This window comes from Mirounga leonina, unplaced genomic scaffold, assembly GCF_011800145.1.
Source record: "Mirounga leonina isolate KUSES-001 unplaced genomic scaffold, KU_Mleo_1.0 Mir_366, whole genome shotgun sequence".
Taxonomy (NCBI): Eukaryota; Metazoa; Chordata; class Mammalia; order Carnivora; family Phocidae; genus Mirounga; species Mirounga leonina.
The window spans coordinates 12,709,832-12,781,219 of NW_023270709.1; the positions used below are offsets into that span (position 1 = coordinate 12,709,832).

A 71,388-nucleotide genomic window follows, 5' to 3' on the forward strand; every position below is an offset into this window, starting at 1 on the left:
GGGAGGTCCCCGGCCCGGGAAAGCGATCCATTTTCTCTAACCACTTGCCCCGAGAGCTGTCAGGTTAGCGCTGCCTTCTCGGCCACCCAGCGAAGAATGTGTTAAAAATTCTTTGCACGGGAGTCTCTCCAGACCCAGAGATACCACACTGTGGCGTTCGCGGCGCCGACCGCGGGTGCCTAACCTCGGCCACCTTCTCCCGTTGAAATATGCACATCGCTCTTCAATAATTTAGACACCTGGGAGACTGGACAAGTATAATTTTTTTTCTAAACACACGAACATCCGGGTTGTCATCAATCATGCTTTTGTTTTATGTGAGATGGGCTTTGTGTTGTTTAGCTGCCCGGCTCCATCCTATTTGCATGCGGCTACTTAATGGGCATTTATGTTAGCTTTGAAGATCTGCTTAAAAATCTAAACCCAGAAAAGGGAGGGGTAAGCCCCCCTCCCCCTTGCGGTTCGGGTGAATTTGCCTCTGGAGCCCCTTCCTTTCAGGAGACGGGCCCTGCGGGTCTCGATTACAGATGAATTTTGATTCCGAGGTGGGACGCGTAATGGAACGGAAAAGATATGTCCTTTCCCCCTAAATCTCAGGGTTTCTTTCTAGCAAACAATGCTCCAGTCAGTATTTGTGTATGAGACAAGTAATTGTGCTCCATATGCTTAAATAAATCATTGATGGGTGAAATTACACATGCTCACTTAAAGTGTAATGTGATTAAGAGATTATGAGATTGAAGCTAATATCTTGTCTCCCAGCTCCTGGCCCCAAATCTTGACACCAGAAATTTATCAACTACAACTGTCCTGAAATTTACAGATACAATAGGTGTCTATGGACAACGAGTCAAAACAACCTCTAAGAAAAATAAGAATATGGATGCGTGCATCCATATCCTATTGGCCGTGGTGTTATTGTAAAAGGGCGTCAGAATGGAAAGAAAAAGACTGAGATGATAGGGAGAGGGGGTTTGCTTGTTTTATCTCTCATTTTTAAAAAAGTAAATGGCCGGGGGTGGGGTGGGGCGGGGGGGCCGTGGCGGGCGCTACGTCTGCGAGCTGATTACTCCGGGTCTGAAAGGGGCTCCATTTCCCGCACGGTGGGTAAGTCCTTTATCGGGGGAAGCCCCGGCCTCGCCCGCAGCCATCCTTCGCCTCGAGGCGCGCGCTGGGCCGGGGCGCGGGAGCCGCTCGCCGACTCCGTAATGACCCGGGTTCGCCGCAGCTGCGCCCTGACCCTTTGTGATGGCGCAGATAGCGCTGGGATGAAATTATGTCCTTCTCCGGGTGTGAAATTACCATGTTTATTAATTGAGCCAGACATTAGCTTTACCTTTTCTTTTTAAGCCGTGAAAATTTGTGATTCAGGGCAAATGATTCTCCGACAGCCGCTGCGCTCCGCACCCGACCCCTCCCGGCCCGCGACCCCTCCCCTGCCGGCGCACCCCTTCCCCCCCACGTCCCGGGCAGTTCGCGAGAGCTTTCTAGGTTTCCAAGCTGGAGAGCCCGGGGAGAAAAAGCAAGCGGGCCTGAGTGTGAGAGCGCGCGTGTGCGTCAGTGCGCACGCGGGATTTTTTCCTCCTCGGGAAGTGTTCGCAAACAATAATAATAACCCCCGACTTGGAATTACAGCATTTCCCCCAGAATTCTTGATCAGTAAAACCCAAATCGTTTTCAAGACAAAGAGGCATCAATCAGCGACAAAGACAGATTTAACGTATTAAATCTTTATTAAAGTGAAGTCATTCTTATTGAAATGATGTATTGGATGTTCAAAAAGATTGGACTTTTTTTTTTTTTTTTTTTTTTTTCAGGGCTTAAGATGGAGTTGGTGGCTTAGAGCGAGCGCTGTGTCTTGCCCTTATTGTTCTGGGCTGGGGTTGGGATCCGGGGGCTCTGCCCAAGGTCTCGCGCCCGGGGAACACTGCCTTGAACTACGGAGAGAGGCTGATGCCCTTCCTTCCGCCTACCCGCACTCTGATATCCCGCAGAACACGTGCCCCCAGTCCCCTCAAACTTCCTGCCTTTGTCGCCGCATTAGGGAAACTGAGGTACCGCAGACATGGATGTCCATAAGTTCGAGAAGTTAGCGACCCCGGGGGGGCCTAGAGAGGAACGTCCTAGGGTGTCCCTTGGTTTTCTGAGAACAAGCCTCAGTTCTCTTGAGAGCCTCAAGAAGGTCCTTGCGCCCCAAGTCTGAAGGGGAAGGGGAGCTTGTGTTTGCTCCCAGCGCGTTCTCGGGCGGTCTCCACGTCCTTCCTTCCTCTGGGCCAGGACCGGAGGCAGGAGCTGACCTCTTTCCCGTCTGGGATGGACTCTCAATTTAATTGGCCCTTCGGACCTCGAGTTCTGTCAACGATGGGGGAAACCGGGACCAGAGGGAGTTCAGAGAGGAGTCCTCTCTCCCCGAGTTTGGGGCATTGCATGTTAAATGGCTCAAATTCTTATCTCCCTAGGAGAGGTGGAAGTGGGAGGGGGGGTCTAAAACCCTAGGCTGCTTCTCAGAATGGCAGCCACAATTTTAACAAGATGTATTTGTGTCTCCACCTTCAGACACACAGACATCCACCCCACTGGAAATGAACTGTTGGAATCAATTTCCTTGGAATACTCCACTTTTTTTTTCTATCGTATTTCAGCAATGGGCTGAACGCTCTAGCCACTTGATTCAATTTAGTATTTGCATAACCGGGAGAAGAAGGTGCCTTTGCAGACTCAATGAATAGGCCTCTTGTTTGTTGTGTGTGTTGTGGGGTTGGACTTTTAAATACAGGTAGGGGAGGAGGGCAATTGGAGGCCACATCTAGGACTGTGTCTCTGCCCCACGAGTCAGAAATGGAGAAGTCACTGCTGGGGTGGTAACAGACTATTGTTCCCTGCCCCTCTGGATGTCTTCACGCTTCTCTCATACCCACCCATAGAATTCTTTACTTTCAAATATTCACCAACTGGATCTTTCTTTCGTTTGTTCCAGGCAGTCCTGCTTTTAAAGAGAAATCACTTTGGTAAACTATCTGAAATAATTCAGTGGCAAAGAGACAGCGATGGCAATGCTGTTTTATACTCTGCACATAGGAAAGGAACAAGCAGATTTTCAGGGCAGTCTTCAGAAATAGAGCCAGTTTTAATAGGATCCCAACCAGTGCACTAATTAAATATTTCACAGGTCCCAAAGTTAATGTGCTAACATGGGGATTTCTTTTTTCCCCACCAAGTTATACAAATTGGCCTTCTGTAACCCCATCCCCCACTCCCAAAGATCCCCTCCCAACCCCACCCACACACATACACACTCCCTGCCACAAACTCCTACCCACCCGTTTTCTGAATGGCATTACAAAGAATTTTGTTAAAGAAAAGTCAGACTAATTGCTGCCAGAAGACCCGTCTCTTAGAGAAGTCTGGTTTTCATAAACCAGATTCTGTAAGGGTTGTGGTTAAATCTAAGCCTAGTAGAAGGTTCTTAAGGTTTTCTCAGCAAAAGAGGGAAATACAAAGAAACACTAAGTTCAGCCAAAATGCTCAGTGGGGAGAGAGGGGAAAGAAGATGGGGTGGGAGGGAAATTCAAGAGGATTCCCTGAACTTGTGTCTCTTTCTAGATTCCTCTCCTCAGAAGAGCTTTCTCCAAACTTACTAATACCCATTGAGATAGTTTTCCTAAGTAGCTCTAGCATTGCATGGTCACAGACCAGTGACTTGCTTCTCTTGATGTGGCCGGGAGTTCTACTAGAGAGTATAGCAAGACTTTCCAGCCCCAAGATTCTCTGAGGCACCCCCCTCCTCAGTCAGCTCCAGCCTTTCTCTCAGACCTCATGACTGATTAGTAGCAAAAGGCCCCTTCAGACACATGCAGGTGGATTCCGCAACAAACCCCCCCCCACCCACCGCCTTCTAAGCCATGTTGCTGTAGGTGCCATGCCAGTCCACACTTTGCTGCCAGCCCTCTCCCCGGTTTACCAGCAAGATGCCTCTCAGCCTTGAAACAGAGTTAGATGGCAGTGGTGTAGGTGGGGTTTGGAGAGAGCAGTGTCTCTTTGAGTGTTTGAAAAAGAAACCCCCCTCAAGACTGGTCTCATTATCAACAGGCTGATTGAATTTTAGATTTTCCTCCTCTGAACTCTTCCTCTGTTGTGTTGTTCCTGAAGCTTTTATAGGCACAGTCCCAGGGATGGTTAGAAGCCCCCTGGAATTCATCATCAGATTGGGTCTCCCCCCACACCACCTTGATTCAGGAGATCCTGGAAGCTGGAGCCACCAGCTTATGTCTTAAGATGAAAGAGGAGAAACCCGCTTAACTCCCAGCCTCTGAGAACTTCATGGGGATCTCCAAGACCATTTTGGCTTGGAGAAATATCCTCAAAGTTAGGACTCCTCACTCCCATGTTCCCCAGTATTCCAGAAAACAGTTTCCTACCTGGAAACCCATTATCTTAGGTCCTTCCATTCAACCGGCTATTGAGAAAACGCTTGTGAGAAATAGAACATGCAACAATGATGCTCACTGCCGAGCACCATTAGAGGGTTCTCCCACTCCTTGCCATCCTGATCTGTTGCATTTAGCTTCTTTCTCCTCCCCAAGATTCCTTCTGAATTCCCTTCCCAACCCCCAATCTTACTGCAGGGATGACAAGAGGGACAGAGGAGGTCTTGGTGTTACTGTCTTCTTTGGTTGTGTAATTACAAAAAGATCATAATATAAACACATGAACAAGAACTTAAAAATCCCTTTTTGTCTCTTTCCCACTGACAATACTTATGGTTTAGGTTTTGAAGGATTTTAACCATACTTTAGTGTTTCACATAACCATAAGAAAGTAATTTCTGGCTCTCAAGATAAAAAGCTACTTAGCTAAGAGATGTGTCTCATTTTCCAGTTTCCAGGATGAGTCAGGACAACCTTTTCCCCAAAGCCCTATCACGTCCCATCCCACAGCCTGAACATTTTAGAGTTCGTAAGGCAGCACATTTCCCATTAAAACTGGGGTCATGGAGGTCTGACAAAATAAACACCTGGACCTTGGCATCAACAGCAAATTTGGCTCATCCACTTGGTAAATCCAGGAGACCTCAAGGATTTCATTTGACTCCAGATATAGATCCAAGCTAGTGGGGTTGGCATTGACAGGTCCATATGCTTGGGGAGAACATAACGTTTCCAATCACTTTATGAAGTGCTTCCTTAGCCTGGGCTTGTGCTGAGTAAGGTGAATCACCAGAAAGCCCCATGGTGTTTCATGCCATAAAGCCCACTGTGTTCTAAGACCATAGAACACATGGCATGTCCATTTACATTGCCTTTCTCCTCCTTGATCATCATGAAATAAATTGTTGCAAAAGGAAAAGTACCTAAGTCCCTGAAATTAGTCTCAATATAGCGTGATTTGAGATTTGAAGAAAACTGTTCATTTACTCTGACGTTCTCATTTTATAAACAAGCAGCGAAGCTGTGTTCCTATAATAGAACTACAATGTCTTCTGTTTGTGTATATTTGCATAATAATTGCTACACAAAATCAAACCTCAATCTTCGTCTTTTGCATTTGGCTTCATTATTTTTTCTACAGCATTAAAAATATTGTCTATCTGCTTCTAAGGTCTTTTCCAGAGTTCATCTTTTCACTCTGTCATTCCCTCTTTCTTTTTCTCCTAATCAATGAAAGCTTTTGCTCCTGAAGCCAGAAATCCAGTCAAACTATTAAATCAGGGTAAGACTTCCATATTTACCAAGAGGATATTACCATACAGCAGAGATCTTCAGATTCAACTTTTATTTGTGCTTGTCACTGGCAACAAAAGAGAGCTTGGATATGTACATGGGAATCAGTGCTGGGGATCTTTTTTGTCAGAGCTTTCTGATAAAGAGACTACCAGTAATACCCTTTAGACAGGGTCCCTCCTTGTTCTCTGCCCATTTTTGTTGAGCTTGTTTTTGCCTGTCTTTTTCTCCCACTACACTGCCCAAACACTCCACAGTGGCAGTCGATTTCTGTAATTTCAAAGAAAAAAATAACTGAGATGAAACATGTTTTCTCTTTGAGGGTGACCTCTGACCTTTCCTTTCCAATACACCTGACACCAGGGCTTTAGAAAAAGACCTGCTTAGGTCTGGGATGCTGATGTTGCTTTTTTTTTTTTTTTTTTTTCTTTCTCTCTCCCCCCCCCCCCCCCCCACCCACCACCCCCTTCGGTCCCTCCTTCCCTCCCTCCTTTCCTCCCTCTTCCTCTCTCTGCCTTCTCTGAGGCCGAACTCAATGAAAAGTTGGAATAATCGCAGCTCCCTGCTCCGCCAGGGCCGAGGGAGACGGGCGGAACACGCAGGGTGTTTTGTTAAATGTTCCCGTCCTTCGCAGGGGCTGGGACTTGATAAAAGGAGACAGTTTTCTGAAAAGATTTGATTGAAATGGCGTGTGCCAGGGCTGATGGGAGCCAGCGAGGGACAAAGCGCCGAGAATCCATGGACACTCGAGCAATTATGCCTCCACGCTGAAGGTGGATTAGCGCGCTGGAAAGAAGCATATGTTTGGCCCGGGGCGACACTTCCCCCCGGCTGAGCTTAGAGAATGGGAGCGCGGAGAGCGGCTGGACCCGGAATATCAACTATCTGCGAAGCCCCCCTTCCCAGCCCAGCCCAGCCCAGGCCAGCCGTCTCCCCGCCCCCGCCCAGAAAAGTCGGAGCGCATTTTTACAAAGAGAGGAGGAGGAACTGGAGGAACAGGAGGAGGAGGAGGAGGAGAGGGCTGGGAGGAGGAAAAAAGGGGTAGGGGAGAGAGAATCCCAGAAGTGCAAATGGGCCTGGGATTGGCGAGAAGCGCCACCCAAGGCTTTTATCTCGGGTCATCCTAATGGGACATCCAGGCTTGGGTGTTGAGACCTAGAGGAGGTCATCTAAATGCTCCCCCATGAAATTTCCCACTGCTAAGTAGTTCGGTCCGGTCCGGGATGTTCGCTCAAACGGGTATTGGAAGGTCAACCAAATTGTTGCAATAAAACAAAGTCTTAAAGCCTCTTTAAAGATTCAAGTGGCTAATGGTTAATGTCGCGGGAGGGCAGGAGGTGCTGAGCGGGCGACGCAGGTTCTCCGCGTCTGGGTGGGTCTAGGTAAAGGGAAGGCCTCGGGAGAGGTGTCCGACAGTGAGGTATTTGGTGAAATGGGTTGGGTGTGAAGAAAAGCTCGGGGAGGCCTGGTCAGAAAGAAAGGTTGAGGGTGCCGGGGTCGAAATCCCACGCAGCTCTAGTTGCTTAGAGACCCAGGCCAGGGATGCTAAAACTGCGCGCCGCCTTGGGAGTCGTGGAGGCAGAAAGTTTCCCAGATCCTGCTTCCAATCATTAATTAAAGCACCGCCCCTGTGAAAAAGGCCCTTAAAACTCTGACCCGGAGCCTCCCGGCTCTCGCTCACTGCACCGGCGAGCGCGCGCGGGGAGGCGGGAGGCTCAGGAGGTCCCAAACCTCTTTCTCAGGGTTTTAGAGCAGCTTAATTGGGTCTAACCCGGTCGCGAGCGCCGGTAGCCGCCGCCCACACCCCATCCCCGGGCTGCACTCCCGGCCCCCTACGGTCCCCACCCCCGCCTCCATCCAACCCCGGGCTGGGCTCGAACCTCCTGTCCCCCATTCCACCGTCACCGCCCCCGCCTCCCACCTCCAACGCCAGACTTTCAAAATCAAGTTGCGCATTGCTTCTGATCCAAAGAGGCGCACTACGAGATTTGGGGGCGAATTTAGCCAGGGCGGCGCCCGGGCCAGCGGGCGGGGTCTGAGGTGGACCCGGCAGGGTACATGGAGGGGGTGAGGACCCTGCCGTTTCCTCCTGGGCGGGGATCCTGGCGCCCGGAGCTGAGATATAGCTCTGGGGACCGACTCCATGCTGTGGACAAAGACACAGCCCAGACTTGGGGACTCCAAAAAAGACAGGGGGGATCCTGAAATAGGATTTGGTAGCTGACAAAGCAGACGGAAATTTGATCCTAGCATTAACTCAGCGCCTTAGGGGGAAAAAAATCTTTTAAGCTATATTAGCTAAATTTAGTTTGACCAAACAGTTCAAATAAAAATACAAATAAATCTGTATACATAGATGTGTATATTTCCCCAGGACAGTCTGGATTCTAAAAGGGTGATGAGCGAAAACAATTCAAGAGAGAGCTCAGGGGCAGAAACAGGGGCCCAGGCTTCTTGACTTGCAAAAGTTGAGATTTGGGGTGGGTAAACCAACAGCGGGGCATGGTCACACAGAGAGAGGCTGGACCACGAGACTCCACTTAAGTTTGAGGGCTTGGGTTTAGGATTGTTACTGGAATTTAGCGGATATAATCTTAATTTCCATAGAAAAATCACCAGCAGCAAAAGCATAGCATGGAACTGGGCCACCAAAAAAAAAAAAAAAAAAAAAGGTCCTGCTGTTGAAAATATTCCCACCTCTAAATGGAAGTTAGTATGAAAAGTCAAACTAATTCTACGAAATTTCCCCAAAATGGTCAGACTTGTTTTCACATTAAAAACTGAGAGACAGAGAGAAAAGGAAGGAGGGAGGGAGGAAGGAGGGGGGGAAAGAGAGAAGGAGGGAGGGAGGGAGAGAGGGAGGGAGAGAGGAAAGACGGAAGGAAGGAAGGAAATCCATGTTATAAATATCCTTAAGTACATCCACTATGGAAAGTTCATCTCACCTGTACTTGCTTCTCCTCTAACACAGATTTCTCCAGCAATATCCTAAGTGTTGCTTTTTTTGTTGAGAAATACATCTCTCTGTGAAAGCAAAATTGGCTCTGTGCTGTCCTTTCTGGGCATCAAAGATGAAAAAGAAAACACAGTTTTACACATGAATAACATTTAAAGTTAGTTATAGGGGCCCCAGGTTCAGCCTAAAATCTTCATTCCCACCTTTCCTTTTGCAATCATGATCCTAAGGGGCAGAATATTATTTTTCAAACACAGGAACCTCTCACATACATGAATTACATAGGTTTCCATCCCAATACCCTTATCTCTTCCCACTCTCGATGACCACCCTGCTGCCCTCAATGGGAAACACCAGTTACTTCTTTGGAGGGAGACTTAAATTGTGTTGGTGATTTGATTGAGAATGTTTCTGATCTTTGTCCACATGGGCAAAGATGAGTTTGAGCTACTGCTTTTGTAGAAAGAAATCAATGTCATGTTCAATCATACAACTGCTCTCTGTTTATAAATACTCCACCTAGGACTAATTCATCCCTGCCTTCAGAAACACAGTTGAGTAAACTCTGATCATTAATGGGATTTTCAGTTCTAACTCAAGGTTAACTTGGCAAATAATGTTTCTACAGACAAGCTTCTAAGAGGAACCCATAACAGGGTCAAACTTTTTCAGTTTCTGTCCCACAATGTGCTCACGAGGAGGACAGTATTGTTAAGAGTAGGAGTAACAGTTGGAAACTGAGATGGCATATCTGCGCAGCAATCAAGGTTAATATAGAAAAGAATTGTTCATTGAAATTCACAAGGAAAAATATCCCTGAGCATCCTAAGAGGTGATGCAGAGGTGTGAGAACTGCTATTACCTGGTGTGTTGTGTGGTTTCATTCTTCTGGGATGGGTGGTTGGGTTATGCGAGGAGTTGACTTGGATTTGTCTGTGGTATGTGGGGTATTTTCTTCTTCTTCTCTCCTTGCATTTTAGATTTCTTTTTACCACATGGCATAAGCGATGGGGAAATATGGATGTGTTTCTTCAAATGCCCAACTTGGATAATCAAGCAAATTAAAGAACAAATTTCAGTACTCTGGCCTCAGGACCACAGCCATCTCTGCACCTGTAACTCAAAGAATGAAAATGCTGGTTATTTATGTTGTACTTTCCGCCTCTTGAATCTCTAGCGAGTTGACCCGGTTTTTATAGCCCTTTTACCCAAGCAATGAGGATTCTACCCCTCACTTCACCTCCCTCCCCCCCAACCCTATAACTGAGTGGCTGAGGAGGAGATCTGTAACTGGGATGAAGCAGCTGTTGGCTTCATGCCGTCCTCTAACTTGATTATTCTTTGGACACGTTAGGCAAGCATTAGTGATTGATAATGACGCTAATTAACCCCTTTCCTTTCCAAACAGTAAACTGCTGCCAGCAAGATGCTGCAAACAATAAATATAAAACACTGCATACATCAATATCTGTTTAAAGCACAACTTCATTTGGGCACATTTAACCATACTGCTTTCAGTTAACAATTTCGCTATTTATCCAAGCACTTCTCCAAAAGCCGGAGGGAGGAGGCAGAGGAAGAGAGAGGGTTAAGAAAAGAAGCCTGCGGCTTTAAGACCACAAAATTCTGTCATACCTGTCAGTTGCAACAAAGTTAAGCTCTAATGAAAACCATGCGTAATTTTTTTTTTTTAATTTCAGGTCAATACATTTTTAAAACTTAATTAATCCAGCTCTGTTCTTAACCTATTTAAACTTAACACAAGGTTGATGACCACATAGGATTTTTTCTTTGTGGGGGAAAGCAGCTCTCCTACCTGACATGAAATTATTACGAATTTACTTTTGATTGAGAAAGAATTGGGGAGAACCTGTTTCATAAAGATTGGTGAAATTCAGATTTTTAGCAGGATTTGGGGAAACCAGGGCAAATTTGATCTGATTGTGCAGTCTAACATAACCTGAGTTGTAAAGAAATGTACATTAAATTTGGAATTTTGATAAATGAATATTCCTAGCAAGTGAATAAAATGTATTCAATTAACTAAAACCCTGTGCACTTCTGAACTGAAGTGGAATCGACTGTAATTGATTTATTTGAAACCAGAGGTTAAGGACTGAATTAGCTAAGTACAACTGGGTATTTCAAGCCACTGACTTCTCAAATGTCAAATCCCTTCTATTTTAAATATTATTTCAGCTGCGGGGCATTGCAGTCCTGATGGTAGTTCCATCAAGAACTCAAATTATATTAATATTCGATTTTGGGGAGGAATGGATTGGATTGTGATTTTTAAAGGGTGTTGGAGAATAGAAGGGGTAATAAAGGAGCATTGTGTTTTTATAAAAATTGGGTGTGGTAATTAGCATAGCCTAGCAAGCATCCTTATAATTCAAGTATGTATCCTAATTTGAGTTAGTCCAAAGAGAATCACGGTTGTTAGTACATAAACATGTGACTTGTCAAGTAATCACCATGTGCTTTAAAAAATACACATTGATCACAACAGATAAAGTAAAAAATCTATATAGTCTTCAATTAGTCCCATAAAAATTTTTAATAATAACCCCTTTACTCCTCTCACCCCTTAAAATATATATATAACTTCTTTTAAATTTTTGTTAAAAAAAAGAAAGAAAAAGAAAGTCACAGTATCCTACTTCTCAAAATGTCCAACTATAGAATAAAAATAACTAATTCTGTGCATTTGGAAACCATTGTTTATTATGACCTTGTAATGCTCTAACCCACTATTTCCTTTCTATCTTTCTCAGGATGCAAGGATTATATTGGGTTCAGGTTTTCCAACATAACAAGCATCTGTAAATCCAGATATGAATGAATGGTATTTAATAAGATTGTTTTCGTTTTAAAATGAGTATTTATGTGTCGATGGAGAAAGAGCAGCAATGTATGGCTGTTTATGAATGTTATTGTGCCTGAGGTTAGGATCCCCCACACAATCTGAGATGCAGCCAAGAAAAACAGCCCTGATAGACAATGCTTCACTTCACCTGCTACAATGCTGTGTGCATTTCATTTCTGTCAAGAGTATGTACAGTTAGGGTTCATTCGCCTCATTATTTTGTTACATCTACGTTACAGTTAACCAGTCTCTCTAGGAAATAATAAATAACCGCTTTAAAAAACAATTGCCGCGTGGCTTTCTGAGGATACACTTTCCATTTGAAAAAAAAAAAAAAAATTTTTTTTTTTAAACCCACCATTGTTGTGAATTCTCTGGCTTTGGAAAATAGAATTTAGACTCCACCAACTCTCGTTCGTCTGTCGAGATTGATTTTACACAGCCTTCCATAAGGAGATTAGAAAGCAAAAGGCTGCAAAATGGACACTGTCTAATGCTTTGCTTCCTTAGTCCTTCGGAATGTCAAACCGGATGAACAAATGTTAAATCTCCTCCAGTATGTATACCTAGACACTTTTTCTATGACCTTTCCTATAAACCTTCCAGTTAACTACCTCCATTTTCTTCTTAAACACCATTAAAAATCCCCCTCACTTCCAAAACAAAGTCCTTCCAAATCAGACTTTAGAAAAGCTCTGAATTCGCCATTTTTATGTACAGGAAGTCCTTCCTGCTGTAAGAGCTAAGCATACAGCCCTGTTACTGTAGAAGACAGATAGGAAAGGTCTGGAGAAGCAGGAGTCACAGCCCTCCCCCATCCTGTCCACCCCACCTCAGAGCACATTTTATATTTCTGAAAGGTCCTAGGAGGAGCCCCTTGCTGATAGAAAAGGGTGGGTCGACATTTAGGGAGGGCAGGCAGAAAAGATTCTGGGAATTGACATAATTTCCCACTTACCTCTGCTACCTCAGGAGATCCTAAGAACAGCATAGTAGTGAACTCATCCCTAAATAAAATACTAAAATAAATAGGAGACAAGGTACCTCTCTTTCTCTCCTCTTCATGCATTTCTGCCACCATTCCTTTTCTCTTCCCAGAAAACTAGAGCTAGATTTTGCTCATTTACATATCTTAGCCACTGAGAACCCGAGCTAGCAAGTGAAGGTTTAAGTGGGTATTTCCTTTGTGCTAATGAACTAACAATTCAAATTTCAGTTATCCTCTGAGACAGGTTCCAAAGTAGTTATGGGGGTGGGGGGGGCAGGGGGGAGGGGGAGGGTCTTCTGTTCTGTTCCCCATCTTCCTTGTCATCCTTAACATTTGGTTCTGAAGGTTTTATACTGTGGTTTCCAAAACACAAACGAAAACCTAAAGGATCAACATAAATAAAATAAAACTTTATTTTTAATAATAAAATTAATGTTTCTAGTAAGGAAAAGATAGTATGTCATTCCTTTAGCAGTACAAACAATCTTTTATCCAAAAGAATACATTGGGTTTTATTGTGTCATTTGTCTGAATACAGACTCAGTGGAATATCTAAATGATACCCTGCTCTGAACTCCAAGTTGAAAGTAAGTTTTTATTATACTTGAGGGAAACAATGGGTTCAGCTGCTTATTGCAAGGAGCAATTGCCAAGGGAGAGTTAAACTCAATTACTGTAACCATACTGAATAAAAAATACTGCCAAGAACAAAAATACGCCTGGGTAAAGACAGCCACTGAATAAAAAAAAAATCGACATAAAGCGTATCAAATATTTATTTATCTGGGCAACAAAGGACTATGATACATTGACAGGCATGGAGACTACGCCAGCACAACTCAATACAATACAACTAGAACTGCTTCCAAAATGGCCAGTGAAAATACAGAATACCAGGTGGTCCCAAATGTTTGAAGTTCTTTGAACAAAAAGAGAGAGCAAGGAGAGAGACAGAGTGTGGGGTGGGGGGGGGAATCCCTTACCCTTGGTTTAAAGACAATACTCATTTATTGCTCAAAAGATGCTTTCAAGGGAGGACAGTGGAATAAAATAAACTTTTTTTTCTCCCCACAATACACAGAAGGGTTATTAAACCAGTCAAGTTTAAAAATCTTTCCAGGGTCCAATATCACTTTTTTCTTTCAGTTCAATGAAAAGCTAAATGTAATACTAATTATATATAAAATTTTATTTTACTTTTTTTTTTTATTTGTTCAGCTGTTTCATTGTCATCTTTAACATGCTACAACAGGGATAAATTCATGAATCCCAGAGGGGGAAAAAATAAATCCCCCAAACCTTGAATTTCTAAATAAGTACCATGAACCACATGAAGAACTAATAGGGAAGATTCAAAACCCACTAAACAAGAGGTAAACGAGATCACCAGATAAATAAAAAAAAAAAAAAAAGAGGCTTAAAACAGACTCACCATATTTACAATTCCCATTAAATTACACATAAATAAATATATACAGAGACGTGAACACTGATTCCCTTATATAACTGTGAATCGTGTTGCCAGATAAAGTTCAAGTTGGTCGCTTTACCTTGAAGAGGAAAAACTTCTACAACTGAAGACATGACATGGAACTTCGTGTATTTGTGTTCAAGTTTATTCACAATACTGATAAAAACGTCATTTTCCTTTTCTTTTTTTTTTCTAGTATGGCTACACTCTGAACTGAAGTATGTAAGGGAAGGTGGTGATTCAGTCCCATGAAGCTCATATAATTTTTTTTTAATTTTTTTTGGTTTTTTTTTTTTTTTTTTTTTAGAAAAAAACCGTTTTTAACTTTTTTGTGGTGGTGGTCGTTGTTGAGTTGTTGCTGGGGTTTTTTTTGTTTTTTGTTTTTGTTTTTCTAAAAAATGGTTCACAAACTTGGACAGAACTTGTCTTTGCTGGCTTCACGGCCTGTTCTGTTCTCTTAGGCTCCACAGGAGGGCAAAGGGGAGCTGGCGCCGACGACGTGGGACGTCGAAGCAGGGGGCCAGGTCAGCGGGGGGGTGGGGTGGGGGGAGGGGGCTGTCCCCGCTGATGATGGCAGAGAGTCCCCCAGACGCTGGGGGACGAAGGTGGCGGCGGCGGAAGCAGCAAGCGGCAGTAGCAGCAGAGGGGGTGTGCTGGTCCCGGGGCGGTCCCGGGGCTGTCCCCTGCCCGCGGAGGGGGGGGCGGGGTAGGTGGGGCGGAGACTGGGTGGGTGGGCTCCCAGGCTGGTGAGGCCGGAGAGGCAGGGCGGGAGGACAGCCTCACTTTCTGTGCTTCTCCTCTTTGTCACTGCTTTTGGCGCTGTTGTCCGTGTGGCTGTTGGGGTTGTTGCTGAGGTACATTTTGTCCATGGCCTTGAGGGCCTCGGTGAGATAGTTCTGCAGGGCCGTGACGGCGGCGCACACCGCTGGGCTACCGAAGCCGTGGGAGATGAGGTTGAAGTGGGTCAAGCAGCTCTGGATGCCAGGCTCCAGGATGGGGTTGGGCCGGGAGTTCCCCAGGGGAGATCGGTCCTGAGCCAGCAGGTCAGTGAACTCTTTGCATATCTGTCTGCAGCACAAGTGAAGCAGAGAGAGAGGGAGGGGTGAGGGGGGGAGAGAGGGAGAGAGAGAGTTGAGGCTCCCCTGTGGGCAGCGCCACAGCAGCAAAGAGAAAACCTTTCCCCCTGCAGCTACCAACCCCGGAATCCAGTGAACCCGGACCTGACCCAAGGCCCCAGAGACAGACTTGGGGGGTGGCCACATGTGGGAAGACCCAGTCGCCCCTCCATGTCCACTGAAACAGGGCCCTCCCTACCTTCACAAATGTCTCTCTCCCTCTCACCCCTCAGCTACACCTAACTGCCAGCCCCCTCCTTTCTCACTCACACCAAACACCCCAGACACACAAAAACATTCCACACATTTAGAAGAGAAACAAAGGAGAAGGAGAGGCACGAGGAGTCAGAAACATAAGCATCTCCCCAGTAGCCGCCAAGAGCATGTCGTGTTCAAAATATCAGAGACCCACTTCCTGCTCTGTTCTAGAGAGACCTCAGTTGGTGGGATGGAATCTCTGCCCATTCACTTCAAATCAGGTTGGATGCAGACAGAAAGGCAAACTTTTCCTGGGATTATTTTGCCTTTAAACAAAGGCACAAAAAACCTGTTACTTGGGGACAATTCAGACTGAGATTGAGAGAGAGCTCAGAGAGAGACAGCGAGAGTGCTGGGGGGAGGGGCAGAGGGAGAGAGAGAGAGAGAGAGAGAGAATCTCAAGCAGGCTCCATGCCCCAGCCTGAGGCGGGGCTCGATCTCAAGATCCTGAGATCATGACCTGAGCTGAAATCCAGAGTGGGATGCTTAACCAACTGAGCCACCCAGGCGCCCCTCAGAGTGATTTTTGAGAAGAAATAGACACTTCAATGTCAGTTTCCCATTCCAACACACAGAGGGTGGGGGATCTCTAGGGAAATTGTGAATATGGATGTGCTTAGGAAGCTAAGGGAATAGAAAAAGTTGAAATCTCAGAAAGGGCCTTGAAAAGTTGGAAATACCGACAGGGGGGGCCTATACACTGGAAGCTGTCTCTGAATCTGGGAACCAAGGCCTAGCTGGGGCCTTCCTGGGACAGCAGTGGCCTGGAGGGGGTGGGGGTGTTGGTATGAGGCAGGTAGGGAGGAGGGAAAATGGGGGAGCATTGGCAGGCTGCCCTCTCCAAGGCCAGCTGATGTCCCCAGGCCGGAAACTGTCCTGCCTGAGGCCTCAGCCTCTGCCCTCTGGTTCCAAGTCCTCCTGTGACATCGACTTTGATAATTAAGGGCTTCCAAACAAGCCTTTTAATTTTCAGAAAACATATCAAAACAGTCATTTTCTTTTCACACACCACCTGGAGAAGCCTATTCAGCCCAAGCACTGATGGGAATATAACTTGGGCCATTTGAAACCTATTTGACATCTCGCCTGTAGGCTAAAACTTGTGGGCTCTGTGTGTGTGTGTGAGAGAGAGAGAGAGAGACAGAGAGACAGAGTGAGACTTTCCAGGAGGGAGGCAAAAGGAAGGCAAGAAATGGGATAAGGGATTAAGGCTGAAACTAGGAAAACTTCTGACTTGCACATTTTGCAGGCCACTGCTTAATCCTTGCCCTCAGAGAACATATTGATAGGAGACAAAAACTGATACAGGCAAGCCTGTTACCCATTTACAGACTCGATGCTGGTCTTTCTAAAACAACATAGTCACCAATCCATACTCAGCTTCCATCAAATCCCAAGGATACTCCACCCCCATACACACTAATTTCTTTCTTTTTTTTTTTTTTTTTCAAACTGAGAAGGGGGAGCAGAAGAGAGGATAAAGAATGGAGACGCACAGGGGCGCCTGGGTGGCTCAGTCGGTTAAGCGTCTGCCTTAGGCTCAGGTCATGATCCCAGGGTGCTGGGATCGAGCCCCGCATCAGGCTCCCTGCTCCGCGGGAAGCCTGCTTCTCCCTCTCCCACTCCCCCTGCTTGTGTTCCCTCTCTCGCTGTCTCTCTCTGTCAAATAAATAAATAAAATCTTAAAAAAAAAAAAGAATGGAGACGCACCAAGAATCCCACCTACACTTCCCCTTTAAGGTAGAGTATGGATTCTAAGACTTCGCTGTTAACGTCAATTATTTACAACAACAAAGCTGATTAACACCAAACGAAGGCAGGAGAAAAGTGCGACCAGAAACGATTTTGATTTTTGTTTCTCTTGACAATAAGACACTGAGACCCCAGAGAGGTAAGGGAAATGCCTTACTTTGTAGCCAGGAGCATGTTTTTTCTTGTCACTTGCTCATTGGGATCGGAATGTTGTCGGTTGAGAAATTCAGCTACTGCTTTGGCAGGAAATTCGGTTTCGCACACGTACCCAAAGTCCCTGGCTAGGTGGACCGCTTCTCCTGGCAGGACGCGAGAGAGGAGGTGAGTGCAAGAGAATGTAAAGAGTTGAGGTCAGATTTTTCTCCCAACACTCTTATTTTCTTAACCCAGATGTTGAAGAAAACACAAACTAATTGTTTTCTCGTTTCAGGCATTTTATTTCCTTCTCTGTAGGATCTGGCAGATGAATTTATCAGGAAAAATGGCCACTTGTCCTAGAAGGCCAAGAGGATTTGAAAATGTAAATCCCATCCACCACCCTCCGGTCCCATCCCCCACCCTGATGACATTTTCCCAACTTCTCTTTTAAAATGTTTCTTGTATTCCAACCTCACACCTATCAACACATTCATAAATGATATTCATAATTACTCGTTGAGTTTTTCTGCAAAGGGAACAACTAAAGGCTTACATTTTAACTTGATCGCATATAATTATCTGTTCATCCAAACCGATTAACCAAGAGGATTTGAGGGTCACTCCACTGAGTCTGTCTGTGTTGTTGATTTTCGAATCTTTGGTTTTAATTTCCTGAACCAGTTGGTTTTTACTGCAGGGCTTCCTGCCATTAGCTCCAGCTCCGGAAGAACGCATGCGCCAATTAGAGCATCAAAGCCCTCTCTGCAGAGCTTGTTTCCATAAAATGGAGCGGATCACAAACAATAACAGTTCTCCAGAAACTGCCTCCCTGCTACAGGACTCAACCCCCAAGCCCATGCACACTCTCACACTACACCCAAAGCCACCACGACCATTTCCTTGGCGCATAATTCTTTTGGGGTATGGATAGTGGGTTCTGTACGTACTCATGTTATTTTTAATGCAAAGCTACTGTACTAGAGTTTCTGGCCCTGAACAACTGCTTATTGTTTAATAGTTATATTTTCATCTTTAACACCATTTACAAATGCCTCCGAGGATTCCTCCTCAAGTTTACAGTTTTAAACTTTATTTTAGTTCTTTATAAAGCTGGAACTCAAATCCCATTGTGATGTACCTCCTCAAATGTAAGGTGTAAAGAAGACAAAATGCCTTCTTTAAATATAAATGGTAGTTTTAGTATCTACCTGATCATTTAAGTGTTGTTGTTGTTTTTTCCTATTTGCATGAGACATTTCCAACACAACACAAAGGAAAACACAAAGACCGCTTATACATTCATTCCAACACATCTAAACTTAAGCCAATTTAGTATCAGAAACACTTAACAGGAATCCAGAGGAAGCAGGAATGTGAGTGGATTCTGATGACAGTGTATCTAGAGCATGGAGTGAGAACAGGGGTAGCTTTTGTTTTGAAGGGGTTGGAAGCTGTGTGTGTGTGTGTGTGTGTGTGTGTTAAAAACTGCCATGAGAAACTTTTTGCAATGCTTATACGTCTTTTCTCTTTCCTAGCCCAACAACTCAAAATCTAAAATTGTTCACTTTTCTTCCCCTCCACTAGAGAAGCACAATTTAAATAAGAGATAAGGGAGCATATGTTTGGAAAACAAAAACCTAAAAGGGCATATAACCCTGAGCTTTCAGGACGGTCTTAAATCAGGATGCAGGTCAAAGATTCCCAAATTAATTCAGGAAGTAATGGTCACGCATTTCTCAAACGCAGATGTCAGAATAGCTTAAGTAGTTTACTGCTGAGCTCTGTGGAGGAGACAGGAACTTGGAGAATATGCAGTTCTTAGATTTTCACTTTGTTTAGGTCAGAATTGGGCTTAGGGAAGTGGAATTTTGTGGCAAAGGGGAAGAAGAAAGGAGGACAGGAGTAAGTACAAATAGTTTTTTGACATGCCAGGATTCTGTTCCCTTCCAGCTATATTCTCCGGGAAAAAACAAAACAAAACAAAACAAAACCCGAAACTGCCCAATTGACACAAAATAGAACCAAACATCTGGCCACTGAGTATTATCCATTTTCCCAGAAGACAGTTCTCTTCTTGTTAGCAAGTGGACTCGCTTACCCTCCACTAGTGACGTGAGGAGGGTGACGTTGGCAGCTTTACGTCTCCCTGCTGGCAGATTTAATCCAATTTTGTCCAGTTTTTCTCTTAAAGATCTTCCTCCATTTTTAGACTTCGCCCTGTTTCACAAATAGATGCAAGAAAGGGATTTAGAAAACACTGGGTTGCTCTGCGTCGCATTACAGTCACTCTGACAACTTCCTAACATGTGCTTTTAAAAAGTAAGGATCATGGCCCCGAGATATTAAGGGAGGGAAACCTAGGAAGGAATGGTACGGAAAGATCACAGGAGACAAATGCTAAACTGTAAAGCACCCCCTGTGTTCAGTTATTCTTGCAGCCAAGGTGGCAGGTTGGAAGGTTTTGATTTCCCAACTCTCTAAAGAACCACAAACAAACAAACACAGTTCTCATCTCTAGGGTTTGAGGTATTTTTGAGTTCAACTGATTACTGTATATTTTCCCTGTTGTTACAATCACACAAATCCCAACGGGGTCTTTAAATTGTCTTTGCAAGAACCGCTGTTAGGTTCTTCAGAGTAACCAAAGTTATCATCACTCTCACGTTTCTTGCTCTGGCTTTAGCCCCAATGGGAAATTCATTTTACCAACTGTTTACATGCCATGTCACTAGCCTAACTAGAAATGTCAAAAGCGGGTATCAGCCTTTAAAAATTTCACTGATTTCAGAGACAATGGAGGTGGTTCTAAATAGATGTCTAAATAGACTCCCATAATCAGAAAGTGGTTAAGATAAATTGTTTAAATAAAACAGCAAATTAATTAATTTCAGATTTTATTCCCTACTCAAGTGCTCTTTAATTGTGTGGATTAGATTATACTCCCCTAGGTAAACAGTCTCCAATATTGGGGATGGGGGAAGGGGAGGAAAAAGCAGAGGGCGGATTCAGATCTGTGTCAGAAAAAGATTACAAAGGGAAGCAAAATGACTGTGAAGGAGGAAGAAAAGATTGGAAAAGCTGATGTTTAAAACCTTCCAAAAATGGTTTTATAGGCTTTGTGTGGGATATGCCCATCAGAGCGGGACTCTGGGTCCATAGATGCATAAATGAATAAACGTCAAAACAGTGAAGTTCTTGGTCTACTTTCTTATTAAAAAAAAAAAGAAGAAGAGGGGCGCCTGGGTGGCTCAGATGGTTAGGCGTCTGCCTTCGACTCGGGTCATGATTCCAGGGTCCTGGGATCGAGCCCCGCATCGGGCTTTCTGCTCGGCAGGGAGCCTGCTTCTCCCTCTCCCTCTGTCTCCCCCCCTCATGCTCTCTCTCTCTCTCTCCGTATCTCTGTGTCTCAAATGAATAAATAAAATCTTTAAAAAAAATAAAAAAAATAAAAATTAAAAAAAGAAGAAAAAAGAAAAGATCATCTGGGAAAGTTCAACCCAACGCCCACCATTCACAAAGTTGGGTGGAACCCTAGGAGGACGAAGCCCAAGGGAGGGAAAAACCTGCCCTGAGGGAAGGTGCTTCACCTTGCAAACCCTTATCAAATCTTATCTACGAAAGGAAACCTTCCGACCTCGCAGGGCTGAGACGTGTATCCCTGGCCACGTATGTAACATGCACTCGTGGGTAACGACTACACATAATGCACGTACACGTGTCTTGCGTGCTGCCTGGAGCACATCGCGGCAGCAGTACCTAGGAACCACTAACGCGAGCGCCTTAGGCACAGGGAGTCGCCGTCTGGCCAGAGGTGACGGGTACGGGGAGTTGGGGGGAGGGCGGCGGACTCAAGAGAAAGCCAACGTCTTCTACTTAAAACCCTATTCAAGGGACGGTGGGTTACCGTCGGAGACCCTACACGGAGGTAAGGCAAAGTAAGGCGCCTGAGAGGAAGTTTTCCAGGGCTTGCAAGGTGTACGCGAGTAGGGAAAAGGCGGCTGCACGGCGCCCCGCCGCTGCAGCGGCCGGCACTGAACCCGCGGTGCAGCGAGCTGCGCGTGCGCGCGGGGAGGTGGGTTGGGGGCGGAGGGCCCGGGGAGTGCGCGGCGGCCGCGGACCCGAGCGCGCGCCAGAACGCCGAGCGCGCGGGAAGGCTACGGAGAGCGCAGGCGCGCGCCGCCTCATCCCGCCCCCAGCTCCCACCCACCCGGTTTTACGCCCTTCTCCCCGCCCCTTTCTTTTCCCGCGAAGGGAGGGCCGTGGCGCGAGGCCCGTCTGCGTCGCCGCCCAGGCGCAGGCGCAGTGTTTCCCCGGGCCGCGGGGCGGGGCGGGGCGGGCAGGGCGGCGCCGGGCCTCACCTCCGCAGCACTCCGCCCAGCAGCGAAGCGTTGAGACACTCGGGCGGTGAGAGGCGCCGCTGTACTTCCGCCACCGTGACCTTGTACTTCGAGGTGGAGCTGAGAAGCGAGAGACGACCCGGAACTGAACAGAAGACCTCGTTGGGGTTCACGACGCCGCCGAAGAGGTTGTCCTTGTTTATGGGGATGGCGGAGACGGCGTTGCTGTTGGACTTGGACAGGGACACGGGGCCTGCGGAGACAGACGGGGAAGCTGCGTGTGGGCGTCGGGGGTCTCTCCTAAGTCCTGCCGGACCCCGGCCCTCGCCCCGGCTTGCGCCGCAACCCCCACTTTCCTTCCAGCCCTGAGAAATCCTGTGGCTCCTTTCCCCCAGCTTCTGTGCTATTCCCTGCAGTATTCCCGTCCTGGGGATCGAGCCTCAGCCCCTCGGCGCACCTCGCCCGGCGGCCGGGAGGCGCCCCCACCTCGCCCCACCAGCCAGGCCTGTGCCTCTGCCTGGACCCTTCCCTGTTAGCCCTCGGGGTGCTGTCTAGAGATGGTGGTGAAATTGTGACCCCCTGGGCTCTCATCCGAGGAGAGATGCTGGAGTACCGGTATAGGGTGCAGGGGAGGGGATTACGTTTGCACACCGAGAGCAAGCTATGTGTACTTCGGAGGTTCTGTGGGGTGGGGGGTTCAGTGTTGGGGAGAAATTGTCCCCAAGACCTGTAATAAAGATCAGCAGAGAGTTTAGATGGCTGAAGTGGCCTGTAAGTGAACATTTCAGTTAAGGCACCAATCTGGGAGGTGGTGGATTCTCTTGTCACACATCACACATGCCCCATCCTTTTGATAAATAGGCCCTTTCCTACGTTTAGTTTTGAAAAGGACCCGAGTTTTGGAAATCCATTTCACAGCCCCATTTTGAACTGGGAGAGAAAAAGGATAAACAGGCCTACCAAAGACACTAGCAATATGCCCTTTTGTTGAGCAAATAGTTAATATCCTTGTCTGCTTAAGTGTCTTCATTGGCAAGGGGAGAGGATATATTCTTACTAGTTAAAATCATAAGCTCTTCGTTGTCGGCCCCACCATAGTTAGAAAAAAATTCAGGGCCAGGAAAAAGTGTACTACCATGTTACATTTCTCAACATCAATATAATTCAGATGCATTCACAACCATTTAAGTACTGTATGCATTTGTATTTTAAAATTCCACAAGGAGACATATATAATAATATGCATACATTCTCCTCAGTACTCCTCCCTCCGTAATGGGGATATTCTAGACGTATGGGGAGGTGGGGGGCTCTAGGTTTTGGATAGATCACTTGTGACATTAATAGCTCTGGGGAGGCTAATAGAGACAATAGGAGTTAAACGAACTCTTGAGAGATTACTAATAAAAGAGCCAATTATCATGTCGACTTGGAAAGAGCATCTCTTAAGATTTATCCCTTGCACATCTAATTTGACGTGACAAAGACTTCACAGATGCAAAAATGAAACTTTAGCTAACAATATACTGATTGGGGTTAGAAATGAGAACAGTTTTATATAGCATCGTCCTCTGGTGGTGCCTAGGTTCCTGTAATGTAACATTGCTACCATAACAACAACAAAAAAAGCTGCTGTGAATAGCATTTAATCCAGTAAACTTTATTTCTACTCACTAAACACAATACAAATTACAAATCCATCCAAATCACTTGACACTTTTTAAAAACAATTTCTGCTCTGAACAATTATGCTAATAATCCTGACATCTTCAAGATGCTAATTTTAACCAAAAGCCAAATTTTTGTTAACCTAATTCACAAAGTTTAAAAACCCTTAAACAGCTAATGAGAAATTAAATTGAAGAACATGAAAGTTTTTTTCTTCCTCTGCTAAGGAGTGTTAACAAAAACACAATTGCTTTTATATTAATGTTGAATTATTTGCACTATTTTAGCATTATACACTTCTTAACACTCATGGCCACTCACACAATGGATTAACTAAACTGTTAAACCATTTCAAAATTGAAATGCCACTTCCAAATCAGTTCAACTATTACACATTTCATGTGTTTGTCTAGATATCATTAAACTAAATTAAATGGTCAAATCATGAACAAAGCTAGCCTGTTGCCATTACTAACATACTGAAAGCCGATCATTTAAGCATTGCTGTTCTATGCCATCTATTTGCTAATTCTGAGCCTTTAGGAAATCCTATTTGAAAAAAATAAATACAGCTCTGCGAGTTCTTTTAAATAGCACTACGCCTGTAAGGACATGCCTGGAATGTAGAAGGAAATGGCTTACCTTTCTTAATTACAGTTTGATCTGGGATGTTAATACCCGGGTCTTCTACATGCTGCAACAAAAGGATACACATGGATGTAAGTGTATAATCAAAACAAAAGGAAATGAATATTCTGTGCAAGATGGGGGGAGGGGAAGGTATAGAATCAAAATTTCCTCCTCCCATATAGTGACATTTATATATAAACATCTCATCTTGGCTTACTGGAATTTGAGGCTTTGGAACTCAAGAGGTTTCACTGCACACCCACGGCCAATTTCTCCTCCCCCAGCAAATAATCCATGTTTGAAGGAGGTGGGGGTGGGGAATAAAACTTTCTTTGCAAATTAAACCAAGTTTTGGAGCACCTAATCTTTCTCACAAAGTCAGCTCAACCTTTAAAAATGCACCTAGCTTTAGTTTGGCGCCTCAGCAGCTTCGGACTTCAGCGTTTCCAGTGTTCATGCAGCAAAAGCCAGGGAAACACAATAGAAATGACAGAGGCGGGAGTAAGAGGGGAGTGTTGTAAACGTTTTAGGTAATGTGATAAAAAGCAAAGGCATATACACACCTTCACTTATGGAAAATTAAAAATAATTTTTAAAGATGATTACTGCCTAAACTGGGTATCAGAAAGGAATATGAAAACGATTAAAAAAAAACAAAAACAAAAAAAACCTCTGAGGGTATTTTTTTTTTCCTGTTGTCCAGCAGCGGATTTGTTGGTGTGGGGTTTTTTTTTTTTTTTTCCTTCTCTCTCTCTTTCTCTCTCTCTCTCTCTTTTTTTTTTTTACAGATGGATGGGTATACGTGTGTGCTAGAGTCAAAACGTGATTAGAAAGTAAAATGAAATCATGTTTTCTAATGCAGAAACTGACAGGCAATATAATGTCTGGCTGTGTTTACAAATTAGCACCAGGGCTGCTGAGATAGAAGATTTCGCAATCGTTACCAAACACAGGCATTACCATTTAAAAAACTATTACTTCCTTCTCTAGTCTTTGTCCAACAATAATACTGATTTGAACATTTTCCATTCTGTCTTGGATTTATGCTCCTGTTAATTGTGCCTGATCGCAATGATTCCGGGTGGATGGTACTAAGTTGCTTTATTACAGGTTTTATTATACTCAATGCTCTCATTTGTAACTTGCCTAAAGTGCTTCTGGATTTAAGTATAATTAAATTGAGAAATGTTCAGAAATGACTACTGCTGCAGTTCTTGTGTTTTAACTATATGGGGAAATATGATCCCTTTATGCATGCACCCTAAACCCATAAAGTAAATGTAGTGTGGCATAATACTTTTATTTGTGTTATTTCTAGACCTTGTCCATACAGGGAAGACTGTTAAGTTTAAAATCCCACTGAGATATTAATGATTAAATAATTTTCACCATCAATTTGATTTTCTTAAATATTTAGCAGTCATTCTTATTAAAGGTTAACTGTTGCAGCAATGGGAAAATTGAAAACAACCCTTTTCCTGACCCAAATTCCTTTGAAAGAATTTTTTTCTTAATAGGTGGGGGAAGGTGGGGAAGAGCAGCAACTGGGTTTCCTTGTTTTTATTTGATCTTTTGGTTAATTTCTCCTACTAATTTCACCACAAAAAGTGACTATACAGGTGTTAAGAAGTCACACCAGCCACTTTGGAATTTTTGCAAAGTAGAGCAATTCTAATTCATGGTAATTCCAAAAGGCTGCAGTGCATTTTGCAATTCAAATATGTCCAAAGAGCGGGCTAGAAAAAAGATTCAGAGACTCTTTGGGAAGGGGAACTGAAATGATCACAACTTCCAGGTTTGTTTTTTTAATTTGCATTTTCTCAACTATTCCTCCTCTTATTTTACTTCCCAAGAAATGCACTGTTTAGTATCAGTTTCCAAAAACATTTATGAACACAGACACACACACAATGCTTACTAAACCCCACAATGGATTAAGTGCCTACTTTTCCTGCTTTCCATGCAAGGCTGCTAAACATAACCAACAAATTTCAGTGATTAACTGGGCCAAATGAGAGCTGTAATAAATTTTCTATTTTCCTATGTAACTTAAATAATGTTTTAAATTCACCAAGCAAGCAGGTAAGTTCATCTGACCATTTTCTTTGCAAACTAATGCAGTAATCATTAAACTGTCAACGGACATATTGCTGCAATATTTGATGCACTAATTTGAAATAGCATTTTAGTAAAAATCACATCCAGATACATTTCCTCTCCAAAGAAAAGCAGCATTAACAGAGCCTTTACAGCTTTAATAAAATTATTGGCTCATTCTAATTCCATTTCAGGAGGGTTGTGAGGAAACCATAAATACGTAGAATTGAAACAGAGATGCTGGTTTAAATTTAATTTCAGAAAGTATTTTCAAATTATCAATAGCCTGGTTTACACTGTAAATAGTAAATGTGCTAATACCATGCTTATTCAGAAATCGTTTTAAACTGCATTTATTGATAACTGGATTAGAACTCAAATAATGTATTGCCCAATAGTCTCAAAACATTTAATTTAATATGGGGTGTAGCAGGTTCTGATAGGAGTTGGGAACCCAGCTAATGATTTATGAGGTCAGCACTTAGCACCCCTAGGAGGAGAAGGAGGCTGCATTTTAATGTCCCTCTGCTCCGATTTGCTACTTACTATTCTTTAATCAGGGTAGGCTACACACATAACTTTTAGATATCACTAGTGCTTATGAAATCCGGTAAAAATAATTTTTTTAGGATGTCGTTCACGCTTTATTCTAAAGTGCTAGGGTATTTAATGAGCTCTTTTGGTTGAATTCAACATCTTTTTCAGGACAGGGAGCAATCCCCCACGCCAGACTCAGCGGTGGAATTAGATCCTCTCCCAATCGAAACAGTTTACTGTCGTGGAGAGGGGCAGATATTGTTAATGGTGACATTCGTCTGATTTATTTCTGTGTCGGTGGAAATGGTAATGCAGGCATTGTTTGAAGGAGCTCCAGGAACCATTGTTCTAGGGCTATAACTCTCAACTACTTTTTAATTTTTTAATTCGGTCGTTTATGTGGGTTCTCCAAGTGTCCGCCCAAAAAATAAAATGAAATTTTGAAAAAGTAAATGCCATTGAGGAAAACCCCGGGCCCACAGGCTGTGTGTCCCGATTATCTTCTCTGGGGGTGGGTGAGCAGGCGCTGCGTTCTCCCTAGCACCGCCCGTGCGGCCTCTTACCGGGACGTCCTCGATGGCGTGAGGTAAGGAGTGGATCGGGAGGTCTCCGAGTCCTGAGCTAAGCCCGTGTGGGCCGTGCAGGAGGTCTTCGTGCCGCCGGTAGTCCCTGCGAGGATCCAGGCCCGAAAGCTGGTGGGGCAGCCCCCGGTGCGTGTGCAGGAGCCCAGACTCCTGGCTCTGCCTCTGGCCGGGCCAGCCCGGGTGCTGCGGCTGCGGCTGAGCGTGCAGGGGGTTCAGGCTGTAGGGGTCGTTGACGTGGGAGTAAGGATCTTGCGACTGGGGGTAGATAGGCTGGTAGGGCGGGGGGAAGTAGGGGGGCTGGAAGTCGGCATTAGGGGTGTGGGACAGCGGCGGGGCGCTCGTGTAGGGAGATTGACCTACAGTGCCCAGCTGGGGCAACCGCGCCGTCCCGTTGCTGGTGCCGTCGTGGCGGTCCTAAGAGAGAGAGAGAGAGAGAAGAAGGGGGGAACAAGAAATCAGGCGTCGAGTTACAGCTGTCCACTCTAAATCCACTCCGCAGGACTGCGTGGGAAACCGCTCATTCCCGTCGGCAGGCCGCCGAAAGAAATGAGCTCTAAGTTGTTCATTTCGGAAAATACCCCAGTAGTGAAACGGGCTCTTCCAAAAACGCAGGGAATTAGATCGTGCAAATGTGGGGGCATAAGAGGCTCTGTTTAGGCTTCTCTTTCAAAGTGGGGGAGGGAGATAGAAAAAGGCCTCCCAGAATACAGCCCGTTAAACTGCAGCGTGAAACCTCCCTTAAGCAAAATTAAAATTCCTGCTAAATATTAAACAGTAGAAGCGGCCTTTTCTTTTTTCCCCCGGATTTGAACCTGCCTGCCACTGCGTTATTGTTTACCCTGTTCCATTTATTTGGAAGGAAAAAAAAAATCATACACGTTCAAAGACTATTACCATTTCATGACTATTTAAATAGAAACATTTCGTAGAGGGGCTGTAACGAAAGCACACCTTTAAATTACCAGCTTAAAGAAGATTTAAACTGCAGGATGGGGTTCTGTCTTTTCCGCTTCCTCAGTTAGGAGCCTTTTTCTCGACAGGGTCGATTTATGGTACGGATGGGGAGAGGGGGGACGTCAAGTCAAGGTTTAAAATAGAAAGATTCAGCCTTATTGGGTTTAAAAGAGAAAGGTGCACCCCGGGGCGGAGGCTCCCACCCCTTGCACCCCAGCCCCAAAGGGCAGAAGAAACGCCTGACTTTATGTTCCTCTATTGCAATTCGCTTGCAAAACAAGCGAACAGACTTGATTCAAGGGAGTGCGAACCCTCGGAGGTTCAGCCCCGGGCCCCGAGGGTAGGGGACACACCGGCCGCGTTTTTCCTACAGATGGATTAAGCATCAAACGTTGAGAGCATCTCGGGAACAAGTGCAGACGCGAGGAAATAAGGATGAACGTGGCGAGAAACACGCCTGGGGAAGTAGCGGCGAGGTAGGTCTGCGCGCCGGGAGAGGTCGAGCGGGGGCGGGGGGTAATGCATTCGACTTAAGAATGAAAAAAGCGAGAGAAAAGGGGAAAGAGAGAAATGCAAATGGAAAAGGGGTGCCCTGAAGGAAACCTGGGCGCGAAACCCGAGGTTGCGGGCAGCTCCGCAACACCAGGTTTCCAGAAGAGAATTCCTAAGGAAACAGGGATGGGGGTGGGGATGGGACTCACCATAGCTGAAAAACTGTGAACTAACATCTGCGAAGAGTCTGGGGTAACGAGTCAGGGTGGAAAAAAACAAGCAAGCCTGGAGAGCCCGGCTGCCCCGCCGCCCGAGCGCGCCCCACACAAAAGGCGCCGAGAGCCCCGCGCCACCCAGGACTCCAGTCACAGCGCAGACGCTCCCCCGAGCGCTGGAGCCCCGCTCTGGTCCATCCGAACTTGAACCACCGATTCGAGCGGCGCCTTCAGCTGGTCGAACCCACGGTCTCTATCCTGCCGTGATCGGTTATGATTCAAACTTCCTTAAAAAATGAAAAACCCCAAAAAAGGAAAAGAAAAAAGTGTGTGTGTGTCTGTGTGTATGTGCGTGTTCCTTAATCCGTGTCTCCCCTCTTTTCTTAGCGGCGGCTTCGCTTGAGCTTCTAATAACCGCGCTGGGCAGCGTTCCTGGAGCCTCCTAATAGCAGATATTCATGACTATTAATATTACACGAATACTTAATAAGGGAAGAATGCCTGGAAATCGAGCGTGAAGCGGAGAGGCAACTCGCGCCGGAGCCGGCTCTCAATGCAGTCCATTGACGGGAGCCTCAGTGTAGCAAATCGGAGGTGGGGAGAGGGAGCGCGAGAGACAAAAAGCGGGCGAGAGAGGGAGCGGGCGAGCGCGCGGGGGGCCGCGGCGCGGCGTCTGGCGAATCACAGGGAAGGGGCAACATTTTAAAAGGTTGCAGGGCATGCAAAAGTGAAAGAGAAAGAGGGAGAGAGGGAAACCGAGGGAGAGAGCGCAGAGAGGGAGAATGTGTCTGCGTGCGTGTGTGAGAAAGAAAGTGTGGGTGAGAGAGAGGAGCCCAGAGTGGGGAGAGGGGAGGGAGGGAAGGAGGGAGAGCCCGAGAGGAGGAAGGGAGGGAAAAAGGGAGGGAGGGAGGGAAGGAGGGGGAGGGGGCCGAGCCGGAGCGCACGGAGGGGGAGACCGCGGGGGAGGGGGAGGGGGAGAGGAAGCGAGCGAGGACAATCAGACCTAAAAGGCTGGGGCAGACCTCGGGATACCGTGGGGGCCGCGCGTCGCGGGCAGGAGCTGCCGGGGACCGCGTCCGGGCATTCATCGGGCCCTCGGCGCGGGAGGTGCTGCCCGGCCCTCTCGGGCCGCGGGCTCCTCCGCTCCGCAGCCGGGCCTGGGACTCGGGATTCGGCTGCCCGCTGCCGCGCCGCTCCTCCATCGCCCGGCGCCCCGCCCGGGACCGGCCCGCCCGCCCGCTCCACCGGCCCTCGCCTCGCCTCGCCGCCGCTCGAGTTTCCCTCGGACAGCCCGGGCCGTTCGCTCTGCGGCAGCTGCCGCCCCGCCCTCAGCTCTCCGGGGCAGGGGCTCGGGGAGGGGGAGCCGGGACGCGGTCCGGGGCGCGCGGAGACGCTAGGCGGCCCAGCTCGGGCGCCGCTGGCACGGGCTCCCGGCTCCCGGCGCAAACCCGTCCGACTGGCTGGGCCACTCCCGCCCGACGCCGCCCCCCACCCCCCGGATGACACAGCTCCCTCTCTCCCAGCGCGGCACGGCTGCCGCCGCTGCCAGTCCGCCCGCTGCGTTGTCAGAACAAGCGGCACCTCGCCTCCTGCGTGTCCCTGCAGAGCCCCGACATAATTAGACAGCCCTGGGCCGGCTCGGAAACCCGAAATCCCTGCTCCGGCGCTCGCCCACCGCAGTCAAAGTTCTTGAATCAGCCCTCGCTCTGGTCTCGCGCTCTCCCTCTCTTTGCCTCACTTCCACACACATCCGCACGCGCCCCCACAGGGTCCCTCAAGTGCTTCGCCGCCCACCCAGGGCTCATCGGTGCCCGGCGCCGCGCAGAGGTTCGCACCCCGCCCGCCGAGGGCCTGGCGTCCGGAGCTGGATTTCGGCCTCCGCCAAAGTGAAATGCCCGAGCCGCGGGCCACAGCCCTGGCGGGGACAATTCACTCTCGGAGACTGAGGAGCGCACTCGGACCAGTTCGCAGAGCAAACCCCCCCACCCCGGCCCCCCGCCACGGGCCTGAAAACAAAGCGGCTGGTGTGCCCCGGGGTCTCCGCGCCCCGCACCGCGCGCAGCAGGAGCCCCCAGAGAAGCGCCGTCCCCGTGGGATGTCACCCCGTGCCCCATGGGGTGAGGGGAGGGCGAAACGAAAGAGCCCGGGAAAGGGGAAAGATTTAAAATAGTCGACGGAGAGGAGAGGGGGAAGGGAACCGGTGACACATCGTTCACACAAACCCGGGTTCTGATTTCAAATGAAGACAAGACCCACGCAGCTGCGCCCGCGCAGACCTCTGCTCCAGACATTTCCAGCTCCAAATGCCAAAGAGAAAGAAAAGAACAGAAAAGAAAAAATAGCAAAAACCGGGATTACCACCTATTTAGGTAATCGGCCGCGGGCCCCCTCCCCCTCCTGTGACTCCTCCGCTTATTTCAGCCGGGGTTGTGAAGGAGTTCGGGGCCGCGGCAGCCAGGCCGGCTCCCAGCGCCTCCCGCGGGCGGGGCAGTGGTGCTGGAGCTGCCCCGGCTGCCCCGAGAAGCCGAGCTCCGGAGACCCTGGGTCTTTAAAATGGGCTCCAAAGAGGCGCGCTCCATCGGCGCCGCGGGCTCCGCGCACCCGAGGTCGTGTGCAGCCCCGCCAGGATTCCCACGGTCACGCAGCCGACTGCCAGGCCGCTGCAGGGGCCGAAGCTTGAGGACCCGGCGACTAGGCGGCTCCACGCGGTGCAGCCCTCCCACCTCCACCCCAGGGATGCTCTCAGAGTATCCCTCAGAGGGAGAAGCTGCTTAGAACTTCTTCAATAACATAGATACCTGGAGCGAGCCCCGCAGCAATTTGGGAGAGAGGTGCTTCCAGACTGAACCCAATAACTGGGAGGTGCAACACAGCTCAGAGCGAAGTGTGCAGGCTCCTTCTCCAAACAGAAGAGACCCTTCCTTTTTAGAAAGGGGGAGGGGGAAGATAGGAAGGAAGGAAAAAAAATGAATAAATAAAATAAGGAATTTTAAAGATCGGAGAGGAAGTATAAGGAGGGAAATGGGTTTTCTCTTTCCTTTCTCTTCTTGGTGACTCGGCCCCCAGAATCTCGCTGGAGAGACACGCAGGGTGCACAGACGCGTGCCCAATTGCCAGGAACTGCTTCAAAGACCCATGCTCGTCTCTTCGCTCCACTCTTAGGCAAGCCCAAAACTGGGCAGAAAAAAATAGGTGGAGGGGGGGGAGTGGGACACCAGCTTCGAAGGAGGGAAATGAAAGAAGACAGCGTCCACATCCTTCCTCTCCAGCTTCTCCCCTGCGTTCTCCGGGCGAATTGGAGAGGCGGGCGCTGCGCTGGGGAAAGTTTGTCCCACCCGCATTTCGCAGCTGGCTGCGAGGAGAGGAGGAGGCGCGGGAAGGTAGAGCTCGGAGCCTGCGGCCGTAAGGATAGCCAACGCCGCGCTTACCTCGCAGTCCTCGTACTTGATATTATCCGTCAGTTTCCAAAGCATTTTCATGGATCGGCGTGAACGGATTTGCCCCCTTCTCCGCCTCGCACCCAAGTGGAGCTACTCTCTGGGTAAGCGCAAAGTGTCGGCTGCCGGCGGTGAGCGCAGGAGGAGGAGGAGGAGGGCAAGGAGGAGGAGGAGGAGGAGGGCGAGGAGGAGGAGGAGGAGGGCAAAAAGGAGGAGGAGGAGGAGGGCGAGGAGGAGGAGGGTGAGGAGGAGGAGGCGAGAAGCGAAAGAGCTCCCGTGTGCGCTCGGAGATCTCCCTCTAATGGTAGAAACTTTTCCCTTTTCCAGCTCTTTACCAACAGCCTAATCGCCTCATTAGCATATCAACAATAGTCCAATTGCTCGCCAGCACCGCAATCTGCGGCCGGCCGCTCCGACCCAGGTATAAAGGCCTCTCTGAGCGGCGAACTTGCTCCTAGAGCGCACGCCCGCCTGTGAGCCGACAAAATCTCCGCTGAGACCAGCCGCGCGCCCCGGCCCCAGCCACCCGCAGTCTCCCCGCCGCGCCATTCTACCCCTCTCCTCTTCCTCTCCGTCTCCTCCTCGAGGGAGATGCCCTCCGCAAAAACCCGGCACCGTACAGGGTCCAAGCGGCTGCGCCTGGGGCTCGGCTTTCAGCACCTCTCCCTCACCCCTGCCAACGCTAACCGCGCTGTCCTTGCGGCCCCGTCCAATTTTATTAGAAATTATTATCCCTTTCGCAATTAAATATAATCATCAAACCAAGACCGGCAAAGTCACTCCAGGATTTTTGCCCAACAAGAGATCGCCTCCGCTCGCGGCAGCCACCACCTCGGGCCGCAGCGCCTTGGGAGTTTTATTGGCTTTGCGCTTCCCACCCCCCTACCCCCCCCCCCCAGGTTGAAGATTTTGCCAAACGGCTCCAGTCGCTCGGCTGGGGTTTGCGATCCTTTAATTGCCGCGTGTAAAATAAAAATTGTACCCTGAAGAGGTTAGTTGACAGCTCCAGGGGTTAAATGATTTTCCTCTCGTTTGTATGAAGCTAGGGCTGATTGATAATTCAACGTGGTGTTGGGGCTAAGGGTTTCCTAGGTGCGATGTGGACAAAATACAGAACTCCTACGGAGACTCACAGTCGCTCCTGGAGTTGTGCCGAAACACCGACATGTGTGCTCCGTGTCATGCATGCATCAAAATAAATCGCTGGGAACCAACTCTTCGCTGTGCTAATCTGCTCCAGTTTTCCCAAGATCCCCCTTTTTAATTAAAGCAGGGAGAGTTCCTTCATGATTTGGTGATGTTACTAAAGCGGGCGCGCTCGCGGCGCAGTGCCCGGCTGACGCGGAACCCGGAGGCCCGGGGGCCACCCCCTAGTCCAGGTTGGCCAGTCCAGGCTTTTCCGCTCCATACAGGGACCTGCTCGCCTCACCGGGACGTTAAATATTTTTTTCTTCTGTTTTAGTGAATTGTTTTAAAGAAGAAATTAAAAAGAAAGACGTGATGTAATCCTTCGAAATACGGAGTAATTAATTTCTCTGGCTGAGCTTCTCATTCGTCCTCCATAAAAAAGTTTTTGCGTGTCTTTCTCCCTCTTGAATACTGCAAACTCACCAACAGTAGGTCGGCCTCAGAGTTGCTCTAGGAATGACTTCTGTTTCCATCTAGGCCTGTTTCTTCCAAATCTCCAGGCCTCCCGGGTCTCCATAGTGTGTCCTTGCAGAAGGGTAAAGGCGCTTGGCAAATCCGAGCATTTCTTAACAGGTGGAAGGAAGGCAAGAGGAGGGAGGACCACCTCCTCCCCCTCCCCCATCTGCAGAAGAGCAATTCTCCTTCCGGATGACTGCAGCAAATGCCCCAAGCCAGGCAGAGTAGGCCAGAGGCCCTCCCAAAAGTTAAGAAAAAGACTCGAGATGGAAGGGGGATTTAGAGCATGAGGGACACCCTCCCCTGGGCACTGCCTTACAGTCCTTTTCCCCACCTGAACACTAGCACAGTTCTCTGGCTAAACACAGCCTGAGGTTAGGAGCCACGCTCCACCTGGAAAATGGTCAACTTCCAGCACTCACACCAAACACCTGAGGGGCTGTCCCCGGGGCCCGCCACCCAAAGCAGTGTCTTCAAGTCGGGAGATGGGCCGCCTCGAGCATTTACACCTTCCCAGCAAGCGGCCACAGCTGCAGAGCCTGATTTGTAGGCCAAATCCTAGGCCTGGGAGCATGGGATTTTTACACCCTCAGACGTCGCCACACTGTGCTTAAGGGAACTTCAAGTTTCGCTTTCTTTCAGTTTGTGGGCTGGGGAAGGCATTCAAGGCCCTTCATCTTCTCCACCCGCCCCCCACCCCCTTGCTGAGCCAAGCCTTGCAGATTTGTGGCTCCGCACCCGCCAGGACTGCTAAACTGTTGTTGTATTCCCGCCGAGGGTGTCTTTGAGATGCAGATCGCCGCCTGCGAACTCTGCGCCAGGCCGGAGTTCTGGGCGTTGAAGAAAGGCCCAGGCGAGCGCCCCAGTAGACCCTGGAGCCAGCCGAGCGGCGTTTGTGGGAACGTCATTACCACGACAAGTCTCTTCATTGCATGTCAATGCTCCGTCCTCACCAGCACCCCGGGACAGGAGCGCCAGGCCTGGGGCTAGAGGTCGGGGGTCCAGGCCTGAAGTGGGGGCGTGGAGAGACCATTGGAGGGAAAAATGAGTATCAGTGTGAGACAGAGACACCGAGAGAAACAAAGAGACAGCAAGGGGCCTGAATGACTATTTTCTCTGGTTGTCACCACTCAGTGGGACCGGAGGGCCCAATGGGCCAAGCCTGAAGGATCCAGCCCCTCCAGGCCCCAAATCTACGTGCCCCACCCGAGAGGCAGGCTTCCCACCACTTGCCAAACTGTGAGCCCGCAGGAGCCAGGCCCAGGGTTCGCTCCTTTCCCCTTTGGGCCATATGCTCACTGCGACCAGATCAAACCGTAGGCCCTTTAGAAGCTCAGACCCAGGCTGATCCTGCACTACTGTTACCTTCTCAGACCCGAGGAGTTTGGCTGAGAGGTGCACTCGGCTTGTGGAGAAAACTGCAAAGACCTCAGCTAAAGACCTCCCCCAGTCTACACCCTCCAGAGAAAAGAAGGAAGAAGGGCCCTGAGGCCCACTGGGGCAAGGGAGGGAAAATGTGGATTCCCAACATTTGTGTTTGGTGTGGGATTTGCACCCTTAAACCACAAAGTCAGTCTAACTTTGGGAATGAAATTGCATTTTAGGGAGGTTTAATTGGGAGGAGAGGTATAAAAGAGTCCAGGGTTAACAAAAATAATAAATACAAGGAGAGAAATAAAAATTGCAAGACAGTTTCCTTTCCCCAACTCCAAAGAATGTAGTAAAGACTCTGAACTTTATTTCTAATGGCACAAATCTGAAACACGAAAAAGAACTCATCCCAGAAAGGGCAGAGCCTCGACTTCTCTCTGGGAAGTTCCCGACGTTCGGTTCAAATTGCCCTGCAGGCTTTTAGGCACACAGAATCTCGCCCTAACCAGGCCTCCCTGTGCCAGGGGGTGGGGGTGGGGGGAAGAGGGTCCTGCGGTTCCCATTACGAAATCGGCGACAGAGGAGAGGTTCTACCTTCACCAGCTCGGCAAGAGCTGCCCTGGTTTCCACAGGGGAAATCTCTGGAAGTTAGGAGAGAGCCGGAAGAATGCTCCTGTGGCCGGGGTGGGGTCAGGACTCAAGGGGGGCAGGATCAAGTTGGCCTTGTGGTACCCGAGGCCTAGCCGGGCCGAGTTCGGCAGACGTCGGTTTCGGCAAATCTTGGACCTGCCTTATCACCCACCATTCACCCCTCATCCAATCACCCCAATCTATAGCCCAAGCGGCGAAAACTGGCTTCACGACTCGGACCGAGAGAGAGGCTAAACTTTGTGCAAACTCTTTTAAGTTATTTCCCCAAAGAACATTCCCGCGGGCGCGACCCGTCCATCCGGACCCCTTTCCATTCTCCACACCCACTAGGTCCCCCAAACTTGGAGACAGAAAGAGAGACAGGTGCACCAGAACCCCACCTCATGCGTAGCCCTGGGGTCTAGGGCAAGAACGGAGGCGTACGGAGTAGTGAACCTTCCTTACCACGCGCTGCAACCCCCGCCCCGCGCCCTTCCCCCTCCCGAATTAGTCATCCACCCTTGTTTCTACTGGGTGGGGGGGGGGGGGCGTGAAAGGCCGCAGCGCAAACCACAAGTGACCCCCGGGGCCACCTGTGGAGCTTGCGCCGGACTTTGCTCAGCTCCGGGCCCGCCGGCCGCGCGTGATTTTTCTGCCCTTTCTCTCCTGGGAACACTCCTGGGCGCTGCCAGGCGCGCCTCACTTACGACTCTCCTGCCCTGGGCCAAGGCTCTTCCTCTCCGCCTCCCCCCCTCCCGGCCCCCTCCCCCGCTCCACCCCCGCCCACTTCAGCCCCAGCCAAGGCAAACCCCCGTACCTGCCAGTCCCCCATTTTGGCAAGTATGGACATCGCGGCTCGGCGCTCCTGGCGACGGGTCCCCGCCGGGCATGGGCTGTAGGGCTCGGCCGGGCCCGCTCCCTGGAATCGCTTAGGCAAATCCTCCTTTTTTACCTGCTCACCAACATCTCACCTGGTCATAAAGAGCTGGGTTGCTACCTGCCGACGCATGCGCGCTGGCCCAGGAATTCACTCCGCCAGCTCTAGTCCCAGCGCCTCGCAGAGCTGACCTGGGAAGTGATGGATTTATAGCCGCGGCAATCTCGCCATCAGCTCCAGCTTTTCCCAACAGCCCCAACCCGCTTTCCCGGTCAGTTCCTGACCGGGGAACAGAGGCAGACTGCCTGCTGGGGTGTGCAGGGCGCGATGCGAGTGTGAGTGGGTGTGTTTTCGCACTCAAGCAATGGGGGTATCTACGCGCTCTTCCCCGGACTCTCCTCCCCCCTTGGAACTTTGGGGCTGGGAGAATCTCCACCCCGAGGTGGGGAGGATGGGGGGCAGCGGGGAGAAGAGAGCAAGGCCTGGAGATTGGGCCCAACCCGATAGGTCCCGCACACCTGGATGCATGCGGTAGGGCCAGATCCTGGGGCGGGCCTCCCCACTAGTCCTCAAGGTTCAGGACAGTCCGGGCCCTCGCGGATCCGAGTCTGCAACCCCCAGGGGGTTCAGCGTCCGATCCCAGATCAAAGTGTTCCTCAGTAGGTGAAAACGTTCGCGATTGTTTCATTTCTGGCTTCTAGTTTAGTCCCCTCCCACCGCAGATACACACACACACACACTCTCTCTCTCTCTTGCACACTCATACACTCACACTTCTATTTAAGGTGAGCCCCTCCCCCACTCCTCTATGACTTCCCGGCTCTTTATCTTTTCCAATAATAACTCTTTAAAGGAGAATGGGGGCGTTGGTGGTTCTGGGATGGGCAACTGAGGTTTGGGCTGGGGTTTGCTTTCCCATGACAGATAAAATCACTCAAGTGATTTCACCGCGCTTCTAATTAGAAGGGAGATTTAAAGGAAGCCACAGGATTTGGGGCTCCCGAGGAGCTCATCTCCCCGTCAGGAACCACACCTGGTCGGGAGGGAGGCCCGGGTGAGGAGCTTAGCCTCGGGCCGCGCTCCTCTGAGACCCTGCCAGCCCCATTCCGGCAGCCACGAGATCCGCGAATCCAAGGCTTGGGCCTGTAACTCCTGGGACAGGCCCTGGGACAGGGCCAGTTACCCTCCCTGGCTGGCTGCCGTCTGGGGGACTAAGATGAACAAAGAACCGGCTTCAAATCCACTACGACACGTCAGGCAAAATGTGTAAAAGGTCAGCTCAGAGCTGAGGAGTGAAGACTTGTCCCCATACCCAAACTGCCTCTTTCTAGCCATGTGCTCGAGCCTCCATACCTGCCCCACTGGCCTTGCACCCTCCTGGCGTGCGCAGAGATGGTGTGGTTGGTGATTCTCAAGGAGTTCCCGTGTCGCCTAGGAATTTGAGTCGTCCCTGGGCTGCGGGACTTTCATCCCTGTGCCGATTCTCTTGTGGATTTGAAACTTTCTTGGACCTGCCTGAGATCCTTGCTTAACAAGTATGGTGTTTGTTTGTGGGTCTTTTTTTTTTTTTTTCCTTGCGAGAATTTTAAATAAAAAAATACGGCGTTTTTAACCTGTAGTATCTCCACTTCACTTTCCCGGCTTTCTCCACACTGTCAAAGGAGGTTGGTGAACATCGAATTCTTTAAAGTCCCAAGACAGACACGGAAGACGCGTCTTGGAGATTCCTGCGGGGGGCGCTGTGCTCTCTTAAAAATGAACACCGTTTCAGACCTGTGCAGCCTCGCTACTAGCGCGCACCGTGGCGTAAGAGCTGGAGGGACCAGGGACCCGTCTGGCTGGGCCAGGCCGAGCTCAGGAAGGACCAGCGGGCGTGTGCTAGGGCTGGGGTGGGGCGCAAAGAGTGCCGTCTCCAACTTTGGTACCTTTTGGGGGCGGGGGGGGGGCAGGGCGTGGGCGGGAACGAGAAGGCAAAGCCGCCAGCGCGGTTAAGCGCGAAACCACGAGGCTGTGCTGGGTTGGATGGAAGTGGACAAGAAGATTTGGAATCGAAGCAGTCCAGGCCTTGGGCATGAGGGTTTCTGCTCAGATGATTGAGGCTTGGGTCCGGGTGGGGAGAAGGCAGAGAAGGAGAAATCCGGAAGCAGCCAGGAGCTAGTATTTAGCTTTGGAGTATGACCACTCAGGGTCCAGACTCAGCTCATTTACCTTTACAGGCTGAGGGACCTAGGACAAGTTACTGAGCTTGTTTGAACCTCAATTTTACTCATTTGTAAAATGGGTAATTTGTTGTGAGAATTCACTAGAGGAATGTGCGCAAAGCGCTTAGCACAGCACCAGCCCACGTTGCGCTCTCAAGGGAAGCAGCTGAGCCTGGTCGACTGTCTACTCTGCCCATCCTCCGTCCTCAGAGTCCCTGACACTGGTTCAATTCAAGATGCAGTCAACACCACTGGTCCTTCCTTAGGCAAACTGCAGTCAGCCACTGTGGTCAACTGCGCCTTCAGGGACTCCCTTCTTAGAACCCTCCTCTTCCCCAGGTGTGGGCCCTCCCCATTGCTCCCCAGACACCCAATCCTCACCTCCCAGCCTTTCCCCACTTGACCTCTGCCGGGAGCTCAGCACCAGCCTGACTCTGCCAACAGGAGGGAGCCTTGGGGGCCAGGCAGGGGTGACAGCTCCCAACTTCACCCCACACCCAGACTCGGGTCAGCCACCCTAGTGACTCAGATGCACCCAGTACCAGGGCAGTCCCAAGGCCACTAACTGCTCTTGGCGACCCACCTCAGCACCTAGCAGTCTCCGGAACTGTGGCCTCAGGCCTCTGCGGAACAGAGAAAAGTGGGACTTTTTTCATTCTTTTTTTCTTACTGGGTCAAGGGAAGGGAGATCAGCATCCGGAGTCCTCCTCCCCTCTCCCGACGCTGCCTCCAAAAAGCAGGTTCCAGGGCTAACAGGTTCCTGGGACTTCTTGACCCAACTGCAAACTTTTCTGTGCTCTGCTCAGTGCAGGCAACTGGAGCTTCGGGAAGGGGCTGGAAGACTTGGTGTCAGATGGCGCCGACCTCCCAGCTTCAGGTAATGCTCAGCTCAGGCTCTCTGAGGCCCCCAGTGTGCGGAGATATCCAGGTGGAATCTATTCGTATCCTGTAACCTGCCTCCCAGCTCCCTGAGCCCCAAACTTGCAGCGGGAACAATCTTTCCCTTAGGGTAAAGCTCTGCTCGAACCGCATTCCTCCCCACCCCAGAACTTTCAGGACTTACCTCACCTTTTTGTTTTTTCACTCACCATCAAGTGCCACTCCCCAGCGTCCCCCACCCCGCCCATTGGAGGCTCCTTAAGGCACTTGGAAATTTAAACTTAAGTCTGAGCAATGGGTTAACTCAGAATTTCATACCTGTGGTGGCCTCAGCTTGCTTTTCCCTTAGAGGAGTCCGGGATTTGGGGGGACAGATGGAGTGACCGCTCACTGCACCTGGCTCCTCTTCTCCAGCAGAAGTTCATCTTTCTGGCCCTTGGGCCTGGCAGAGCCTGTCAACTTTGGGTCATTCTTGGGCCCCTCTCAGCAGTAGAGTGGCCCCCAGGATCAAAGCAGGGAAGGGAGAGGGTTTGACTCTTCAGGGGAAAAGCGAGGGGAGTTGAGCGGTGACTTGCCACGCCAGGACCCTCCAGCGATTCCTTCAGCACACAAAAGCCTTCTCAACTCTCCAATTGGATTAGGGCAAAGGAATAGGGTTACCAGTAACACGGAAGAAGCCAAACCTCTTACCGAAGGTGCCCAGGGAGTGTGCAGAGGGGAGGCACCGCGCCCCTGAGCAGTGCTCCCCTAGGTGCCTCCAGGGCATGCACTTTGAACTGGGAGTTCTTGGAGGGCCCGACGGGTGCAAAGACAGGAGGCCCAGAGACCCAAAACTTAGAGGTGCCCTGGAGGCCCCAGGACCGTGACCCCTCCACGCATGTCCCGGGTTCCTCCAGGCCCCAGGCGACAGGTGCAGCCGCAAGACTCCGCCGCCCGCTGTGATAGGGCGGCCGCCGCTCACTGGTGCGGAACCACTATCGGAACGAGTTTGCGCTTCTGTTTACAAAGCAATCCTGCCATCAAAAGAGGAACAAAATCACCACTTATCACACCCTGTCATAAAGTAATCTGCCCGGAGGGAAACCCTAGCGAAGAACCGCGAGGTGTGTGTGTGTGTGTGTGTGCTCGCGCGTGTGCATGCGCGTGTGGGGTGGGGGATGCGGGGACAGCAAAGGAACGGGGAATTCTCCCAACTCTTCCAGAGTAAATCTCTTGGACAGGCAGGGTCCCTCCAGGTGGGGAAAGACAGAGGGTAGCCCCCAGCCCTGGCGCCGGAGTGTGACAGGGGAGTCCGGCCCTGGACCGGGTAGGGCAGAGTGCCGAATCGCTCTCTTCGTTCTTTGGAACCCACTCATTTGCAGCTCTCCGTCTGGATGCCTACTTTTCTAGGGTCTTCAAAGATGCTCCACCCCCACCCCCCACAGATGGGCAGAGAGGGGGAAATAAGTGAGCTCTTGGAAATTGCGAGGTCCCTCTTGATCTCCTTCCCTATAGGGGCACTGCAGGGCCCACAAGATAGTCTTCAGTAATTCCTAACCAGTGGGAGAGGGTTTTGCTCCCGATTAAACTCCCATCGTGCCCCCACCCCCCCATACTTGTTGCTGAGGAGGATATGGTTAAGGCCGCTCTGGCAATACAGACCAAATGGTCTGGAAATTGGGGGAAGGGTGCAAAAGTATTGGAAAGTTATAAGCAATCCCTGTGGGTGTCCAGTCCCTTTGGGTTATCTTCATCCCTGACTTGTCTCGAGTGAGATGAGAAACACTTCAGGCGATCAAACCTATTCCTAGCAGAGTACCTCTGGGGGCTTCCTCTGGGGTGTAGGTGTCTCTGCCCCTTGCGTCACTCTTGGAAGGGCAAAGAAAACTGGCTTTCCCATCCTCACCCCACCGTCCCCGTTTCCCTTCCACTGTGAAGACTTTTCTAGTCTTGCTATCAGTAATTCACGACTTCATAATATAACCAGAGTTTGGGCTTGGCATAGGTGATCCTCCAAATCCAATAGTACTCCCCCCTATCCCCACTCCCCTAGCCAAGGGTGCAATTTCCCCTGCAACCAACATTAATGTAGCAGGACAGCATCTGGTGAATTTGTATCCAAGTGCCTGTGATCTAGCCTAGATTTGGGACTCTTGGGCTCTATGACGCTTGCAATCACTAACCCAGAGAGATCACTTTGGCTCCTAATGGGATATTCTGAGCTGGGGCAGGCAGAATTATCAATGTGAAATTACCATGTGTATTTTTAAAACCTCGGGGGAATTGTTTCATCCTTTATAATTCTTGTATAGTTGAAAACCGAGAGTCAACATCGTGCTTGCATCACTGTGCAAAAACATCTGTAAGACGAGGGACATGTCTTTTCCAAGACTGAGGAGCTAGATCCAATGCTGGCAGAATCACCAAGAGCAGGAAGGAGAAGGTCCCTGTCCCCTCTCCCCCCACACAAGTTGTCTTGAGACAATAAATGACTCAGGGCAGTGGTGTCCAACCTTTGCTCAATATTAGAATCACCTAAAGAGTTTGAAGATCCTGATGCCCAAGTGGCACCCCAAATCAATGGAATCAGAATTTTGGAGGTTAGGACCCAAGTATAAATATTTTAAAAAGTATCCCAGGTGATTGCACTGTGCAGCCAAATTTGAGAACTAATGGCTTAGGGCAGTGTTTCTCAAGGGTGGTCTAGACAACAGCAAGATGAACATCATTTGGAAACTTAATAGAAATGCAAATTCTTAGGCACCACTTTAGCTCTGCTGAAAACTCTGAAGGTGAGGCCCAGCAATCAGTATTGGAACCAGCCCTCCCAGCCCTGTTAGTGCACGCTCAAATTTGGGAACCACTCACCTAGGGAATTGTGTGCCTCTGTCTGAGGCGGAGTTTGGGGGCCAATTTTCCAATCCGCAGCTATTCATCTTTGTCTTTGTGAAAAACTGCGACCCCCGGCTTTTACCTATCCATCCTTTGCGAACACAGGGCGTGCCTCGGTTTTAGGTGCGGAGGGGTGTAAATCTCTCAAGCAACTTGCCCTGCATTAGAATTAACCAACTTAAGAACAAGTTCGACATCACTGCTAAACAAGAGCCTACAAACTCAGCGTTTCCCCGCCTCTCTCGGTGGCGTCGGCCACTTTTCGCGAGTTACAGTTTAGAACCACACCTGGGTTTGACTTTGGGCCAGATGAAACTTTTACTCAGCCTCTGAGCTCTGGGCTTCTTTTTCTTTCCCAGTCTTTCCTCCTCTTCCCTTTCTCTCCCCGTCCCCCTCTCCTCCCCGCCAACTCCTGGAACCCTACTAGGCACTTCAGTCTCACTCGCTCAGGCCACGTGTCTGGGACTGGTCCTGGGAATCTGAAGTCCGACCACAACTGTTCTCATTTCTCCGACTTCTTCCTGCATTGGGGGAGTGAAATCTCCCTCCTCTCCATCTGGCCCCCATACCCGTCGGGCTAAGTTTGCTGACCGGGTGCGCACCCAGTCGCCGCGTCCTCTCGGACACCCCGGCCGGGTTCCTAGGGCAAGCTTGCCGGATCTGTACCTCAAGGGCGCTGGGTTGGCCGGGCGGAGCGGCTCGGCGCCCTTCCCTGCGGCGGGCGGCCGGCGCGGCTGGGTCCCGGTTGCCGCTGGCACCGCGGGGAGCGCGCCCTGCCCTTGGGGCTTCCCACGCAGCTGCCCCTCGGGCCACGCAATCTAAAGAAAGGTGCGCGCCCGGGTGACCTGCCGCGCCTCGGCTGGGGCCTGGTCACCATCCGGGCTCCCAGTGTCTCTCCTTAGAAAGGGCTGTATCTGAGCAAACAGGTGGGCACCGCGCCCAGGCGGCGCGGAGGGTTGCGCGGGGGCCGCAGGCTAGCCGCGCGCCCAGGATCCCCCGCCGCCCCCCCCGCCCCCCGACTTTGGGCTACCGAACGGATCTGCTCGGGGGTGGCGGGGGCCGGGGCGGGGGGCAGGGGGCGGCTCGGAGGCCGGACCTGGGGAGGCTGCGGGACGAGGGGGCGCCATTCCCAGAGTTGGGCGCCCCCGCCGGGCGGACGGTCCCCGCTGCGCGCGGGCCTCGGCCGGGAGGGCGCTCTGGCGCCAAACCCCGGCGGGCCGGGGGGTGGGGAGCCGATGCGGCTCCCTCCCATTCAGAATTTAGAGGCTGGTGGAGACAGAGAGTCTCCTAAATTGATGCAAGTCTCCTGAAAGTCTGGGAAAGAAGCCTCAAAACTTTACGCATGCAAAGCCGGGGCTGTCCGAGGGCTCGGTCCTGGTTCCCTTTGTGCGGGGCCCTTAAATGTTCGCCCATTTCCCGCTGCCCGGAGGGGTCCGCGGTCGCGGATGGACTCCGACAAGGCTCCGTATACTTTCAGTTTGTCTTGAGTTGCTGCGCTGCGTGCTCTGAGCTTTTCTCAAGGATTTTTCACTTTAATTTAGGTATCGAGGTAAGGCCTTATTTTAAAAAGCGGAGCTCACGAGCTTTGCTTTTCTGCCTTCCTCGAGGAAGCTCCTGATGATGGGTTCAACGGGACCGGTAGACACCGGACTCCACTGCTTTTTTTCCCACGCGATCACAGACTTTAAAAGAGCAAACTTCAGTTGCCATTAAAACCTGCCAGACTTCCACGTTTGGATCTCATGCAATTTCCTAATAATGGAGACTCACTGCTTTTCACGTGCGGCCCGAAGACTTGCACCACAGTGAAGGTACTCTGCTGTGCGTGTTTTGAGGCTGTACAGGGCTATTTATCAGGGATATCCAAGTAACAGACCAGCTACCTCTGGATTTCCAATTACATATTCCAAAATCAAAGATGTGTGTATCTTATTTCTTGAGTCTAAAGAAAAAAAAAGTTTTTTGGAAGTCATTTTTTTTTTTGTTTTGTTTTCAAAATAAAACGATACTTAACACGGCTCTGGAAACTTGGGGGGAGGCATTGTTCAAATGGCATTGTGTTTTTCTGTATTTATTTCTACATGGCAAGTTGCATTGGAAATTTAAGTTGATAATTGAACAAGTATGTGAGGTTTTTAGAAAACTGACAGGGCACACACATCTCTTCATCTGTTTCCAAACTCAAAATGTATTTTTTCTAAATCTTACAATGTAAATGGTACAACCTTTCTAATTGGATAATTTCAGCCCTTATGTTGTGGATCTAAGAATTATACAATTTTCCTTTGAAGTGTGGTGCTGAGAAAAAAATGGAGAGGAAGTTTTTTCTTGGGAAGTGATTGCAAACAAACACCAGAACCTGACAATTTATACACACAGTTCCCTTTCTGGCTTGACCCTCCTCTCTGAGAATTACTATTTAAAATACCAAAGTTATGGGATACTAAGTTAACTGTGGTCTTCAGTTTATTGTATTTCTCATTTCGAATAACTCGTTTTCATTTGCTTCAGGAACTTTTAAAGGCAAATCATCTAAGACACTCTTTTGAACAAAGAGTCAGACAATAGCAGTTGACTGATTTTAATTTCCAGCTATCTTAACTTTTTTTAAATTTTAAAACTACAGCTAGAGGAACCTCTCAAGTGTATGAATACAGGATAAAACCTAAAAACTATTTAAATACATATTCTGTCTTTTCATTGTTGGAGCACTCAAGCAACTCTATATAAAATTCTGATTAAGTAAAACATGTAAAAAAATACATATCCAGTTTCCATATTCGTGTTGTGTTCAAATATTTACACAACACCCCCACCCGCCAGGATACTGACAAGATTTTTAGCCTCTTTTGTTCTTTTCCTTTTCCTGCTAGAAAGAGAAGCTAACAAAGCAAAACTTCTTTAAACAATAGGATTTCCTTGGCCCTGGCAGCTCTGGTGTGTCTAAATGCCAACACTAGATAGGAACAATCTGACTTGTGATTTTTCAACAGCCTGGCTCAAACCTCCCAAAGAGAATGAATTCAAGATCCTTGCCGCAGGTGTATCCCAAGGGAGAAACAATCTGAATCACAGAATTTGATCACAATGCCGTTCCCACCACGGGTGCGTGTATCCTGAGCCCAGTCCTGGTACAGGTACTGAGACCAACACCATTCAGCTAGTTGGTAGCCAAGGGAGTCAGGACTAGGTGTCCAGGCTGGTGGCCTTTCCTTCACCACACCTGTTGCCCCACTGAGTTAGTCCATGATACTGTGTCCTAGACTGTGCTCAGGATTAAAGGCCTGATTCAAATACCTTTTTGACTCAATGTTTGTAAACCTAGGAATCGAAACTGCAAGGAGTTGAGATTAAGTATGACCTATATATCCATTGTTAATTGCAGTTGGGGAATGTCAGGTGTTGATAGAAATGACCTCCCAGGTCTTGATTCTGGTGTTGCTAGAGAGATGGCTCTTAGATCTAATGTTGATGTTTCATTAGTGACTCTTTCCCACGAATGAGCTCAGCCTCCACCAAAAGCTACAAGAAAACCAGAAAATGTAGAACACTTCTAGTCTGACTATGCCTGTAGTTACCTGTCTCATCAATGTGTCTGGAACATTGTCTAGACACATGCTTGATATTTTATAGTGCACAATTCTAGTATTCGAACCCCACTTTTGGTAATAAATGATGGCAAGAAAGCAGGACTAATCCCTGTGGAGTCCCTATTTGGGAATTATTAGAGAGCGACAAGAAACAGCTTTTGAAAATAGAAAGAAAACATTACATGAGTAGGAAAGTAAAAAACAGAAGTACCTACCAAAAGAGAATATTTGATTCATTCAGTAATCATAACAATGAAAATGGATTATGATAACAGCTGAGGGAAATCTTCACCAGTAAAGTTCAACCAATAAGTTCATGTGACATAAAATTTCATTAACTTCTTTAAGGAAGGTACAGCTCAATATTAAACATTCTGAAGAAGACCCATTCCATTTATAAGGAGTGCTTTTGATCATCTCTCAGCAGTGGCACATTTGGAAGCAAAATTGAATCATGGTGACTACCCCTTTCTCTGAAATTCCCAGTACCACGTTGAAGCATGTGGATCAGAAGCCATCTCAATCCCATCAAATAAACAAACCAAGCCCCTTCCCTGAAAAATCTCTTCTTCCAAACACTTTCCAAATATATATATATATATATAAAAAATAGCCTACATCAGGTAGATCTGGAAGTTTTCCCTAAACATTTGCTGCCCCCATGTGTTCCTTTAGAAAACTGAGTGTTAACACGAAATCCTGTTTATTTAGCACCTCCTACACAGCATTCAATTAGATACACAGAACTACAATCAGAGAAACGCTGAAATCGTTTTAAGAAGAAGCACCTAAGATAGGGCTGGAGAAGGGTGGAGAAAAGATGTACTTTTGCCGCAGACTCCTGATGTAATCTCTAGTAATTATGTAAGTTCTCTATGCCTCTGCTTTTTAAAATATTAACATGGGTGGCAGGTTGGCAGGATGGGGTATGTTGGGAACCAGATTTTCTCTAAGGTCCCGTCTAGCCTCATATTTGGTCATTCTCATTGAGGATAATAAAACAGAAGTAGGAAAACCTAGTTATTCCATTTCTGGCTAAGTAGTCAACTTGGAGGTGTGCCCAAAACTCATGAATGAATTTCCTGTTTCATCACTGGAATCCATTACCTTGGTCCTCTGTCATCTTGACAAACCTGCTTCTCAATGTCTGAGTAGCTCTGAGCCTAAGGAGACAAGAAAGAATTCGTTTTCTTTAATGACCAACAATTATGCAGCAGACCGCTTGTGACTTGAAACCTGAAAATCATCTTCACTGTTTATAGTATGTATTAGTAACAGGTGCTTCTACTGCTCCAGCTAGTTCTTAAATCTTCTATGCAACACCATGGTCAACTTAAAAAAACAAAACAAAACTATTCTTTCCCTACTTTCTTGATAATAGAACCCTGATTTTATTTTGTTATCAGGCAACCATGTATTTCAAGAAAGGCTAGGTCCCTTCCTTACCCAAGGGGATGAATCTTGGTTCATTTAAGAATTAGACTACTCACTGCCTTCTTTTTTTATTCAGAAGTTTTTGTTTTATTATTATTATTGAGGTGTAACTGACATACATTAGTTTCAGGTATACAACATATGATTTGCTATTTGTACGTATTGTGAAGTGATGACCACTATGAGTCTAGCTAATATTCATCACCATGCATAATTACAACTTTTTTTCTTGTGATGACAACTTTTAAGTTCTGTTAGCAATTTTCAAATATGCATCTGGGATTGTTTTCCTCACTCTTAGAAAGGAACAGAAGATGAGGTTATGTCTTTATTTTCTCTTCTAGGTTTTGTTTGTTATTGTTTGAGGATAGAAGGACTGTGATGTCTGGAGCTGCTGCAGCCACCTTGTGACCATGAAGGAAGCTCCCACATGCAAGGAACAGCTGAGTGGAAAGACAGAAATATCTCCAGTCTTTGATGATCTTGTTAAGCTGCTGAATTAACTGACCCTGTAGTTGTCCTACTTTAGGACTTAATATGTTTGTGAGTAGAAGACATTTAATTTAGTTGGAACTATAATCATCCTGATACACTGATAGTTCTAAAAAAAAGCGGGCACACTTATTTTAAATGAGGTTCCTTGAACCATGCACATGGAAATCCTGGGATCCCATGGAATTCTGCTAGTATTCTATAGGGATGTTTTGGAAGTAGGATTCTGTAATGGGCATGTATGTCTTTACATAGTAAAATGTGTGAAGATATAATGTCAGGATGTTATTCCTTTCACTTCTGTCTTCAAACTAAAGCAGTACATTCATTTGCAAATATAAAACAAAGACTGCGGCAGAGATAACCTACAAGTAGAAAATTTCTTATTTACCTGGATGAGATTAAACTTAGATATTTTTCTTAAATTCATACAAAATCCCTAAACTGTCATAATGTGTACAATTGTAATTTACTACTATTATCTTCTGAGTAATTATTAGTGGTATAAACTTCATTATCACTTACCTTGAATCTGTAAGTCATTAACATGTTACCTCATATCAAGGTTTGCCAGTTGTTTCCTTTTATTTCTTTTTAAAGATTTATTTATTTAGGGGCACCTGGGTGGCTCAGTCATTAAGCATCTGCCTTCGGCTCGGGTCAGTCATGATCCTAGGGTCCTGGGATTGAGTCCCACATAGGGCTCTCTGCTCAGCGGGAAGCGTGCTTCTCCCTCTCCCACTCCCCCTGCTTGTGTTCGCTCTCTCACTGTGTGTTTCTCTCTGTCAAATAAATAAATAAAATCTTAAAAAAATAAAGAAAGATTTATTTATTTATTTTGGAGAAAGCAAGCAAGCATGAGGAGGGGGAGGGGCAGAGAAAGAGGGAGAGAGACTCTCAAGCAGACTCCCTGCTGAGTCCCGATCCAGGGCTTGATCTCAAGACCCAAGATCATGACGTGAGCTGAAATCAAGAGTCAGATGCTCAATCACCTGAGCCACCCAGGCGCCCCAAGTTTTGCCAATTGTTTCTTAGCAATTGCTTAGCTTTAGTGACTGAAGTGTTTGAAAACTACTCGAATCTGTTTTTCTTTTAAAGAATCTGGCCGCTTTTTTTTACTTTCAGCTTTTGTTTTCATGTTCATCTTTAATGTACACATCACCACCTGATGTACTGTGAAGCCCTTTAACTTTTTTGTGTGTCTTCTTCTTTGCACACATGAAACATTAATGCAATAGCTATCCGTCTAGCGCACAGGATTCTAAGTCATATTCAGATTTATGAGCCCTCCTTTGAATAACATATATTAGTGCTAGAATATTCATGTGCTAGCATACTCTGCCTAACAAAACAATTCAGTAAGTGATTGTACCCTCAGTCACTTGGAAGAACTTGATTCTGGTCTCGCATTCTTGTGTTTCCTGAGCATTACCGGCATATTAGTAAAGCATGTGTCTTGCTATGTGAATTATATGCACGTGTACCCTGACTTCAACATATGCCTATGTATAAGAGAGGTATTACTTTTAGCCCGATCGCCATCTATTACAATGTGAAATTAAAAAAGTCCAAAGCCCCAAAGGCACTAAATGTAACATTTCAGGTTAAACGTACGCAGATTTTCAAACATTCTCTCCATTACCAGATGGCTTAATATATAACTGAATAGAAAACAGAGATGGGGGTAGGAAATATTCATGTGTTCTTATCTAAATAATGATTCTGTTATTCCACTTCTTCCTCTGTACCAAGAAACCAATGAAATTTATAGACATTATTACCAATTATAACCAGAAGTATCTTCTGAGAGCCACTGAAGTACTATGTGTTCTCAGAGCAGAGTGACAGGCATGAGGTAACGACCTTCAGAGCCAAAGTTCAGTTTGGTGGAGGAACAAAGTGCTGGGTCTGATTGCAGTCCGCTCTTTATTACGAGGGTTTTGTCATTTTTGTAATGCTTCTCAAACGCCAGTCCCCATTCCCATGCTGTGCCCATTGTTTCCCAAAGCTGTAGGATCTGTTTAAATACAGTACCTAGCCTTCTACAAAGGGTTACTGTCACAGGTAGGGCCACGCTCAATTTGCGGGGGGTTGGAACGTGGAAGGGTTTTCTGAGCAGCACCGGATGAGGCAAGGGGACTCAGACTGGCATGGGAAGAACGGGATGCTAATGTCAGCCTTGTCACAAGCTACCTATATGTCACTGGGCAAGTTGCTCCATGTCTTGAGGTCACATCTCCTGACTTGGAAAGCAAGATGATCTCTGAGGCCCCTTCCTGGTCTAAAAGCCCCTTGAGTCAGATTCACGTGTCTGTCAGCTGAGTTCCCAAACAGCAGCCTACAGATCATGGTTCTGGAAGTGAAACGTACAACTAAGAAACCACTAGAATCCTCTATCGCATTCAGGCCTCTTCAGAGGAAAGTGAAGTAAACAGTTCAGGACACACGAGAGTCAATCCTATTTTTTATTTTTTCTTATTTATTTTAAGGAGGCTCTGCGCCCAGCACGGAGCCCAATGCAGGGCTCAACCCCAGGACTCTCAGATCAAGAACAGAGCTGAGGGGTGCCTGGGTGGCTCAGTCCGTTAAGCGTCTGCCTTCCTCTCCGGTCATGATCCCAGGGTCCTGGGATCCAGCCCGGCATCGGCTCCCTGCTCATTGGGGAGCCTGGTTCTCCCTTTCCCTCTGCTGCTCCCCTTGCTGGAGTTCTCTTGCTTTCTCTGTAAAATAATAAGTAAAATCTTTAAAAAAAGAAAATAAAAAAAGAACTGAGCTGAGACCAAGAGTCAGATGCTTAACCGACTGAGCCATCCAGGCACCCCATGAGTCAATCCTATTTTAGATTCATCTGTTACTAGGCAAGACATTTTTGCCTATGGTATCTCACTCTATACCCTAACTTAACAAAATCCAGGTAAGTTCTGCCACTTCATCCCATTATTAGCTCCATTGAAGAGAGCTGTATAAACACATGCCAACAATATTCAGGGACATAATAAAAATTATGGCATTTCCTCAAGGGAGCTGATTCATGCCAGCCTATGAATGTATTATGTATAATAATCTTTATAGGCAACTCTGCTATTGTATTTTTTATAAAAACAGAAATAGGGGGCACCTGGGTGGCTAAGTCGTTACATGTCTGCCTTTGGCTCAGGTCATGATCCCAGGGTCCTGGGATTGAGCCCCGCATCGGGCTCCCTGCTCCGCAGGAAGCCTGCTTCTCCCTCTCCTACTCCCCCTGCTTGTGTTCCCTCTCTCGCTGTGTCTCTCTCTGTCAAATAAATAAATAAAATCTTTAAAAAAAAAAATATTGAGAACTACCATTAAAAAAACCCCACAAAACCCAGAAATAGTTGGGGCACCTGGCTGGCTCAGTTGTAGAGCATGTGACTCTTGATCTCAGGGTCATGAGTTCGAGCCCCATGCTGGGTGTAGAGATGGCTTAAATAAACTTAAAAAAAACTTTAATAAAAAAATAAAACAGAATTAGTCTTACAAAGCTATTTGTTGTCTATAAAATCCTCTATGCATGTAAGAATGCTGCATTTGAATATTTAAATGCCTAAAGGACAAATAAAGAATACATCTCATGGGACACCTGGGCAGCTCACTTGGTTAGGCTTCTGCCTTCAGCTCAGGTCATGATCTCAGGGTCCTGGGATCGAGTCCTACATCGGGCTCCCTGCTCCGCGGGGAACCTGCTTCTCCCTCTGCCTCTGCCTCTCTCTGTCTCTCATGAATAAATAAATAAAATCTTAAAAAAAAAAAAAAAGAAAAAGAATACGTGTATCTCAGTTGTGGGTACATGGGCCTAGAAGACCAGGAGAAGCCAGCCAATTCTTCTTCTTGCCTTTATACACAGCAATGGGAAATATCAGCAAATTTAGAAACTGTTCTATTTTCCAATGTCTTCAGATATTTGGTTGTTTTTCTTTAGAGCTTATTGCAATACTTAAGAATCATCACTATCTGGTAGTTTTTTAAAATTCTGTGTAATCCTTTATGTTAGTGGTTTACATCAAATTTTTTTTGTTGTCTCTGTGTGAGATGTAGACAGCTGTTGGGATTCTTTGTACAATAATCTTTCTTGTTCCTAGCTATTACCTCTGGGTGAGGCAACGTGGTCTGGTTCTTTCAATTATACAGCATATACTCATTGAGTATCTTCCATGTGCCATGCCCTATTCTAGATTTTGGGAGTAGAACAGTGAAAATAAGGACAGAAATCCTTGCCCTTGTGGAGTTTATATTCTAAAGGGATAAATAAACCAGATAAATAAGTAAATAAATAAACCAGATAAATAAGTAAAATATGTAGTGTATTAGGCTAAAGGAAATCTAAAAGAAGAACTGGAGTTAGGAAGTACTGGGAGAGTGCCTGATATGCAGTTTAGATAGGGATGCCCCCAAGGATAAGGTAACATCTGCATCACCAGGGAAATCAGCAAGTGCAAAGGCCCTGAGGCAGAAACGTGACTGGCTTATGTGGTTGGAGTGAGTAGGCAAAGGAAAGAGTAGTAACTGATCAGGCCAAAGAGAAATTGCGAAATGGTGGAGGCCTGGGAGCTAGAGGTGCTCATGGCAAAGGTCCTTCGGAGCCACTCTAATAACCTGAGCTTTTCCTTTGAGGTAGAGGAGAGTCTTTGAAGGGGTTTGTGCCAAAGAACGACACGATCTGACTCTTATTTTAACAGGGATGCCTTGGCTGCTGTGTCACCCTAGGGAGACAAGTGTGGAAGCAGGAAAACCAGTTTGGAGGCTGTAGCAAGTACCATGAGCCTGCTTGAGGTCACCTGGGTAGTGCTTTCAGATAAACAAGAAGAGGCCCAAGACTGAGTCCTGGGGTTCTCCAACGTGTAGTGTTAAGGACATGCGGGGATGCCAATAAAGCACACCTGAGAAAGGAACCACCAGAGAAGGAGGAGGAACACCAATCGAGCATGGACCTTGGAAGCCAAATTTTCAGAAGAGGGAGTGAACTCCTGTTCAGATGCTGCTGATAGTTTGAGCATGATGAAGACAGAAAGTAGACCCCGGGCTGTAGTCACAGAGAGGTCGCTGCCTGTGGTAGAACACGCACAGACGCCCCAATCAGAAAGGCCCCCAGTTTTAGCCAGATTCACTACATAATATCTGGATACTGTGAAGCTATTTACTAATCCCTCAGTGTTCTCAGTGGTAAAGAGGTATAACAGTTCCTACCTCGGAGTGCTAAGAACCTGAAAAGATAATGACTGGGTATTATATGCAACTAATGAATCATTGAACACTACACCAAAAACTAATGATGTACTGGGACGCCTGGGTGGCTCAGTCGGTTAAGTGTCTGCCTTGGGCTCGGGTCGTGATGCCAGGGTCCTGGGATCGAGTCCCGTGTCCGGCTCCTTGATCATCAGGAAGCCTGCTTCTCCCACTGCCTGCCACTCCCCTGGCTTGCGTGCTCTCTCTCTGACAAATACATAAGTAAATATTAAAAAAAAAAAAAAAACTAATGATGTATGTTGGCTAATGAATTTAAATAAATAAAAAATAAAAATAAATAAAATGCATACAAGTAATAAAAAAATAAAAAGATAACGTTAAGGAAGCATGTATTCGAGTGCTCTGGCTGTCATAAAAAAATTCCAGGGACTAGGGGGCAGGACAGAGTCTGGAGGAAAAAAAATACCAGTCAGTGTGGCTTAAATAACAAAAATTTATCTTCTCATAGTTCTGGAGGCTGGAAGTCCAAGATCAAGGTGCTGTCAAGGTTGATTTCTGGAGAACTCGTATACTGCTGCCCTCTGGACACAGCCTCCAATGGCCTTTCCTTTGTGGTCCTGCAAAGAGATCACTGGTGTCTCTTCCTCTTCTAGGGACAGCAGTCCTATTGGATTAGGGCCCATCCTTATGGCCTCATTTACCCTTAATTATCTCCCTACAGGCCCTACCTCCCAATGCAGTCATATTGGGGTAAGAACTTCAACATATGAACTGGGGGAGGGGCAGGCATATTTCAGTCCATTACAAGGCCCTTAACACTTGTTAGTACTCAAAAATGTTAATTCCTGGGGTGCCTGGCTGGCTCAGTCAGAAGAGAATGCAACTCTTGATCTTGGGGTCGGGCGTTCAAGCCCCACACTGACTGTAGAGATTACTTAAATAAACTTAAAAAAAAAGTTAATTTATATCTCACTTACTCTAGTATTGTTGCTTATGTTATTAATGCTTAAAAGTTTTTCTTATTTTTAGCTTCATATTTAATTCTAGAAATTTGAAAAATAATCTAACTTGCCCAAAGTTTAATTAGCATCTTGAAAATGAACTGTAAGAAAAAAGTTGGCCAATACTGCCATCTACTGGAATTTTGTTCAAAGCTCATTTGTTGGACTTAATTTATTCATACCTTATATGGTGCCTTGCTCATTTTGCTCTTTCTAATGAGTGTAAAATTGGATGATTTTGTTCTCAGTTTAATCCCACTAAAAGAAATACATAAAGATTCTAACATGATAAATTTGGTTTTTTCCTACTTTCAGGATCCATTCTGGACATGACAGAGATAAGCTGTGGACAGGAAGGTATAGATGGAAAGTGTTTGCTTTTGGAGACAACTAAAAATCTCACTCATACTAGTTTTAGTTTTATCTGTAAATTATAACATGTTTGATGTTCCGGCTCACTTAATCCATGAACAAAGAAGGCTAGTTATTCTCAGAAGCCTGGTAGTGGACAATGAGGTTTCAGATTTTATTTATTTATTTATTTTTAAAGATTTTATTTATTTATCTGACAGAGAGGGAGAGAGAGAGAGAGCGCATGCACAAGTGGGGTGCGGGGGAGGAAGAGGGAGAGGGAGAAGCAGACTCCCCGCTGAGCAGGGAGCCCAACGTGGGGCTTAATCCCAGAACCATGAGATCGTGACCTGACCTGAAGGCAGACGTTTAACCGACTGAGCCACCCAGGTGCCCATGGGGTTTCAGATTTTGAGCTAACAAATCAGTGCCTCTACTGATTCTGAGGACCCAGATCTAATATTGCAGAGTTTGTTCAGAAAGGCTGAATGGCTGGGGAAAGGGTGAGCAGCCTCTTGAGAGAAATGCAACTGGCATCATAACGCATTACATTGGTCGTACCGTTGTCGAGGGTGAGCGAAAATCAGCAATCTCTGCCTTTTCCGGGAGAAAGTAAGATGGTATGGCTTCCATGTGAAATGTATCCAAACAAATATGTGCATATTTGTAACCCAGTAACTCAGTGATTCCACTTTTAGGAATTTATCCTACAGATGTAGTTCCAAGTATGTGAAATGATGGGCAGATAATAGTGTATCATTTTTTCTTATAGCAAAGATTGGAAACAATCTAAATGCTATCAGTAAGATGCTTTAAGTAAATTATGGTATAGTCATAGAAAGGAATACCATTATGTTATCAGGAGGAGGCAGTTCTCTGAGCTGAAATAGATGAATCTCCAAGATCATATTGTTAAGGAAGACAACAGTCAAGCACAGAGCGCTCTGTAGGGTATACACATCTGTTAAGAATTGTATTTTGCTGCAAATAAGCATAACCTCATAACAGAGGTTTAAGTGGCTTCTCTTGTCGAAAAGAGAAAATCCAGACATAAGCAGGTCATGGCTTATAAGATTTGGTGAACCTCAGGATGACTTTTTTTAAAGATTTTATTTATTCGTTTGAGAGAGAGGGAGCACAAGCAGGGGGAGAGGCAGAGGGAGAGGGAGAAGCAGACTCCCCGATGAGCAGGGAGCCCGATACGGGGCTTGAGCCCAGGACCTGGAGATTGTGACCTGAGCCGAAGGCAGTTGCTTAACCGACTGAGCCACCCAGGCACCCAGGTTGAGCTTTCTTTATTGCGTTGACCTGCTATCCTGAGTGGGCTCTTTCAAGCTCTAGTCATCAAGTACACCGTCCAGCCTGCAGAAAGAGAACCTTCGAGAAGTCTAACATGCACTTGGGCTTCCATTCCAGTATCTAGAACTGAGTTACATGGCCAACATTAACGGGCTAAAAAAAAGTCTGTTAAATGTAGTTTTTCAGCTGCATAGCAATGAGCAGCCCCAAATAAATTTGGGGTGCTGTTGTAAGAAGAGTGGGAGAATGGCTGCTGGGACAGGCATTTGCAGTCTCTTCCTTGGTATGTTAACATTTATGTGTGGGGAAAGGGCATAAGTAATATGTATATGTATTTGCTTGGAAAAGGTTAGAATATCTAGAAATACACAAGTACCTAACAACAATATTGTCTTTGCAAAGACCTGAACTGACTGAGAGAAAAGCCAGGAACAGAGATTGTTTTTGCAACTGACCATTTTGTATCTTTTGAATTTTATAGGATGTTTGTTTCTCCTATAAGAAAAATTTGAATGCAAAAAGGTGTCCATTAACGCTATGTAGGATTCATATTGCAATATGCAAATGTATCAAACCAATGCATTGCACACCTCAAACTTAGACAATATTATATGTCGATTATATCTCAGTAAAAAAAGAGACATTTGGGGCACCTGGGTGGCTCAGTCGTTAAGCGTCTACCTTCGGCTCAGGTCATGATCTGACCTGATGTGTTCCCTCTCTCGCTGTGTCTCTCTCTGTCAGATAAATAAATAAAATCTTTATTTTGTTTAGAGAGGGAACACAATCAGGGGGAGTGGGAGAGGGAGAAGCAGGCTTCCTGCGGAGCAGGGAGCCCGATGCGGGTCTCTATCCCAGGACCCTGGGATCATGACCTGAGCCGAAGGTAGACGCTTAACGACTGAGCCACCCAGGCGCCCAAATAAAATCTTTAAAAAAAAAAAAAAAAAGAGACATTTGACTTTGAGATTGTACACTGAACCTCCTTTGTTAGCTAGAATATTCCCAGAAGGAATACAGTGGAGAGGAGAGATGAAATCCCTTTAGTGGAAGAAAAGACTGAGAGAAATATGATTGTGTTTTCATTATGCCCACTGGGAAGAAAAGAGTTGGAGTCTGGTTTCAGTTGACTCACACCCCCCTTCATATGACTATCTGGCTAGCACACGTGTTTCTCAGCCGAGATGAGGTCTGATAAGAATTTGCAAGAATGGAGAGAAATACCAACTCCGTGTGGGAAAATGAAATCATTGTTCTTTAGCACTACTATCTTTTCCTTTATGATGTACCTGCACTCTGACACATATGCCAATACATTTACAAGTGAAAAATACATGTTCAAACTTTGGAATCAGATAACCTGCATGGAATGCCCAGATCAGTTGAATGCGTTAGAATGCTGACATTTTCTCTGCTCAAAGAGGAAGATTTCAGGAGCTTGAGGGGTTTGCCCAATGCATCAGCTCACTGCCTGGACTGGCCCTTTACCCGCCTTGCTTGCTGATGCTTGAAATTCTTTAACACGAGATAAACCCTCTCATTCCACAATTTGGAGATAAATCTTAAAATCTGACTGAGGGTAAGGCACATGAAAACAGAGCTGAAATGACAAGCCATAGAATACCAGAGAAGCTGACAAGGGATATCTAGCATGCCGCTGTCCCCACTGAAAGAGAGAGGGAGCGTGGTGTACGGAGCAGGCAACATTGCCTGGTATCACAGAGCAGTTATCTCTGGGCTCATGGGGAAGATAGTCAGCCTAAGGGCCTGAGATAGAAAGAAAGACATTCTCTTGGGGCGCCTGGGTGACTCAGTCGGTTAAGTGTCCCACTCGTGATTTTGGCCCATGTCATGATCTCACCAGTCATGAGATCGAGCCCCAGTCCAGCTCCACATGAGTGGGGAGTTTGCTTGGGATTCTCTCCCTCTGCCCCGCCCCCTACTCATGCTCACTCGCTCTCTCTCTCTCTCTCTCTCTCATAAATGAATAAATCTTTTTTTTTTAAAGAAAGAGGGGCGCCTGGGTGGCTCAGTTGTTAAATGTCTGCCTTCAGCTCAGGTCATGACCCCAGAGTCCTGGGATTGAGCCCCACATCGGGCTCTCTGCTCAGCAGGAAGCCTGCTTCTCCCTCTCCCACACCCCCTGCTTGTGTTCCCTCTCTTGCTGTCTCTCTCTCTGTGAAATAAATAAATAAAATCTTGAAAGAAAGAAAAAAGAAAGAAGAAGGAAGAAAGAAAGAAGAAAGAAAGAAAGAAAGAAAGAAAGAAAGAAAGAAAGAAAGAAAGAAAGAAAGGAAGGAAGGAAGGAAGGAAGGAAGGAAGGAAGGAAGGAAGGAAGGAAGGAAGGAAGGAGGGAAGGAAGGAAGGAAAGAAAGAAAGAAAGAAAGAAAGAAAGAAAGAAAGAAAGAAAGAAAGAAAGAAAGAAAGAAAGAAAGAACACTCTCTTAAGGGAAACCTCTCTGACTGAGAGCCAAGAGGCTTAAAGGAAGAAAGGTAGCAGTGCTAAGGAAAAAGAGAACTGCATTCCGTTCCTAGAGGGATGTCCATCGCCACTGGAGAACAGGTTTAACAATCGATGTAGTCAAAAGGTACAGACTCCCAGTTATAAAATAAATAAGTTCTGGGGACATAATGTACAGCGTGGTGACTAATGTTAATAACACTGTATTGTGTATTTGAAAGTTGCTAAGAGACTAGATCTTAAAAGTTCTCATCCCAGCAAAGAAACATTTGTAGCTATGTATGGTGATAGACATTAACTGGATTTATTGTGGTGATCACTTTATAACACATACAAATACTGAATTATTATGTTGTACACTTTAACCTAATGTTATGTCAATTATTTGTCCAAAAACAATGACGTAGAATTAGTAATGAAGGTGTCCTTTAGCAGTGGGCAGTCGCTTAGAGCTTCCATTAGCCAATGGAACATTTTTCTCCCCACTATGATATGTAGAGAAATATTCAGAATTGAGATATTTAGTGTTGATACATCTCTACCTTCAGGTTTTTCTTAATTTAAATCTATTATAATTTAGTGTTTTACCAATTTAAAAATGGATCTTAAAAAGGATTGGCTGTATCTTATAAAACCCAACATTTATCTACATTATGACCCAGTAATTCCACTCCTACATATTTACCCAAGAGAAATGAAAGCACATGTCTTCAAAAAGAATTCCTGAAAATGTTTCACAGCTTTAGTCAAAATAGCCTCAAACTGAAAATAGCCCAGCTGTCCATCAATAGAAGAGATAAACCGACTGTGGTAAACTCATAAATGGAATATTACTTAGCTAAAAAAGAGATGAACTGCTGATAAATATGAGGATGAATTTCAAAAATACTGTGCCAAATGAAAGAAGCCTATACAAAACAGTACATGGGGTCTTGTAGGGCTGATCTATAGCGGGAGCAATGGAATCCATACAAGGGCTCCCTCTGGCAGGTGGGAGGTGGGGGTAAGGGTTGACTGAATGCAGGTCTGCAGAACCTTCAAGTGACCTTAATCTGTTGTATCTTGACAAGGGTTTGCATTGCACAGATGTATGGCATTCCTTGTAACTCACTGAACAGCACTTTTAAGAATTGTACATTTCATTATATGCAAATTTTTCTCAAAGGAGAAAGACAGTAAACCAAAACTAAGGTCTAATAAGTGATATGCATGTTGGAGTAAACGGGAAGAAGTGTATTTCTGCCTGAGACTTATTTTGAAATGTGTTAAAAAAAATGAATTGGTAGGTGGATAAAGGGATGGATAGATGGATAAATATGTAATAAAAAAGGTGTTAGTAGAAGATAGATTGTTGAATCTAGTTGGAGAATATATGAGTGTTCATTGTAAAATTCCTTCTTTTTTATGTTTAAAAACTTTTATAATAAAATGTTGACAAACTGATCTTGAATTTGGAGTGCTAGTAGAGAGCTTGAGCTGTGAGCTTATGTATCTACGTGGGAGGTATTTTTGTGAGATGGGGGTGGGCGGCAAGGAGATCTGTTGGCAACTTTCGTTGTTTTTTGCTTCTCCAAAGTTGGCACATAATAGAGCCTCAAAAGGCTTTTTGAATGAATGAAATGAATGAATGAATGAGACATTCCTAAACCAGTGACTGTGTAAACTATAAAGGAGGGATGATCCTAACATGAATTTTACAGAAAACCCCATGAGGAAAAACAAAGAATAAATATAAACCAAAGAATAAGTAAATGTTTGAAATTGATGGGTCTCAATACTCACTCCAACAAATGTCTTGAAGGAGGAAGGGGACCAGACAGGGAAATTTGAAGTGATATCTAAGACTAGCTTTTTTCCTTAACAATTTAGATCTTTCTTCAATCGTGAAGCACACAGTAAAGAATCTTGAGAAAACATACATTCTTCTTTTGAGAAAGCACATTACATCAGAGGTTTGGGGCATGGTTTTAATTTGTTCTGCTAAAAACTGGTATATTCTGCTTCAAGGGCCCCTCAACATACAAAGAGTTTGGGAGAGAGGAGTGATCCATTCATAGGCCCTCCTAAGAGAGCTGACATCCTAGAATTTGATTTAGGCTCAGGTGGTCCTGGGGATTTGAAAATCCCAGGGAGGAACTGGGTGTGTTCCTACAAAGTTCATACTTCTTTCCATGAGGTCAGGGCACAGGAAAAGTGCCTAATCCAGAGATTCCAGACCCTGGGTGCACATGGGAATCATTAGGAGAGTTTTACATAGTATTGATGGAAAAAAAAGGGGGGGTATTAAAGATGAAGCACCCCACCTGACCAACGCAATCGGAATCTGTGGGATTGGGACTGTGATGAAGCCTGACTGTGCAACCAGGACTGAGAGCCAATAGGCCAAGACACTCAAGACATATGGAAAGTTCACACCACTGGAGTCCTTGAAGCAGGTGCTGTCCTGAACTGGAGTGGAGCCCCTGGCTCACCATCATCAAAGGCAAGGGGAAAGCGGCTCATTCTAAAATATGGAAGTTGGTGTGACTGGCTGGCTCAGTCAGACTCTTGATCTTGGGTTGTGAGTATGAGCCCCACGTTAGATGTAGAGATTACTTAAACTAAAAAAAATAATAAAATAGGGGCACCTGGGTGGCTCAGTTGGTTACGCATCTGACTTTTGGTTTCAGCTCAGGTCATGATCTCAGGGTTCTGGGCCCCTGTTGGGTTCCCTGCTCAGCGAGGAGTCTGCTTGAGATTCTCTCCCTCTGCTCCTCCCCCACACACTCTCTCTCTCAAATGAATAAGTAAAATCTTAAAAAAAATTTTAAATACTTTAATAATAATAAAATGTAGAAGTTTGTCCTGACAACAAATGAATCAAATGGTGGGGCTGACGTCCTGGAAAATAGAAAATAAGAATAACAACGCTTTACCCATCTTTTTTTTAAATTCTGTATCTTCCTCTCAACTCACCTAGGTCTTCTTCTGTCAGTCCTCCTGATGAACTACTTCCCTGGGGTTAAGATGGCCCCTGATCTTGGGCTTTACTTACAGGCCTTTGAGTTAAAATTATTCTACTTCTTGGGCCTTTCATGGTCAGATGTCTGTCCTTAGGTTTATGCCACGTTTTTATCACCCCCAAAGTCTCTCAAATTAACCCTGGGAATGTATCTGGGAAAGAAAAACTCTGTTTATCCCTAGAGGATGGAGTAAACAGGCATTATTCTCCCCCCAAATGCATTACTTCTCAAAAACTTGAAGGTCTATTATCTTTTATAGGTTTCTATGTAAGTAGCATCAAGACTGCCAAGCAGTTAAAGCTCTTTTATTATTCAATGTCTGGGGCAATTAAGGTCCTGTTCTTCCTTGGTTTTGCAATAGCTTCGGATTGCTTCTTCTTCTTCTTTTTTTTTTTTAAGAGTTTATTTATTTATTTGAGAGAGAGAGAATGAGAGACAGAGAGCATGAGAGGGAGGAGGGTCAGAGGGAGAAGCAGACTCCTTGCCGAGCAGGGAGCCCGATGCGGGACTCGATCCCAGGACTCCAGGATCATGACCTGAGCCGAAGGCAGTCGCTTAACCGACTGAGCCACCCAGGCGCCCCGGATTGCTTCTTTAATACCAGAGTAGAATTCTACTGTCCAAGAGAGCTTGGGGGACAAGGGGGACTCCTTTTAATAGGGTGAAAGGCATACCCATGGACAACAGACTGGGGTGACTGAGAAAATCAAGGCGAGATTTTTCCTTCCGGAAGTCTCAAATTTTTATTTTAACTGACTTCTGGTTCAAATTTGACACCCCACAAATTAAATCACACTGTTAGGAACCCTTTCTTCTCTCCTTCCCTTCTTCCCTCCCTCCACCCCACCTTCTCTCTCTCTCTCTTTATTTCTTTTTGACAAATGAAGGAACTTCTTAAGTTTAAAAATTATTTATTAGCACTGATCATGTGTCAAGCATTTGTGATACATTAATTAATCCATTAATACAGACTCTAGATTCAGCACTTTCTTTTCTGTCCTCATACCCAATCAAGGCAATGTTTTTTCCCCCAACTTTTTAAAAAAATAAACTCAAATTCATCAGAAAAACTGGAAAATGGTATACAAACACCCAAATACCCCTCATCTAGACTTAACAATTATTACCTTACCATTTTTGCTTATTTCTCAGATAGATAGATATATAGATAGATAATGTAAGATAGATGCATAGATAATAGATGATTTGTGTATGCATGTGCATGTGCGAGAGAGATTTATAATTTTTCTAAGTCATTTGAAAGTAAATTGTAGAAACCATGATCATCCCCTCAATATACTTCAGAATGCCTCCCCTCAAAATAATCCATCAAGGCTAGATTTTTTTTAAAAGATTTGATTTATTTGAGAAAGAGAGAGCATGAGCAGGGGGAGAGGCAGAGGGAGAGGGAGAAGCAAACTCTCTGCTGAACAGGGAGCCTGATGTGGGGCTCAATTCAGGGAGATCATGACCTGAGCTGAAGGCAGATGCTTAACCAATCTGAGCCAAGCCTAGATCTTGAGAAGAGAAAATACAATGCCTTTTTTAGCTAGACTGGATCATTGAAGGAGACTGCGTTCTGAGGATTGAATTGCAAGGAGAACGTAGGCTGGAGTTCACACAGCCATGGAGCCTGCAATTTTGACCTGGGTTAGATTTTGTAAGTGACCCAATAAAATGGCACCCCTGTTCCTAATGGACTAATGCTCATTTTTAGGTGAAGCTTGTTCAGGCTTAAGAGTTCCTTGTCAAGCTAGATTTGGTGAATAAAATAAATACATCTAACTAACTACATCCATGTAGCTTGTATACCAGCTCCCCCTTTAATTCTCACACTGAATCAAGAACAATTTTGCACACCAGACAACTGGCTGACCATGTGCTATATTTTTGACCCATTTGAGTGTCTAAAATACTGTATCAGAACATTGTCACAATATAAAGAAAACTTCCTTGCTCCTTTCCCCTTCTCCACCATAAAGACCATTATGTCTTTAGGTAGCAACAGGGATTAGCAACAGGCTTATGAGCACTCTGATGTAGGTCCATTTCAAGGCATTCATTTGATACAAATTATAATTCTGTCCTCAGTTCAGTACATTGGTCTCCAATGCAGTTTTCTTGTGCTTATATCATCTATTGATCACGTATCGCCAATATTTCTGTTTAAAGTAGAGTATTATGATATCAAAATTGGTTCTCAATTTAGTCCAACATTTTAAAATGTATTTTTCTATATAAAATTTCAGGAAAAAATAGTATTTTGAGATTAAAAAAAACATCTTTTAGTTACTCTGAGATAGATTTTAGTTACATTTATATTCCTTAATGTTCAATTTTTGTATCCACTACCTTAGAAACTCAAGGAACAAATACAATTGTTACATTTACTGCCACAGTAAGCAATAGGGAACATCAGAAATATTATGTATTCATAAATAAGAGCAAAAATGGTATGGCACTATAAAATTAAGAAGGACATTACAACTGCACTGTATGGGAAGAGCCTGACTGATTTCTTCCAAGCAATGCATTTTCATCAAAACTCATACATATTCAGCAAAACAAATAGCGCGCCAATGAATTCAATGAGCTACCACTAAAACCAAAACATCTATTTCCTAGCATCTGTTTGTGGGAATTATGGGAAATACTTAATGCAATGTGTTTTCACAGCAATCCTATTTTTGTTTCCCAACCCGTGAATTTTCATTTAAATCAATATGTTTACCTGAGACCTGCGTGCACGCATTTATTGGAACTGAAATGCACTTACGGACATAGACAACACGTCGGCGGCCAAACCAATGCATTTTGATGCAACTCAGCCAATTTTCTGTTACTTGTATTCTGTGTCTCTAGGGATAGAGAGCCCCCTAGAATGGTAAATGCTCTTGATTCTGAGGGAGGGCAAGAGAAACTGATGTCCTGGACTGTAGGGAAATGCCACAAAAGCAAGAACCCTCGTAAAACCTTGTTACCCAAAGTGTGTTCCATGGACCAGCAGCATTGGCTCCCTGAGAGCTCCTTAGAAAGGCTGGACGGACGGCCCCACCCCAGACCTACTGATTTGGAATCTGCATCTTTTTTTTTTTTAATTTTTATTGTTATGTTAATCACCATACATTACATCATTAGTTTTTGATGTAGTGTTCCATAATTCATTGTTTGCATATAACACCCAGTGCTCCATGCAGAACATGCCCTCTTTAACACCCATCACCAGGCTAACCCATCCTCCTACTCCCCTCCCCTCTAGAACCCTCAGTTGTACCTCTGAAACAAATAATACAATATATGTTAAAAAAAAAAAAAAGAAGAAGAAGAAGATAGCAGGAGGGGAAGAATGAAGCGGGGGAAATCGGAGGGGGAGATGAACCATGGAATCTGCATCTTAACAAGATCTCCAGGGAATTTGTTTAAACGGTAAAATTTGAGAAGCACTCTTTTAAAATAAACTCTTTAACTCTTTTAAAATAAACTCTTTGACTCTTTAATAAACACTGTTTAAAAATAAACTCTCGGGGCGCCTGGGGGACTGCAGTCAGGGAAGTGTCAGACTGTCGGTTTTGGCTCAGGTTGTGATCTCAAGGTCCTGGGATCGAACCCTGAAATCAGGTTCCCCACTCAGCCGGAGTCTGCTTGAGATTCTCTCTCCTTCTGTCCCTCCCGCTCATGCTCTCTCTCTCTCAAATAAATAAATAAATCTTTAATAAAATAAAATAAACTGTTAAATGCACACTGTTATCTTTAGGGTGATACTCGAAGTTCTAAGGCAAGCACTTTTTCTAGTGGACAGACAGCTTGGTGAAACCAGCTTGCTTTATGTGCAAAGGCAACTCTACCACCTTTTTCTTTTTATTGCACACACCATGCATGAATGTCTTTTCTTTGTCAAGACTCAAACAATTTATTTTTTTATTTTTTTAGGGTTTTATTTATTACTTTGACACAGAGAGAGAGAGCGAGCACAAGCAGGCGGAGCGGCAGGCAGAGGAAGAGGGAGGCTCCCTACTGAGCAGACAGCTCAATGTGGGGCTCGATCCTAGGACCCTGGGATCGTGACCTGAACCAAAGGCAGACACTTAACCGACGGAGCCACCCAGGCGCCCCAAGACTCAAGCAGTTTAGAAATCGGCAGAGCAGTCTTCTTTCTTCAGAGTTAACCACCATCACTAGTTTCTCTTCCTTTTACTTTCTCTCCTGGGAATTTATATGCATATATATGTGTAAACACATTGTAAAAGCATAAACAAGATATGTATTTGTTATACATTATGCACACATTTTCCCTTGTTTACGTGTTTCTAATATCTTTCCACGTCCACATATGTTGGATGAGCTCAGGCTTTTGAACGACTGCATAGCTCTCTTGAGTATAGAAATGCCATAAGCTGTACAGCGAGTTCCCTATTTATGGACATTTGTATTGTTTCAATTTTTGTTTCTATAACAAACAATGCCCTATGAACATTCTTGAACATCTCTTTTTGTGGCCATGCTTGAGAATTTTAAGTTAGACTCCTACAAATCTCTAGGGTCAAGAAAAAGTGATAGAATAGCCTAAAAGCACATGGCACCACCAACAATAGAACCCTTCCCCTTTTCAGGCTGGCAAAAATTTTCAAGACTGATGCCTTTTTGGGAAATGCTTTGAGAAAAGCCCTTTAGCAACATCCAATCAAAAGTTTTGATGTTGCTGAAGGCCATGTTCGGGCTGCGTCCAGGGCTGGTGGAGTGATCCTCAAGAGCCTCAGGAGGACCGAGTCCCATGCCTCACAGCTCCTCAACCTCTTTCATTCCCTGCATGGGTCACTTCTCTTCTTGCAGCCAAATCCCAGGAGGGCTCAGAAGAATTTGCTTTGGTGTCAGCGACCCCATGGAACCCAGACTTTCAGCAGTCTCCTCAATGCCAGGGCTAGCCTAGGGTCACCCTTTTCTTGCCCATCACAGTAACTTTATTTTGGTCATCCTGTAGACCTTCTCCGAACTTGGGCCTTCCTTAGAGCTGTTCCAGGCCCTCTTGCCAGAGATCCTGCAATTGATTCTTAGGGAACAGGGGTTGAGCGACTGGGCCCTATCCTCTCAAAAGGCCCTGAACTCCTTATGTGCATGGCTCATCTCCCCTCCGGACCTCATTCCATATGCCATTTGCATAAGCAGCAGAGAAGTTCACTCAACCTCTCACTGAGCAAAACAGATCAGCCTTAAAAATAATCCTATGCCTTCTTGTGCTGAGATCCATGGGAGAGGCCAGGAGGTGCCGCGTCTGGTCCCCCACAGGGGTCCCCAGCACCACCAGGGGCTCACCCGAGCACGTTTGCGCTTGATGGCAAGGCCTGCCACATTCCAAGGAACATTTCCTGCCAGGGCCAGATGAAGCGCCTGCTCTCCAGCATGAGTCCGGTGAGCGGCGTCTCTCGCGTTTGCCTCCCATCTCTGGGAGTGTCTGCACTTTGCTGTCACTCTCTCCCTTCCCACCTGGGGCATTTGCTCTAAGTGGCAGAAGCTGTCACTCTCTCCCTTCCCACCTGGGGCGTTTGCTCTAAGTGGCAGAGGTGGGCATGGGACGCGCATTCCTGAATTGGGAGAGCAGCCATGGGTCATGGGCACTTGTGACAAGAAGAGGGTCCCTTTCGGGCCCTCACTTCTGGGACATTCAGAAGCAGCTGTCACAAGAGTGGCACCTTGGCTGGGTCGCTGGGGAGAAAGGACAGACAAGAGCTGACACGATCCCTTTCTGGGTAGGTGACCGCATGATGCCAGATAGGAGAGCAGCTCGAGGAAGCTGTTTTGCTGATAGAATGTTTGGTGAGCCTTCTCCATGTCGTTCATGACATGTTATTGGGAAACAGCCCCGCATGCCTCGGAAATGCTCTTGTGCCCTAAGCCTGTCGGTGATCCCCTGACAGAGCCCAAGATCCTAAGCCAAGGCAAGGATGTGGAGGAACAAGTCGCCGACGCTAACCCAAGAGGGAGGATAAAATATCTCTGCTGTCGGTACTGAGAGGAGACAGAGAACAGGCCACAAGCAGAGCGGGTAGCGTGATGGGGGAAACTGAAGACCTGCTTACTCAGCTGCTTTCCTCCAGGATTTTGGTCCAGGTAACATCGGATGAAAATGAATCCTAAGGGCCATCCTCAAAGCCAAAAGAACCCTCCAACACACAGGTATAAACGTGTGGGGGTGTGTGGAGGGCAGGGCGGGTCAGTTTCAACCATTTGCTTTGGTATTAATGACAGTGGAGTGAGCGTGAGTGTGTGTGTGTGTATGTGTGTGTGTGTGTGTGTGTTGCTGATATTCAAGGCAGGTCTTCTTTGCTCCTACTCCATCCAGTTGTGGCTCTGAGGTTGTCATCAACTTCCACAAACTTTCGTTTGAATGTCTGACGTAAGCCTGCTTAATGGTAACCAGTGCAATGGATGATTCAGTTATTAACCTTGGTATTGATAAGTTGAAATTAATTTCCTGAGGATTCTGAAGCAATAGTCTGGCAAGAAGTCTTGGTTGCAACTTCGCAATTCTGCTGTGCACCTTTCCACCTAGGCATTTTGAATTCCAGCAGTGGGAAAGGATACTTTTGTACTGGTGACATGCTGGAGTTACCTTGAGTGCCTATGGTTCTCAGTGAGTGCTATTTTTGTTGTTGTTGTTGTGCAAATTTGAGTCAAAATTGTTTATTAAGGGAACACAATTTTGTGTCTGTTGGTTTATTCCAGGTAATCCGGCAACACTGTCTTAAACGTAGTATGATACATGCAAGCCTGTAATTTTTTTTAATTAGGTGAGGTAAAAGCCTAGCATTAACACTTCATTTCAATTTATGCATGTAGTTTATTCCTGAAATTAGCGTCTCTTCAAATGGAAAGGTTTTTGGTTTTCTTTATGAGAATTTTAAGTAATATTTTAGTGCCTGAGAATGTTCTCTATAAAACACAGAGCAGAACACAAAACAGTAATGGCTCAAATGAAAATAGTTATCTTAAGATAGAATTTGATTTGCAACTCTAAATGCCCTGTAGTGTGGGTAATCAAAACTTACTGGAAGATTTGATCAAATATAACTTTTTAGGTGGCTTGTATATAGAATAAGTTAGGAAGTGTTTATATTCACTGTGTATTTTATTAATTATATCTACCTGTATTTATATTATTTAAATGGATACTTTTATTTATTTAATTTATTTTTTTATTAAGATTTTATTTATTTATTTGAGAGAGAGAGAATGAGAGACAGAGAGCATGAGAGGGAGGAGGGTCAGAGGGAGAAGCAGACTCCCCGCCGAGCAGGGAGCCCGATGCGGGACTGGATCCCGGGACTCCAGGATCATGACCTGAGCCGAAGGTAGCCGTCCAACCAACTGAGCCACCCAGGCGCCCTTAAATGGATACTTTTAGTTTTGTTACAAAGTAACCCTTCTGGGAAACAAATGGGAATTATTTTGTAATTGTAACCGCAGTAATGGACGCCATGATCCAGTGGTTGCTACCTTTTCCGAGCAGGTGATGCGTATCCTGTCCTTTGCTTCTTGCTGCCTTTTCTCCAACCTTTGCAGCGTCAAGAATGGAACATCAACAATGTCTGTTTATGGTAGTTTACAAAAACTACCTTCATATACAACTGCACTTGTTTTATTATTTTGTTATTATTATTATTTTAAAGATTTTATTTATTTACTTGATAGAGAGAGCACAAGCAGTGGGAGTGGCAGAGGGAGAAGCAGGCTCTCCACTGAGCAGGGAGCCCAATGCGGGTCTCGATCCCAGGACCCCGGGATCATGACCTGAGCTGAAGGCAGATGCTTAACCGAATGAGCCACATAGGCGCCCCCAACTGCATTTGTTTTTAAAAAATTGATTTTCCCACTGCCAAATCATAATTGCTGTGTGTTTGAATGTTTCTTAAAAGTTATTCTGGCCATTTTACTTAAATTGTAGGCAGCCACTAGGCATGCTCAAGAGGAGTGACAGTTCTTAACTCTTGCTGTGGAATGAACTAACTTGAGAAGCCTGGCTGGATCTTGGGTGCCACGTGGGGATATGATCCCTGAGGGGCCCATGCTCTCCCACTCCCTTGAAGAGAATGTTCAAGCCTTAGGCTATGGTTCATCTTGGTAAATGACCAGATGTCAGGGCAGGAGTAAGGCCCAGAAACCTGATCTCTCCTCCTTTCCCCTCCTTCTGTTTGTCCTCACAGGAGAGATAATCCAGAAATTGAACTAACTTGCCTAAAAGGACATTTGGTCACCTGTGTGCATGACCTCCTTGGACATATTTGTGTCCACAGCTGTTGCTGAGGGTAAAGTTGGTCAAAGTTGGTACTGATTTTTAATGATGCGGTATTGTTGGGGTTTTTTTTTTAATCTTTATCAGTTGAGTTTATAGTGTGCTGTTTGGTTCACCCTACAATGTGTGGCAAAACATCTTTCTGTATTTCTGATTTATACTTTCTAATAGCTAGACTAGAAGTTGTACTCATTACTGCTTAAGTAGAAATAACCCATGCCTCGATTGCTAAAACAGGTATATATCAATTTTTCTCAAATTGCTGTAAGACAGAGACACTTCACGGCCGACGTGCTATCTCACACGCGTGTTAATAATTCTCAACACGCTCTCAAAGTGAGTAGAATAAAGTTCTTTTTAAAGTTTACTGTGCATTGTTTTATGCTATAATACAAACACTATTTTATAGGTTCCCTGTGATCTGCTAGAAATATTTGTTATTACAGAGTACTTTCCCATCAAAAAGTGGGGTGGTTAGGCTGAATGGGCTGGGGAATATTTTGGCTGGTTAACGACTTGTGTACAAAGCTTGGCGAGCCATTCATTATGGAACGCCCTTATTGGGTAAGCTTTCAGGCCAGACTGCCTCACAGGCAACTGAGGAGTAGATTGGTGGCTTTTGCATAAGTGCAGATGGGGCCATGAGAGGGGAGTTACCTGACCGAGAGCATTCGAAATGCCTGAAGCTGTTGAGTAGGGCAGACACGCGGAGCGTCCACTAAGATGCATCTTCAGGACAATAATGCTACTTATCCAACAAACAGGCATTTCTGAAGCATTCCTGGGCACTGTTTTATGATACTTACCCATTATGTTCATAAATAAAAAATACATTGGAGGAAAGTGTCTTTTATTCTGAGGTAATTAATAAACAGTTCACAAAGGTGCAAGGGATTCAGAGTAGGCTCATCATGATGAGCACCGGGTGATGTGAGGAAGTGTTGAATCGCTATGTTGTCCACCTGAAACTAATATCACACTATATGTTAACTATACTGGGATTCAAATAAAATAATAAATAAACAGTTCACTCTATTCTGCTCCAAATCTTTGTTATTATGGATAGAGGTGCTCCCTACCACCAAGAAGCTCATAATCTGCTGGGATAGTAGGCTTAGAAGCATACCACTCTAATAAAGCTATATTAGCAAAAGCAATCACAAAGATGAAATCGAGAGGCAGGCTAAAAGCAGGAACTCTGGAGCCAGGCCACCTGTATCCAAATCTGGATTCTGACACTTTCTAACGTTCAGCTACTTAGCAGCTGTGTGACCATGGGCAAGATATCTAACCATTCTGTGCTCATTTTCTCGTCTATAGAACAAGGATTTTATAAGAATTAGTATTTATGAAGCACTTAGGGAAACACGTGTGCTTATTAGTTGTAAAATACTGTTTCCTAAATAAAGTTCATGTTGAAAAGACTATATGGGGGGAGGGTGGGCCGCCTGGGTGGCTCAGTCTGTTAAGCATCTGCCTTCCATTGAGCTCATGATCCCAGGGCCCTGGGATCAAGCCCCACATTGGGCTCCCTGCTTAGCGGGAAGCCTGCTTCTCTCTCTTCCTCTGCCTGCCACT

General features: G+C 46.3%; 1 protein-coding gene across 3 annotated transcripts; it reads right to left on the minus strand.

The window, feature by feature from the left end:
* Positions 1-14,759: 14,759 nt before the first annotated feature.
* On the minus strand, positions 14,760-36,710 carry TFAP2A (transcription factor AP-2 alpha). 3 transcript variants are annotated; one of them, XM_035030483.1, is made up of 7 exons: positions 36,678-36,710; positions 27,097-27,531; positions 23,912-23,963; positions 21,623-21,854; positions 19,363-19,481; positions 17,284-17,425; positions 14,760-15,069 (listed from the first exon to the last, which is right to left on the minus strand). In XM_035030483.1, exons 1-7 carry the CDS (start codon positions 36,708-36,710, stop codon positions 14,781-14,783), a joined length of 1,302 nt encoding a protein of 433 aa, XP_034886374.1. In that variant the 3' UTR covers positions 14,760-14,780. The 3 variants fall into 3 exon arrangements, with proteins under 3 accessions (XP_034886374.1, XP_034886373.1, XP_034886375.1); XM_035030482.1 differs by lacking the exon at positions 36,678-36,710 and adding an exon at positions 32,207-32,257; XM_035030484.1 differs by lacking the exon at positions 36,678-36,710 and adding an exon at positions 28,773-28,799.
* Between the last annotated feature and the right edge of the window lie 34,678 nt (positions 36,711-71,388).

Coding starts and splice junctions, on each gene's coding strand:
- TFAP2A (XM_035030482.1), bottom strand. CDS start 32,257: ATGAAAATGCTTTGGAAACTGACGGATAATATCAAGTACGAGGACTGC. Junction 21,855..23,911: donor TCAAACTGTAATTAAGAAAG/GTAAGCCATTTC, acceptor CTGTCTCCGCAG/GCCCCGTGTCCCTGTCCAAG. Junction 19,482..21,622: donor CTGGGCGGAGTGCTGCGGAG/GTGAGGCCCGGC, acceptor TTTGTGAAACAG/GGCGAAGTCTAAAAATGGAG.